General features: G+C 37.9%; 6 protein-coding genes across 7 annotated transcripts in view; 3 read left to right on the top strand and 3 right to left on the bottom strand.

Moving 5' to 3' along the window:
* Positions 1-856, bottom strand: part of LOC103963132 (protein NONRESPONDING TO OXYLIPINS 2, mitochondrial) — a 2,682-nt gene extending 1,826 nt beyond the window's left edge. The window contains exons 1-3 of one of the 2 annotated variants that reach the window (XM_009375909.3): positions 676-856; positions 456-574; positions 1-19 (exon numbers count right to left, since the gene is read on the bottom strand). The exon at positions 1-19 is cut by the window's left edge and continues 26 nt beyond it. In XM_009375909.3, the coding sequence (XP_009374184.1) occupies positions 1-19; positions 456-574; positions 676-827 (290 nt within the window). In that variant the 5' untranslated portion in view covers positions 828-856. The remainder of the gene's footprint in view (positions 20-455; positions 575-675) is intronic. The other variant, XM_009375910.3, reaches the window with a different exon arrangement.
* Positions 857-1,082: 226 nt separating this feature from the next.
* Positions 1,083-4,720, top strand: LOC103963133 (NADH dehydrogenase [ubiquinone] iron-sulfur protein 8, mitochondrial). The gene is made up of 8 exons (XM_009375911.3): positions 1,083-1,251; positions 2,739-2,817; positions 2,927-2,980; positions 3,092-3,183; positions 3,270-3,383; positions 3,976-4,043; positions 4,128-4,239; positions 4,353-4,720. Exons 1-8 carry the CDS (start codon positions 1,198-1,200, stop codon positions 4,446-4,448), a joined length of 669 nt encoding a protein of 222 aa, XP_009374186.2. The 5' UTR covers positions 1,083-1,197; the 3' UTR covers positions 4,449-4,720.
* Positions 4,721-33,874: 29,154 nt separating this feature from the next.
* Positions 33,875-41,636, top strand: LOC103963135 (phenylalanine--tRNA ligase alpha subunit, cytoplasmic). The gene is made up of 18 exons (XM_009375913.3): positions 33,875-34,114; positions 34,416-34,538; positions 34,681-34,773; positions 35,851-35,907; positions 36,367-36,422; positions 36,567-36,659; positions 37,958-38,048; positions 38,569-38,606; positions 38,720-38,758; positions 39,333-39,409; positions 39,492-39,576; positions 39,654-39,750; positions 40,367-40,463; positions 40,672-40,743; positions 40,865-40,931; positions 41,018-41,143; positions 41,270-41,324; positions 41,411-41,636. Exons 1-18 carry the CDS (start codon positions 33,968-33,970, stop codon positions 41,459-41,461), a joined length of 1,464 nt encoding a protein of 487 aa, XP_009374188.2. The 5' UTR covers positions 33,875-33,967; the 3' UTR covers positions 41,462-41,636.
* Positions 41,637-48,696: 7,060 nt separating this feature from the next.
* LOC103963146 (50S ribosomal protein L27-like) lies at positions 48,697-49,463 on the top strand. The gene is made up of 2 exons (XM_048581125.1): positions 48,697-48,933; positions 49,039-49,463. Exons 1-2 carry the CDS (start codon positions 48,817-48,819, stop codon positions 49,264-49,266), a joined length of 345 nt encoding a protein of 114 aa, XP_048437082.1. The 5' UTR covers positions 48,697-48,816; the 3' UTR covers positions 49,267-49,463.
* Positions 49,464-52,309: 2,846 nt separating this feature from the next.
* On the bottom strand, positions 52,310-53,478 carry LOC103963147. The gene is made up of 3 exons (XM_048581155.1): positions 53,392-53,478; positions 53,232-53,285; positions 52,310-52,648 (listed from the first exon to the last, which is right to left on the bottom strand). The coding sequence occupies exons 1-3, from the start codon at positions 53,476-53,478 to the stop codon at positions 52,310-52,312; spliced, it is 480 nt and encodes a 159-aa protein (XP_048437112.1).
* Positions 53,479-60,189: 6,711 nt separating this feature from the next.
* On the bottom strand, positions 60,190-66,408 carry LOC103963136 (probable LRR receptor-like serine/threonine-protein kinase At2g16250). The gene is made up of 4 exons (XM_048581124.1): positions 63,953-66,408; positions 62,596-62,724; positions 61,646-61,668; positions 60,190-61,213 (listed from the first exon to the last, which is right to left on the bottom strand). The coding sequence occupies exons 1-4, from the start codon at positions 65,908-65,910 to the stop codon at positions 60,600-60,602; spliced, it is 2,724 nt and encodes a 907-aa protein (XP_048437081.1). The 5' UTR covers positions 65,911-66,408; the 3' UTR covers positions 60,190-60,599.
* Positions 66,409-70,948: the final 4,540 nt, after the last annotated feature.

Raw genomic sequence — 70,948 nt, 5'->3', positions numbered from 1 at the left:
CACAACGGTGATGCAAGACCTATACCACGATGTAGAAAAAATGAGTCAGAAATAGGCACCCAATGCAGAAAGAAGCGGTAATCAGTGCGCCACTAGAGAAGAAACGACTGGCTTAGGAGCTGCTTGTTAATGACCAGAATGAATTAATCACATTTATCCACTAGAAACTTCAAATTATTATCCAAATTTGACACCGATCGAGTTTTGATTCTCGAAATGAATGACAGAAAAGACGGATAATGGAGAAAAGGGACAACTTTGTTGAGATTTAGCTCTTCATTTTGTCCACTCAACCATTCAAAAAGCCAACAAATCCCAATTTATTTCACACAATAAAGAACTAGAAAACACTCCCTATACCTCGTTACCGATATAGCTATATACGTGCAACTAACAAAACAATTCAACAAGAAAAAAATTCAGTGAAAAGTAGAAAAATTGGGTAAGTGGGTTACCAAGAGAAAGGGAGCTCCAGCAGGTGGAATCGACGGCAATGTTGGATGTAAGCCGAGCAGAAGCAATGGCGCTGTGAAGCGGCATCATTGACTCCATGCATCCCAATACCGAAACGAATCTAACCACAATAACAATAACAGATATTTGTTAAAACTGGGTTTCAGAAGTCATAGTAATTGTGAAAATTGAATGTGTGGGTGGGATTTGAGAAGACTGTACCTTGTAGCGCAAGGAATTGTTCTGGTGGCGGAAGCAAACGGGGACGCCATGGCTGCGGGGTTTAAGGAGTTAAGGGAGGTTTGGGTGAGGGCTCTTGAGCGAGCTATGGACCTTGAGCCCGCCATTAGAGCTGATCTGCAGAAGGAAGCCATTTCTTGTTCGGAGGATAAGGAGTTTGAACGAATCCGCAGGTCGAGGAAGCAGAGAGAGGCAGCCGAGAGCTTCAACCCTACTCGTTTCTCAAGGCACCATTTTCTTGATTTGGGCCCTTCATCTAATTTGGGTATTTGGCCCAATGGGCCGGGTCAAGTTATTTTCTGCCCTCGCCTCATTGGACTACATTGAGTGGTCGGGTCGCAGAGCACAGTGCTCATTCCCTTGCAAAACGCACCGTTTGGTACCATAACCCGGACATCAAATTCCCATTTCCATCTGATCGGCACTGGCCTGCTCCTTCCCAACGTCCCCAAATCGAACCCCAGTCGCGTCGAAGAAGACCCATCGACTCAGCCGTCACCGGCAATGGCTGCGATCCTAGCTCGGAAATCTCTCCAGGCTCTCCGCACCAGACAGCTCGTGAGTTTATCCTCTGCCCTAACTCCCCTTTTCTTATACTCCGTTTGGTTTCCGAGAAAATTAGCCAAGAGAAATAAAAATCCAACGCTCCAATCTTGATATTCGTTTTTGGGCACATATCTAAGTTAAATTTCTCAACTATTTTACTCCTTCCAAATTTCTTGGATCAGGAGCTTTGTGCCGTTAATCGATTTGTTTGAGCAAAACTGAGCTGGTTTTGTTCTTAAAGTATATCGATTGTAAAATCTTTTTTTTATTTTTATTGTATTGATAGTTGTAAAGTTTGAACTCTAAATAGCTAAGTTTTAATACCGAATAGTTATAAAGAGGGTTGGAAGCGAATTTCGTTGAGAATTGATGTAGTTTTGGAACAATTATTGCTCTCTGAATGCTATATGTGTTGTGAGCTTTAGATTGGTGTTGTTAACCTCATTGTTTTCATATCGGAAGAGGATTTAGAGTGGTGTATTGACCTTATTTTTTCACATGGAGGTGTATAATTACGGGTAATGGAATGCATAAAAAATGGAAGAATTGAGTATGCCTTGCAATGTCATTTGCTCTGAGAATTAGGGGGATTGTGGGGCAAATGAAAGGAGATAGGGGAATTCTGGGTTATTGAGATTTAGAGTGTGTTTGCTTCTCAGAATGGGGTTTTGGGAATTTATTCCATGAGATGGGCGTCAGAAAGTATTTGGAAATGTTGATTAGGACATAGACTGAATTTTACCGTTCAGAAGCCAATACTTAAGGTAATCATTTTGATTTTTTGAATGTCAAAAGCAGAGAATGGGTTTAGAAAACCCAGCTCTTCCTTGGGTTAACAAAACTTCCATTTTATGGGTTTTGGATATCTACAAAACTTAGAATAACCTCATTCCTCAGCATCAGTTCTTCAAATCAAACCCACTGATGGTTTTTTCGGAGTTCTTTGGCATTGGAACTACACACAAATTCCTGAGCATCAGTTCTGCAAATCAATTATATTTGATTAAACAAACTAGTTATATTTCCTAGTTTTGTTTGAGTTGATGGTGGTTTTCTGTTTGCTGTGTTTTGTTGGGCAAGCTTGGTCTTCGTGACCACCCTCCTTGTTTCTCTTTTTTGTTTCTTTAACATATTCATATCCTTTTCACAAGAAAAAAGAACTTGATTTCTGCTTCTTCCAATAAATGAATTAACTATCATACTTTGTCACCATCAGTATCTTTGATGTGCCAATTGTTTAGCATACACTTCGACACAGTTTCTTATCTTAGGTTCTCTCCTTCAATTAGTTCATCTATATTCTGTTTCTCAACTTTCAAATGAAATCTATTAAGTCTAAACTAAGTTTTTTCCATTTTTCATCTATTAAATTTCATTTCAGCATAATTATTGGGAGAGCTTTATTAGAACCCTTGGGTTTATATATACCTGTATCATATTCTTTTTTAGCTATTGGATGTTACAAGATTTATCCGGTCTATTGTTTGGTTTGTGTTTAGGCTGTACCAGGGCAAGCATTGCAGGGTTCTTCCTACTATGGACTGCGATCCACTTCACAACACTTCTCCACTATAAAAGGTTCATATTCTGCGGTTCATGTGGTGTTCAATATCATGCTGTATTAGGTGATTTACCATGTTGTGATTTTATTTTTAGAATTTGTACTTATTTCTTATGCCAATTTCAGAGGATGAGGAAAGAGAGCAACTCGCAAAGGAGATCTCCAAGGATTGGAGTTCTGGTAATCTACCGTCCTCTCAAGAGAAAAATACCATTATGTTTGTTCTTAATCTGGTGTTACATTATGTTTCTGCTGTCTGAAATAATAGCCTCATTTTGCTAATTACTGCAGTTTTTGATCGAAGCATAAACACATTATTCCTCACTGAAATGGTTCGAGGTCTGATGCTTACGCTCAAGTACTTTTTTGAGAAAAAAGTTACTGTAAGTATCATTGAACACACATTGCCAAGTTTGTTTTTCATTTTTTTTTCCTGGTGAATTATGACACCTATCTTTTATTTTTGCAGATCAACTATCCTTTTGAGAAGGGCCCTTTGAGCCCTCGTTTTCGTGGTGAACATGCCCTAAGGCGATATCCTACGGGAGAAGAGCGTTGCATTGCTTGCAAGCTTTGTGAAGCTGTAAGAGTTGAAACCTTTCTTTTGGTATTCTAGATTTTCGCATATGAATTTAAGACAACTTATAAATTTAGGATTTGACAACGAAAACTCTTGCCTGCTAAAACTGTTTAGAAAATTCAAGATTTTTATTTTTTATTTTATTTTGTTTTTGTATATCTGGCATCAGTGTACATGTTTCTGTGTTGGTGTTTATTTTGTGGATATTTGTTCCATGAGCTGCTTTTGGCATTGTGCGCAATACCTAGAGCTTAGAGGCCAGACAATGCTGCCTACTGGCCACATTCGGAAAACTATATTGAGTCTGTTGCTTTCTTTGGCAGCTGTGCCTCATTTATGCCCTACTTGCTTTTCATATTAGTATATACTTTTTATGTGTGCATGTAAGATATCAAATCATTATGTTTTCATACTTGTATCTCTATACATTGTGTGCTTTCTGCACTTTCTGCTTCGGATATGATTCAATCTCATGTAGAATTTGAAGAATCATTTCACTGTGCAAATTGTTAACAGGCTACGTTCATGTCCTATGTTATAATGTTTGAGCAGCTGAATATTCATTTTAACTTACAAAGCAGTTGTTTTTTCTCAGATCTGTCCTGCACAAGCAATTACAATTGAAGCTGAGGAACGAGAAGATGGTAGCCGTAGGACAACTAGGTGAAGAATCATTCTCCTTTTTGCCCCTCCCCGCACCGTTCCTTTCCGTCTCAATCTTCTCCTCACATTTATCTAGTCTTTCAGGTACGACATTGATATGACAAAGTGCATCTACTGTGGATTCTGTCAAGAGGCATGTCCTGTTGATGCCATTGTCGAAGGGCCAAACTTCGAATTCTCAACAGAGACTCATGAGGTTAAGGAGCATCCTTTCTATTTACTCATTGCAACTAATTCTATGTTTTCATTTCTATTTTTGTCACTTTGGACAACAACTGATCCAAGCATTTCTTTCTGCCTTTGTTGCAGGAGCTTCTTTACGACAAGGAAAAGCTGCTGGAGAATGGAGACCGTTGGGAGACCGAGATTGCTGAGAACCTCAGATCCGAAAGTCTTTACCGCTGATTTTGCACCCATGGTTTCTTTCCTAGTCACCATACTCCCTTTTTCTTGACTTTTTGAGTATGGGGAAAAATAATAAGATCCGTCAATGGATCTTAAAGAGTTTGTATTGTTTGTTTCATGATAACCTAATCTTTGCCGTCGAGTCATTGTAAGTAATGATTCCAAATGCGATGTAGTTTTTTCTTTAAGATATTTAAACACATTCAGCATGCTCGAACACGAATTCTTTTGAGAGACAAAATGTTGTCCAGATCAGATAAGCATTTTCATTATGCTGCTGTCTCTCTAGCTCTTTCAAATGAATCACTAATTATCACTGTTCTAAAAAATGCCCTAGGCACTATATGCATTGGAACCGAGGTGATTTTGTGTAAAACGGCTGGAAAAATCGGGGTGGCTCTAGGTGGTGCTAGATGGTTGGGAGGTGTTTTTTTTTTATTTTTTTATTTTTGTTGTTGTGAAATTTGTTTAAAGTCTGAGTTCTAATTATACCTTGAAATTTTGTTAATTTTATATAATAGGTGTGTTGTGTATCAACTTAAATTTCGGGATGCTAAAAATAAGTATCTTACATCAATAAATTTCCTTATTTTCCTCCTATTTTCCATTTTATGTTGTTTCAAATTATGAACTTGTTGGATACTCTTTTGGCATTTTATCATTTTTTTAATTAACTTATCCATGAATTTCATACAAGTATAATTTTTTGTAATTGTCAATATGCACTTATTTACAAGATATATAAGAAATTTACCTAAAGTGCCTAGCGTTTTTTAGAATCTTGCTAATTATTTTATTAAAGAGATTGATAAATATTCGGAATTGAATTTGTTTGTGAATCGATAGCATTTAGAATCTATTGCATTCTGCGTGCCCAACAACCTAGAAGCCACAAGCCCGGATCTCAAGTGACGAGAGAAGTGGGGATTTTGAGATAACAAGCTATTCACGTGTTGTTTGGTAGTAGTAATAAAGGGCCTGTCTTTGGATACCGTCTATGAAGGGGAAAAAACATTCTCAGATGCTTATGAGGAAAAGCCTTGGTGTTGGTTGGTTTGTTTTTTAGGTTTTCTCTCTAGCTTCTTTTTATGAACTCAGAAGAAGCACAACCAGATGTGAAGGCCTCCGTAGCCACCGCTCCTTGCTTCGGTTTGGGGTCGGCGGCAGCCTGACTCCCACTTTCTTCTAGTCATCCTCCCTTTTCCCTTTTCTTTTCCACCCTCTGCATCTTTCCTCTTCCCCATCCTTCACCCATCCACCCTTTGCACTTTTCTCTCTTTTGGCCTTTGTTTTGGCTTTCCTTAAGCTTCATTCTTTGAACTTTGTCTCAATTCCCCTGAGCATGTCTCAAATCTAGACTTTCATGTCCCTTTCTTGCTTCGTTACTCCTTTCCGTTGCACGTCCTCAATCACCGGCTTGCTACTCGGTCTGTGTGCTTCTCCTCAAGTGTTAGGCGGTTGTTCAAGTGCCTTTAGCACTATTTGGTAGGATTATAGGAGTGTTCACTGCGCAGGTGGCTCACTCACCCCCAAATTTTCCGTTGATCGAGTTGTTTCGTTGGTTCATTCTTTTGGTGATGGCGGCCTTGCGATGGAGGCGCATCTGGTGGCTACTGGTTTCCATTCCAGTTTTGGTATTTTTTGTTGTTGTTCAGCTGGTCACTTTTGGGTCTTTCTATTGTATTTTCTTATTTGTTGTTGGGCTTGTATTTAGGTTATCGGCTGCCTTTTGAGTTTTTTTGTTGTTGTTCACCATAACACATATTATTGCTAGCTCATTGTGAGGCTTAGCCTACTCCTCCACCTCTCCCTCTTAGTGTAGATAATATCGTTTGTTCAAAAAAAAAATTGAATATTTTCAATTCCTGGTTCTAAAAGACGTTAGGCTCTAGTCGGGATGGAGACTGGGGCCTAGCGCTTAGGCAGACTACGCAGATTTAAGTAAATGTATTATATTTCATGTAAATAAGTGTGTGTCTATACTTAATATATATAATTTTATCATAAACTACAAAATAGAATGACATATACATTATGAAGTATTGGAACATAATGAAAACATGGGGAACAAGCATATAATGTGTGTTCATTTAAGTATTCAACAAGTCTCTTAAAATTTATTGAAAAAAATAAAATGCAAAATAAAAGTTATCTATTTTGTCTAAGTGAGTTGCAACCGAGGCTGGTTTGGGCGGGCTAGGCGGGTGCCTAGGTGGTCTAGGCGGGCGTCTTAGCAGGTTTAGGCGTGCGCCTCAATAGGTCTAGGCACCGTTTTTTAATTTTCAAACGTCTAGATATTAATCGAGGCGGTGGCTAACTGCCTAGTGCCTAAGTGGGGATCTTTAGAATAGTGGTAATACCTTTATTAGTTAAAAAAAATAATGTTATTTGTCATTCTACACACATTTTATCCTAGAAACAAAGTAACTGCTCCTACCTACCACTACAACCACAAACTCAAACACAAACCTTACACCAACACTGCTATTACCACCACCATCGTTGTCGCCATTTCCGCCGCCTCAATTGTCACCATTGGCACCACAACCACAACCAAACAACAATCTCCACCATCACCATTGCAACCACCATCGTTACTGCCACTGTTGCTATAATTGTCACCACTGCACCATAACCACAACTGTTGTTCCTACCAATATTGTTACTTTTGCACCCCAACCACCAGACCCCATTATTGCCACTACCACCATAACCCATAATTGTATCATCACCACTGTCGCCCCCACTGCCACTGTTGTAGTCAACATTGCCTCCACCTACAACTGCAACCACCAGCCTTACACAGTCACCTACATCACCACCACTAGTGTTGCCACATCCACCTCCAATGACACCACCACCACCATACTCCCACCATTGCCCTTGCCACTACCACCATGGTAGTCGCAAGTTCCCTCTTAATATGTTCATTTTTATCATTATATACAATTATTTTACCAAACATATTTACACAACTTTTCATACTCTACAACATTTTTAAAAATACAGTTTATTAACCACTTAATTGCTTTATTATATATCTGATTATTCTTAAAGCATAGTTGTTGACCCTAAAAACTACCAAGCCTACATGGCGTGTAGACCGAGTAATTAATAAGCTAACTACATCCTTTGTTGTTGTGTGCGGGACGTGCAAACTCATCGGCCGAGTTCGGCCAAGGAGTGATGCGAGAATTATACGCACACAAATTAAACCCTCTTTTTGACAATTGTAGTAAGTATGTAAGTAGGGATCGTTCAGGACCAGGGATTAGGAGGGATTGTTAATCACTTGGATTTCACTCAAAAACGTAAAAACACAATATAAAACACTATACTAGACTCAAAGAATGCAAAACTAAACTTTAAAACACCAAAACAAACCAAAAGACTCAAAACAGCACCAAAACACTCAAAACTGCCTTAAAAACACTTTCTGGGCAGTTTTGAGCACTTTGAGTACTTTGGACGAATTTGGGTAATAACTTGAATCAAAACACTTAGAAACACAAACTAAGACACTTTCTAACTATATTGGACACTAAAGTAAAGGGGGATTGAGTTTTTGACGAAATTAACTAAAATGAACAGATTGTAATTAAAAACAGATTGTAAAGATGAATGTGATGGAATTGAATGGATGAGATGGCTAGCTAAGGGGTTCAACTCCACACATGTTACACTTGCATATAAAACGATTTCTAATTGCTTTTCAATAAACCATGAATTCTCAACACCCCAAGTTAACCGTGATGCACTAATTAACCTTCAAATCTTCCTAACGTTATTGAATTGGATGATTGCATACGACAACCCAAAACATTCCCCACAAGTCCCCTACATGATTGCATAATAGAGATACAAGCAAGAATCATTACACTCTATGAAAATTATAAGTGTTGACGAGGCATTCGTTACTATGATTGCATGAAACTTATGCCAAGAATTCGTTTAACGTGATTGTTTATAAGCAACCTCCACTACTTGTGAATATAAGTTCGTAACTATTAGGTGAAACTCACTTATATTCTAGCGTCATATTCATGCATGAAAATTAAGTGTGCACTCTCAATAAACATACATAAATAAGTTATCAATCAAATAGTTGAACAAATTGAATCCACAACTTATGAAACGCAATTAGAAGTAATCAAATCAAAATGCAAGCATAAACATATATTTCGAATCCCCCCCTAGCCAAGGGGGGGTTTAGTTCCTCATACGTACAAAACAAAGAGAATTGAAATTAAACATTGTAATCGAGGAAAAGAAACACCTAAACATTCCAACAACTCAAACTTGAATTGTATGAACGTTTAGGCACTCTTCTCCTCCTCTTCGTTGTAGCACAAGGTCTAAGGATGATTTGATGGTGTGGATGTGTGTTTGAATGAATGAATTTCTGAAATGGAAGAGTGTATGAGAATGGGTATGAATCAATTGTGGCTGCAATGGATGCTTATTTATAGGTGAAAATGAGGGAATATGACAGCTAGGAACTTGGTGGAAATCTGGAATGGTGATGGGAGATGCATGTGGCTGATTTATGCATGTGATTAAAGGGTAATGACAGCTAGGTTATGATGATGAATGCATGTGCAAAGTTGGTTGAATGATTAGGGTGAATGTGCATGTGCTTTGACAGCTAGGTTGAATAAATTAAAGGGAGTGCATGTGGCATGGCTGGAATGATTGGAATGCAATCTGAAATGGGATGTGTTGGTGTGAATTTCTGGTACAAAGGGCCTCCTTTGGTCTTCAATTTCGTCCATCTACTTGGCTTCAAGTATATGCAATCCATTTAACGCCCCAAACTACTCCAAAATGCACCAAAATGCACCCTTTTGCATACTTTGCCCTTAGAACCTTTCAAATTCGTCCATCCTCATGCCTCCATGCTTGCACTATCCAATCTTGGCCCAAAAATGCTCTACAATGCTCCAAATTGCTTCTTTTTGCATACTTTGACACTAAAACCTGAAATTGCACGAAAATAACTTTAAACACTATAATTAACATAGTTTAGCTAATTAAATGCAAGAAAACAAGCTAACTAAGTCGTATAAATATGCTCCTATCAAGGAGTAAAATATGTTGATGTGGCGTTGGGTGCACTGCTGACTTCTTGATCTTGCAACTACCGTCGAGCAAGGAACACATCTCGACCTTTAGGTTATAAAGCCTGAAGATAAGGTTGCTAGTTTCTTCGAAGTTCACAAATTGCCGACGCTAGGTTCGGTCTTGGTAATTATATTCGTGAGAGTATAAGTACGCCGAACTGACACCAAATTGTACGGACATAAATACTCGAAAGGGATAAATGTCTTGATGGTAAATGAGGTTCGGCCGTCAGAGATCCAAACTCTAAAATGTACTTGTGAATATCCAATCATAAAATAAAACTCAGCTTTCAATATGCCGAGCCTAATAACCCGGTAACACCTCACTTCGCCGAGAAGGCTGATGAAATGACTTCTACCAACAAGGACTCGGAAATCCTTGTTGGCTGGGACTTGGATAAATAACCAGTCAGTCTTGAAACAGTGTTGTTTATCCAAACTGAAGGTGCTCCTTGGCCGGCTGATTCTACGGCTCCAGTGCTGTTTATCCAAACTGAAGATGTTGCTGGTTCCCTTCACAGGGCCGTCTATCCAAATTGAAGATGTGTTGGCCAAAAGAAAAGGGAAGAGGAAAAAATCTAAAGGTTGTTGAGAAGCTTTACGCAGGACAATTTGTGTTTTGATTTAAAATGGCCTTCAATATGGACTCCCTTTATTTATAGCAACGAACCCCCCTCATGACCGAACTAGAAATGTACTCGGATTAGAACTTCTCAACCTAATATGATCATGTTTCGACCAATCCTAACCCTATAGGACTTTGAACCAAGCTCCTTAACGAACCAGATTCATGCCCTACTTCTAAGCATCTTCAGGTTTAAGACTCCTTGTTGCACTAGGGTTCGACTACTTCATCCTTTTCTAAACCAATCCTCCTCGCAACAGGATTCAACCGACCTTGATTGGACAGCCTATGACAAGATTCTAGATGAATGTTACTAGGCCGAGAACAACTTTAAGTTCAGCCCAAAATATTATTTTGGGCCCAAACATTGACCCTTCGCTTCTAAGGTCTCCGACCTACAATTCATGGTTGAGCCTCGACCTTGAAAAAGTGATTCATTGCCAAAAAATAAACCCTTAGCATATTCCTTTTAGAAAAACTAGAGAACTTTGCAAGCCTCGAATACTCCAACCACCCAGACACATCTATTAAGCACAACCTCTCACCTCTGTTAGTTTTCTTGACGCGTGGCAGCTCCTTATCATGACTGTCCATCTTCAATAATGCGTACCTTTACATTCAAGACGTGCAGACACTAAATCGTTTCTTCGTCATAAACTTCACTGTTACACACAATTGTGCAACCTCAATTCGTGTGCTTTTCGGCCTCTTCACCAGAATTTCCAATATTTGTTATGATTACGAAATTCTCCGGTCGGATTTGCCCTTCATCTCTTAAACCTAAACCATTGATCTTCTCCCCCAATTGCTTATAAATACGCTGCCCAGTTTCATTTGAACTTTCACACTTTTAACTTTCATCAATTCTTACCATTTTGCTCTCAACCCAGAAAAAGAACCTAAACTTTGAAACCTAGAAAAAAAATAAAAATAAAAAATAAAAAACCTTTAAACCTTCATCAATGGCCTCCAATACTTTCATTACCAAGCTCACCAAGGAATGCAACAAATGCCAAGACTTCATCGATTGAAATGCTATCAAAACCCTCTGATTTGAAGGTGACTTTAGTGCCATTCACCAGATTATGGGACCACTCTTTAAGGACAACGTCTCATAAATCATCACCGAGATGCTGAAAACCCACTGCCTAAAACCCTTATTCTAAGGGTATGATTGGTCGAAGTGGGAATCGACCAAACCTCAAGGAGCCTGGCCCTTGACCCTCGTGACCTGGGCTGCTTGGGTTGCTCGAATGGAGCCGCACTTTGGTGATGAGTGGAAAACTCTCGGTATCTTTGACGCTATCAAACTCTCGACATTTGAAATCAACATGGACCGAGAGCTCTTAATAGCCGCCTTAAGCTTGTGGTGTTCGGCCACCAACACTATGGTACTTCCTCTCGGCCTCATTGGTTCAACCATGCTGGACATCACAGCCATACTCGGCACTTCTCATTTCGGTCTCCTAATTGATACCAATCTTTCTAGGTATCAGTTCGATCTGGATCTGAAAGCAGTCTTCGACGATTGTGCCGTCGAGGTTTTAACAAAGAAGGATCAAAAGCCGTCAAAAGAAGATATGGACAAACTGCACAAAAATTTCTTCAACTACAGCACCTTAATCAACCATTTTGCTGGTTCTGAGAAAGAAGATCTCAAAAAATAAGAGCACGAGGCATTCTTGTTTTACTGGTACAATAAGTTCATCTTTTGTACTAGGTTAAACAAATGCTTGGCCAAAAATATTCCAGTAGCCGAAGCTTTGGCCAGTGATCATGTTCTGGCCCTTAGCCCGGCTATCCTCGCTAACCTTAATTGGTGCTTGGCCGAAGCCTCTGTTGGGAAGATCAATCTACACCAAAACGGCCCACTCTGGGTCTTTCAACTTTGGTTGCAGGTCTACTTTTCCACGCTGAGGCCAGAAATCCCAAGCTTCAACCCTTCTGAAGCGATGGGTCTTCAACTGGCTTCGCGCCCTATTCCTACTTACTCGGCCGAATGCATCTTCAAGTATTTCTTTGACCTTGAAGATCTATTAGACGATGAATTTCTGATCTGCCGCCGCCAGAAATATCCATCTTCCATCAAACTCCCCACATCGGTATGGGAGGTATACGCACACAATTTAAACCCTCTTTTTGTCAATTGTAGTGAAGAATGTAAGTAGGGATCGTTCTTAACCGGGGATTAGGAGGGATTGCAAAATCACTTGGAAACTGACTCAAAAACGTAAAATAAAGTTTGAAACACTAAACTAGACTCAAAGAATGCAAAACTAAACAATAAAAACACTCAAACAAATCAAAAGACTCAAAACAGCCCCAAAACACTCAAAACTGCCTTAAAATCACTTTCTGGGCAGTTTTGAGCACTTTGGTAACTTTGGACGAAATTGGGTAATAGAATGAATCAAAATGCTTAAAAACACAAACTAAGATACTTTCTAACTAAATTGGACACTAAAGTAAAGGGGGATTGAATTTTTGACGAAAATAAATTAAATGCACAGATTGCAATTTAAAGGCAGATTTGTTGTTGTAACTTAAAAGCATAAGGAAATGAAGTAAACACAAATAAACGAATCAACAACTAATAAAATGAGATAGTATCAATGGAGATGAAGCTAGGGATTCGATTTCACCATTGCTAAACCAAGTCCATGTTTGTTAAGTCAAAACGTATTCAACTCTCCAATCTGCAACTAGGGTTCGTTTTACTTATTTACGATCATCCATTTGATGTGTGGTTGTGATCAAGTACTCCTAATATGCAACCTAGTTGTGATGTTCAACTTAGATTAGCAAGTAAGAATCCATTAAGAACAAGAAAACTTCAAAGAATCAAAGAAATCACATGGCAGGATGTATGCATAGCAGTTTCTTCATTCATTCACATGTCTACCAAGATTAAGCATGATGTGTACTATAACCTTGATCAAATAATTCATAAGCAGCCCTAATGGTGATCAAACATTAAGATTAACAAACAAATTAAACTATAAAATCAGTGAATGAAACAAGAACACAGATTGGTGAATCAAATACTTTAACTTAATAACATGGAATAGTTTTGCAAGGCTACATCGAATCCACCCCTAGCCAAAGGGGGATTTAGTTCTTTATAACATTGAAATCAAAGAAACACCTAAACATTCCAACAACTCAAATGTGAATTGTATGAACGTTTAAGCACTCTTTTCTTCCATTCCTCAAACATACAAAACAAAGAGAATTGAATTTAAACATTGAAATCAAAGAAACACCTAAACATTCCAACAACTCAAAATTGAATTGTATGAACGTTTAGGCCCTCTTCTCTTCCTCTTCGTTGTAGCACAAGGTCTAAGGACATGTTTTGATGGTGTGAATGGTTTGGGGAGTGGTGGAGGAATGGAAGAATGGTGTTTGGATTGTAAGGGAGAGCACGGCAAGGGTGGTTTGATGTCTACATTCTGAAATGGAAGAAGTTGTGACTGAAATGTGTATGAAATGAGAGTCAATCAGAATGAATGCAATGGATGCTTATTTATAGGTAAAATGGGGGGGACATGACAGCTAGGAGGAGGAATATATGCATGTGCAAAGCTAGAAATGCAAGCAGAAAATGGAAGGGAATGCATGTGCACGGCAATGATGGTGTTTTCCTATGGTGAATCTGAAATGGGAGAGCATGTGGATTAAAAGGGGTAATGATGATGAATGCATGTGAATTATTTATGAAGGGAATGCATGTGCTTTGACAGAAATGAATGATTATGGGTGCATGTGCAATGTTTTAAAGGATGCATGTGGGTTGGAAATGATGAAAGAAATGCATGTGAGTGACAACTAGATATGTTGATGATGAAATGGATGGTTCTTTGCATGGCTTTTGAAGTGATTGTGGGCTTTGGAATTGGAAGGAAATGCATGGCCTTGGGGTTGGTTTAAGAGAGAATGGGCTAGGCCCTTTGTTTTATGTCCAACATGAATACAAGGCCTTCAAATTCGTCCAACACTTTGGCTCCAATCATATGCTATCCATTCCAAGCCCAATTTTGCTCCAAAATGCATCTTTTTGCTTCCTTAGCCATATGAACCTAAAAACACACGAAAATGGCTTAAACTACTAAAACAACTATGAATTAACAACATAGATGCACGAAAACAAGCTAAGTAAGTCGCCTAAATATGCTCCTATCAAACTCCCCCACACTTATCTTTTGCTAGTCCTCGAGCAAAACAGAATAAAAACAAATAAACAAAACGACACTAAACACGTAAAACACAACCTACACCTTCCAACAATCGTTTCAGGGATTTCCAATGCACATGACAAGTTAAAAAATCATTATTCCCACAGAATTTAGCCATCTTTACCCTTAAGTACATTCTTAATCATAGTCACCACATACTAGTTCGCAATTAAGCATTTAAAACCATGTTTTGAATGTAGTAACATGCCTTAGAGAATTTGCTCAATTCCTTTCAAGATATGCACTCAATTTTCACTCAGATTTTCTAACTACACACCCTAATCTAGTCATATGTGAGAAGATTGATGTAAACATGAAAACGAATACTCACATATATGTATCACAAAGAACGCAATTTTTGGAGTTAATAAGCATGTTTAGATATGATCTCATGAATGGAATGCTACTACTTAGACGCGAGAACCAGTGACACCATATGCTCATACCAAGTTCAAACTCCACAAATTGAAACACATAACACTCAAGATTGAAGTCACGGGTTGTAATGGGGCTTGGGGCGTGTGGATAACAACGAAGGGATATGGAAAACAAAGGTTCTTAAAGAAATAGTGAGCAAGGCAATTGAATCCACTTAGAATTCACTTTTGAATGAAAACTCAACTTTGGAACGAAAAGGGAGACAATTTAGGGCCAGAATTGGTGTTTTGAGCCCTTTCTTCAATCACTCATTCTTTTTTTTTTCTTTTTTTTCAAGCTCTTTTTTTCTTTCTTTCTTTCTTTTCTTTTGAAACTCAAAACATACTTAAGAACAAGCATTCCTTCCCCCACACTCATTTTCTTGCATATTGTAACTCAAAAGGAATTCATTTAAGTTATGCTCACTATCTTTTAAGAACAAGGGTGTGGATTGTCCTAAACTAGGCTAGGTGAGGATAATGTGGGTTGACAAAGAATAAAGGCTAAACAAAGCTCAACGGGGGTAAAACTTACAACATATACGAAATATGGGAAGTGAGGTTATTTGGCTATGGTGGCAATTACACAACTTCATCTTGAATATGTTATGTAAATCAATAACATGCTTTGAATGAAATGGGCATGAGTTCTAGCATTTGGAACTATATGATGAAACGCCTTCTAAGTAGTAACCAAGCAAAGAATAATGAGATCATGCAACGACTTTAGAAAACAAGAAATCACAGATTATACTCTCCAAAGAACGTTATAGGCTCAAGTCTCTCAGGGTTGTAGCGTTTGTTTGAGTTCCTTCCTTCAAGCATGTTACATAACTAATTTTTTCTTTTATGATTGCATGTGAAGTCATACATTATAACCATAACCAAGCATATACCAAGAGTAAATCAAACTTTTCTCCATGTTTATAACTCTTTTTAACAGTCATGCAATTAGAAACCAAATCCTTATCATTGTGTTGGAAGGTGACCTACGACACAAAAACGACTCAAAACACTCTTTTTAGGCTTTTCAAAACATGTTTTTCAAATTTTTATGTGATTTTCGAATTTTTAAGTCAAAACACACTAAACACACTTAAAAAACAGCAAGAAACAACATTTGAAGTTATGGTGGATAAAACCCTACGAATTTGCATCAAAACACTTTAGTAACTCCCCCACACTTAAATCAAACATTGTCCTCAATGTTAAAAAAACCACACTAAACACAAACAAACATATAAACAGCAATTAAACATACTAAACATGGCAGAATGTATCTAACAAAGAGAAGAGTTTAGAGATGCAAATCTGGTTATGGAGTGTTCGTTCCATCTTCTCCTTGGTGATTGCAGTGAGGCTTGGATCTTTGTGATTCCACAGGCTTACTCTTGAACTGCGCTGCTCCCATCGTTGATTTTCCTTTGTGCTACTCTTGAACTGGGCAACAGGCTTCCTTTGGTCTCCCCCGAAGGTCTGAGCTTCCTCCTCTTATCTGTTTCTTTGTTCAATCTCTCCAATTCGTATTGAAGAGGGTTAGAGGATAGCTCAGCAAAGCTAGGTAAGCAACCAGGGAATAGAGTCCAGATAGACTCCAAGTGCCGGCTGATTGCTTCTTTCACTTTGCCATGCAAGTAATATTAAGGACAAAGGAAAAGACAGGGAAAGAGCATGATATGAGATACCTTTGCTTTCGCCCTTGATGATATGAGATACCTTTGCTTTCGAAGAGGCAGCGAATGAATCCACATGTATTTGTTGTGCTGTTTCCTCCTGGGTCATCTGTACTCCAGGCATCTGGTATCATCTTTGGGGAAGAAGAAAGAATTGAGTATTTCGAAGGGCTTTGCTGGGAGTGCGCCCTCAGAGGTGAGGAAGAGTTGGGCATTTTCTTCAGGTTTGCCTTGCCATAAAAGATGAAGGTCGACATATATAGGGATTTCCCAATAGCAAGTGGTGGTATTGTTCTTTTACCCTTGTCGACAACCGTTTTGATCCCGCAAATCCGGCTTTTTGAAATAGTGACGCCCCTTCGATTTCTGAACGACGCCTCTTCGATTTCTGAGCAGGCGCCCCTTCGATTTCTGAGCGACGCCCCTTTGCTTTCTAAGCGACACGTAGTAGTGCGGATGCGGCTCTTTTGACAAAGCTGCATGCGTTTTCTGAAAAGTAGAGAAAGCGTCGCCGAACTTTGCGCTTGTCGGCTAAAGACGTGTAGGTGCGATGATGGCCTCCACGTGTTGAACGCGTTTTCTGAAAAGCCGAGGGAGCGTCGCCTTGGCTTTTTATAGAGCTATCGATCATCGCCAACATACATACTCTGAAGAATTCCCATTTGTGAAAATCGTCTCCGGCCCTTTAAAATTTAACTCCATCCACCCCTTCTCTTTGAACACTTTTGAAAAATGGCAAACCCATCGAACCTTAGCTTAGAATTGAGTCTCAGCAGTGACACGGGCGCGCCGCGTCAAGGTAACGTATGGCGCCCTTCTTTTTTCTCTTCTAACGGTCCTCTTACAGGTGAAGACTCCGTGATGCAGGACGCCACAACAGCTACAATAGTAGCTAGGAACCTCCTCACTCCAAAAGATAGTAGGCTGCTGTCAGGACGGTCCGATGAGTTGGCCGTTCAAGAGTCCCTCGCTCTTAGTGTTCAGTGTGCGAGCTCGGTGTCCAACATGGGCCAACGCCTGCTTGCTCGGTCCCGCCAAGTGGAATCATTGATGGCGGAGGTGGAGAACCTTAAACAGGAGATTAAACAGCTTAAGTACGAGAATAGAAGTTTGCATGTGCTTGCAAATAACTATTCGTCGGGCATGAAGAGGAAGCTTGATGAGCTGCAAGAATCTCAAGGTCGCGTTCAAAGTGACCGTCAAAGGCTTGCGTCTTTCTTCCAGAGGCACCTTTTTCCTGGGTCATCTAGCGTTCCACCCAGTATTGAGGCCTGGAATGCTCTAGCTCCGATGCCTCCTGCTCCGATGCCTTCCGCTCCGATGCCTTCCGCTCCGATGCCTCCCGCTTCTATGCCTCCTGCTTCTATAGTTTTACCTCGTGGTGGGTCTTCACGCAAACAAAAACACCCGTTGTGAAGGCTCCATCTTTCTCCATGTTTAGTATCTTTTTTTTTTTTTTTTTTTTTTTATGAACATGCTTTGTTTTATTCAGTGCATTGGGTTGCCTCCCAAGTAGCGCTTTCTTTTACGTCTTGCAGCCGGACGAAGAACCCAATCACTCCAGGATATGTTCACGAATCGGATGAGAACTCCGAGTCATGAACTAGTACCTAAAACAAGAAACAAAACAAGATTTAGAATCTGGAATAAAAACAAACGAAAGTAAAACAATCCAAGGGATTGGCAAAGTTGCTAATCCCCGGCAACGGCGCCAAAATTTGATGCGAAAATTATACGCACACAATTTAAACCCTCTTTTTGTCAATTGTAGTGAAGAATGTAAGTAGGGATCGTTCTTAACCGGGGATTAGGAGGGATTGCAAAATCACTTGGAAACTGACTCAAAAACGTAAAATAAAGTTTGAAACACTAAACTAGACTCAAAGAATGCAAAACTAAACAATAAAAACACTCAAACAAATCAAAAGACTCAAAACAGCCCCAAAACACTCAAAACTGCCTTAAAATCACTTTCTGGGCAGTTTTGAGCACTTTGGTAACTTTGGACGAAATTGGGTAATAGAATGAATCAAAATGCTTAAAAACACAAACTAAGATACTTTCTAACTAAATTGGACACTAAAGTAAAGGGGGATTGAATTTTTGACGAAAATAAATTAAATGCACAGATTGCAATTTAAAGGCAGATTTGTTGTTGTAACTTAAAAGCATAAGGAAATGAAGTAAACACAAATAAACGAATCAACAACTAATAAAATGAGATAGTATCAATGGAGATGAAGCTAGGGATTCGATTTCACCATTGCTAAACCAAGTCCATGTTTGTTAAGTCAAAACGTATTCAACTCTCCAATCTGCAACTAGGGTTCGTTTTACTTATTTACGATCATCCATTTGATGTGTGGTTGTGATCAAGTACTCCTAATATGCAACCTAGTTGTGATGTTCAACTTAGATTAGCAAGTAAGAATCCATTAAGAACAAGAAAACTTCAAAGAATCAAAGAAATCACCTGGCAGGATGTATGCATAGCAGTTTCTTCATTCATTCACATGTCTACCAAGATTAAGCATGATGTGTACTATAACCTTGATCAAATAATTCATAAGCAGCCCTAATGGTGATCAAACATTAAGATTAACAAACAAATTAAACTATAAAATCAGTGAATGAAACAAGAACACAGATTGGTGAATCAAATACTTTAACTTAATAACATGGAATAGTTTTGCAAGGCTACATCGAATCCACCCCTAGCCAAAGGGGGATTTAGTTCTTTATAACATTGAAATCAAAGAAACACCTAAACATTCCAACAACTCAAATGTGAATTGTATGAACGTTTAAGCACTCTTTTCTTCCATTCCTCAAACATACAAAACAAAGAGAATTGAATTTAAACATTGAAATCAAAGAAACACCTAAACATTCCAACAACTCAAAATTGAATTGTATGAACGTTTAGGCCCTCTTCTCTTCCTCTTCGTTGTAGCACAAGGTCTAAGGACATGTTTTGATGGTGTGAATGGTTTGGGGAGTGGTGGAGGAATGGAAGAATGGTGTTTGGATTGTAAGGGAGAGCACGGCAAGGGTGGTTTGATGTCTACATTCTGAAATGGAAGAAGTTGTGACTGAAATGTGTATGAAATGAGAGTCAATCAGAATGAATGCAATGGATGCTTATTTATAGGTAAAATGGGGGGGACATGACAGCTAGGAGGAGGAATATATGCATGTGCAAAGCTAGAAATGCAAGCAGAAAATGGAAGGGAATGCATGTGCACGGCAATGATGGTGTTTTCCTATGGTGAATCTGAAATGGGAGAGCATGTGGATTAAAAGGGGTAATGATGATGAATGCATGTGAATTATTTATGAAGGGAATGCATGTGCTTTGACAGAAATGAATGATTATGGGTGCATGTGCAATGTTTTAAAGGATGCATGTGGGTTGGAAATGATGAAAGAAATGCATGTGAGTGACAACTAGATATGTTGATGATGAAATGGATGGTTCTTTGCATGGCTTTTGAAGTGATTGTGGGCTTTGGAATTGGAAGGAAATGCATGGCCTTGGGGTTGGTTTAAGAGAGAATGGGCTAGGCCCTTTGTTTTATGTCCAACATGAATACAAGGCCTTCAAATTCGTCCAACACTTTGGCTCCAATCATATGCTATCCATTCCAAGCCCAATTTTGCTCCAAAATGCATCTTTTTGCTTCCTTAGCCATATGAACCTAAAAACACACGAAAATGGCTTAAACTACTAAAACAACTATGAATTAACAACATAGATGCACGAAAACAAGCTAAGTAAGTCGCCTAAATATGCTCCTATCAGGAGGAAACAAAGGAAGCAGTCTTGGGGGTCGTTTACGCTAGCTCGCGACCTTCCCTTTGGTTACGATGCTCGACGAGCCAGCTGGGAAGTCTATAATCCTAACTTTGTGGCTCATCCATTAGGATTCCTTCAGGGCTATCTTGTGCCACTTTTCACCTCTTACTTACCCTTAAGTCGATATCGCCTCTTTGGCTCATTCGAGAAGGAATACAAGGAAGCTAAGCTGGAATTCCAAGAGAGATGTACTAAATTCCGCCTTTAGCCAAACACTCCAGATACCTATTGTACCAGCACATTCACTGATTGGTGGGATGCTTACATCAAGGATTTCTTTAGTGCTTCGGCCGAGGAAACTTCGAAGAAGCTTTATGGCGACCAACCAAAGAAGACTCTTGCTCAAAAATCCAAAGAAATGACTCAAGGTATACATCTTTTATTTTTCTATTCGTCTATTCAAACTTCATTTTAACTCCAAAGAAGGCTTAGCTTTTCCACGTGGTCGTGCAATAAAACGAGCCGATATGGTTGTGATGGTTGCAGCAAAAAAGAAACTTGCTCCTCTTCCAAAGAATGCTGCAACTGTCGTAGCTCCCTTAGCTGGAAAGACAACCACTCCAACTCTAGTAGTGGCCATTGTTGCTCCGATCACACCAAACAAGCGACTTCGCTGGGAGACCGAGACAACTAGTAACAATACCTAGCCCCAAATATGTATCAAGAAAAAGGCAAAGAATAGAGAGTGGTAGATTCAGTTATTTCAAGTTAGACCATAAGAGTGACCAATCCTAGTATCTCTTTCCCTTCTCCTATTATTTAGGTCTTAACAACGGTACCGTAAGACCCTTCGACCCCAACCATGGGCCAGGCGATCGTGGTTCGACCCACCACGCAAGCAGCTGTTGAAGTTAAACCGGTCGTTGCCCCAGTGGTCGAGGAATATGCAACTCTAAAGCCGGTCATTGCCTATGTTGATGTTGGCCCAGCAACCGCTACTCTGGAGAAGGTGGCAAGCACGGTCGAAAGAAACCTTTCCCCTAATCTAAAGAAAAATCTAGTGATCGTCCTAGAGAAGAGGTATAACAATTTCCTTTAATAATGTTCTCTTTTCATGTTGACTGGATCTCCCGACTAACGAATAATTCTCTTTTATGATCAGGAGAACGATGGTGAAGTACCCTCACTGGTGAGGTGCCCTCGACGAGTTGAACCATCTACTACAAGTCCATTGCCTCTGGACAAAGGCAAATGTGTCGCATCCCTCTGGGTGATCTCCAACCGGTAGTCGAGGCAGCTGGCCAAGTCGACCTCTAAGCGACTGAAGTAGGTCCAGGATATGAAGTGACACCTTTTGTTGAACCAGAAGTAATGGCAAAAATGCCAGTTCATCCCTAGGACCAGAACCTTGACATCCCTCCTCAGGAGGTCACTTCGACCTTCGTACGACTCATCATCATTTTCTTTTATTAATTTCTTGCCTCAGAACTTTAACCAAGAAAAACATTAAATGCCAGGTGCCTAATCGCTCATTTTATAGAAAATTCTATGCACCGAAAGACGTTATTTATATTTCCTGGCCACCCTAGTGGCCATCAAATGTAGATAACCTTTATCGGCCATATGAATTGAAAAGCTTCCTTAAGCATTGGGCTCAACCATTAAGCGCTCTGTGTTCGACCAACGAACTAGCAAACATGGCTGAAGTCTCTTCTCGACAGGTCTAACATAACTTCTTTCTCTGCCATCAGTTTGAATTCTTTTTTCTCTAACAAATATTTTTTTGCAACCTTCATGGGAAGTCGAGCTTGATGCTTTTCTCTCCAATGCTAGTGGGGACGGCTGGGCCTTCTACAATCTAGTCTATCACCCTCGCCAAGCTGTAGGAACTTCTATCTTTATCGGCCTCACAAATCCTCTAACACAAAGGTCTTGACTCTATGAGAGAGTGGTTGAACAACCTTTAGTCGATGGCCTGCTAAGCAACAAGAGTGTTGTTCATCTATCAACTGTCTTAAAAAAAACTCGACAATATTTCACTGTTTTCGAGAAGGCTATTCGGACAAAGGACGACCTTAAGGCTGCAATGGTCATTCACGAAGCTATCCAACTAGAGCTCGAGGCAATAATGGCAAAGAAGAAGAGACTGGTCGACCTTAACCGTCAAATCAGCCGAACTTCATAGTCAGAGGTTGGCCGTTGCTTGTGAGCTTAAAAATGATTTTCAGTTGAAAAAACCTCGACTGGCAGAGTATGCCGCTGGCGCGAAATGGATACAGTAACTAAAGGCTGACAAAAGAACATGACATGCCGAGGTCACGATGGGCGAAGTGAAGTGGCTAGAACTGAAAGCAGGTCTTGAAGCTTTTCTTCTTTCGACTCCTTAGGATTTTTGTGTGCTGGCTTGTAGGCTGATTGATTTCTTTTTGTAATTTTGTTTATACACCTTTTGAAAATTAATGAAATCAATCCTTTATTCTTGCATATCCTAAGTGACCGGATAATATTTCTTTAAGAATTTCCCATTGATCAGGTAATTTATGAATTAAACTAGTTCAATCGTTGAAGTGGTATGCCTCCATATCGAGAACTTTGTGGACGATGAATGGGCCTTCCAATTCGACGGCTATTTCCCAAATCTGGGATCCTTAATCCTATTGGTAACACGGTTTGCCACACTAACTCACTTCACCGAACGTCTTTTGCCTAACTTGTTGATTATAAGCTTGTTCGACAATCTTTTTCTGCGCCACTAGTAAGTTACAGGCATCGAGTTGAGCTTCCTCCAAATCCTCCAACTCTTGCCACATGGCCTAACTATACTTGGCACTTGAACAAACTGCTTTGTTCAATAACTTGTAACGAGTTTATGCTTAGCTCAACTAGTAGCATTGCGTTGTGTCCATAAATTAACGCATATGGGGTCATCCCTGTTGCTAATCAAAGTGAAGTTCGATATGCCCATAATGCCTCGTTTAACTTCAAATGCCACATGCTAGGCTTTTCTTTTATCATTTTCTCAAGGATATCGATTAGAACTTTATTACTTGCTTTATCTTGTTCGTTTGCCTGTGGGTAATATGGCGTGGACTGGTTGAACCAAATTTTCAAACTTGCTGTGTATTCTTTAAACCTGTCGGCTGTAAAAATCACGCCGTTGTCCGTTACAATTTTTTCTAGTACTTCGAATCTCGTCACGGTGTTTTCTTCTACAAAATTACAAACCTTTTTAGATGTTAACTCGATATATGATTTTGCTTTAACCTCTTGGTGAAGTAGTCGGTCGTTACAAGTATCCATGCATGCTTTGCCGATCTGGAAGACGGTGTAATCTTGTCGATTACATCCATGGCCCATCATCTAAATGGCTATGGCTTTGTAACCGAGTGAAGTAATTCAGCCGGGACCTTCTGTATGGGCCCATGGATTTGACATTGTACACAACCTTGCGCGTATTTAATGTAATCTTTTAACATACTCGACCAAAAATAACTGTGTCGGTAGAGTAACCAACGTGTTTTGCATCCGGATTGATAAGCCCCGCATATTCTTTCGTGTAACTCTGTAATAGCTTGGGCGACCTCTTTTGGGCTAAGGCACAACAACAATAAACCCTCTTCACCTTTCTGATATAGTTCATTCTAATACATGATGTAAGTTTGTGGCATGTACCCTTGTCATGCTGTTAGTGTTTGCCATTGAGATTATCAAGATATTGCATAGTTAATCTTTTCGAGTCGTCTAGTATGTCTTGACTGTGTAGATATCTATAAGATCTTCTCGTGCCAACAGCGAAGGTAAAGACATAACTTGTGTAGGGATTACATGATCGTGTTAGAGAACTTGTTGATGAACCAAGGCCGGGTATAAACGTCGCACCACTAGTATAACCCGGCCTAGTTCGCCCCTCAAGAGTTGTGCTTCAGAGGTTATTTGAGCAAACTCGTCTACATCAGTAATTTGAACTCGTGAGATGTGCTTGAACGTAATGCTTACAAATTATTTGGCTAAATAGCTGCCAACCATATGATAGGGCTTCAAAGTATAACTTATTTAATGAAAAGTCTCATTGAGTTGGTTAATCACAAGTTGAATCGCCTAGGACAAGTATGCGAGCTGCCTTCAAGTCGTGAAGGACATTAAAGCCGATGATGAGGGCTTCATATTCGGCCTAATTGTTTGTACAGTCAAAATCCATCTTGAGAGAAAAATACCATCGGTAGTGATTAGGGGACTGGATGACGATTCCAACGCTGGCCAAGGTCAAGGTGCTAGAGCCATCAAAATACATCGTCCAATAATTATCACGTGTTTCCACCATGCCAATTTTGATGTCGTTGGCCCAAAAACCGTATGAAGAAGGATGTTGAGCTAAGAAATTGGCTAGCGACTGTCATTTGACAGCTTTTTGGGGCACATAATGCAAACTAAATTCGGATAACGCCATTATCCATTTCCCAATTCGACCTTTTACTATTAACCGAGTGAGCATATAGCAAATAACATCTATGTCTGGGCGATGACCTGAGTAACAGAATGAAGTATGTAATGCTTAAGTTTAGACACAATAAGGACAAAGCCAAACAAAGTTTCTCAATGACTGAGTAATATATCTTAGTTGAGTTAAGATTTTGGCTAAGATAAAAATGGCATGCTTCCGCCCAGTGTCGTTATCTTGCACAAAAAGACAACTAATGGATTTCTCAACAGCCGAGATATACAACTTAAGAGGTTTACTCGCGCCCAGGTGGCACGAGGATAAGTGGGGTGGTAAGGGAGATATTGATTTGTGTGAAAGCATCCTGCTGTTCTTCGCGCTATTTGAATTTGTCAGAATCCTTAAGTTGCAAGAGCATGGAAAATGCCTTTATCTTCCCTGTCGAGTTAGAAATGAAACAGCAGAGGAAATCATTTTGCCGAGTTAGGATTGTAATTGCTTATTGGTTGTTGAGGGTAGAGCATCAATGATCACTCGAGCTTTAGTCTCATCTACCTCGATGCCACGATGATGTACAAGGAAACCCAAGAACTTGCTTGCCGATACACCAAAGGTGCATTTGGCATGATTCATTTTAAGATTATATTGACGCATACGAAGGAAAGTTTGCCAAATATCATCTAAATGTGTTCGACGGTGCTTCGATTTGATCACAACATCATCGATATATACCTAAATGACTATGCCAATCAGGTCATGAAAAATGGTATTCATAGTGTGTTGATATGTGACATCGGCGTTCTTAAATCTAAAAGGCATGACAACCTATTCGTAGGTCCCAAGTGCCCCGAGGTAACGAAAAACTATTTTGTGGACATCAGCCTTAGCAATGAAAATCTGGTTGTAATCAGCATGGCCGTCCATAAAAGATAACATCTTGTGGTTTGCTGCAATGTCAATTAAAAAGTTTGAAATTGGCATCGTATATTTATCTTTATGGGTTGCCAAGTTCAAATTACGAAAATCAATGCAAATACGTAGAGTACCACTTTTCGTTAAAACTAGGACAATATTCGTAAACCATTTGACGTATTGAGCTGTCCGAATAAAACTTGCTTTTAAAGGTCGAACGAGTTCATTTTTTATGCTGAGCTTTGGTCGAGAATTGTCGGGGGAGGGGTGTTGGCGGAAAGGTTTACAACCAACCTTGATGCGTAATTCGTGTTCAACGAGTGTTAGATTCAGGCTAAGCATCTCATGGTAACTCCAGGTGAAACAATCTTTAAATTCTTCGAGCAGTTTACAAAGCTCGACTTTCATAGGTTGGGGCAACAAAGAACTAATAAATAAAGGTCATCGGTCGTTCCAACATTTATTTCGTTTAACAGATCTTTGACTTGAGGTCAACTGTCTTCGAGTTCAGCTAGGGCAACTTGGACTTTATCAAGTGATAGGACTGGACCGTTGTCTCCTTCGGTGAAGAACTCTACTAAGTTCAATGCTAGAATTCAGTTGCTTGGAAATAGTATACCAATGGGCCAGCAGGCGTTCCATGATAGATGAAACCGCAGCCCGACGTTTATCCTTTTTGGTATTAGGCATCAAGATCGTCAATTAAGTTAACCAACCCAAGTCTCATCGAATCCTGCTGAACAGTCTCAGTGCCAACCTCGATGGCTTTCTGAACTGAGATCTGAGTCGGCCATCCTTCTTCATTGAAACCTTGCAGGGTTATGTAGCCGACATGATCATAGTAATAGCGAGCTTAAAGATGAACTACAACTGATTTGCCGTCCTAGAAGATAAGGACTTGATATAATGACGAAGGATATAGCCAGTTTGGTGGATCGAGTCACGACCAAACAATGCATTATACTCGGTCTTTGAGTCGACTATAACAAATGCGGCCATGTGATTTTGACCTGCTATACTCACCTCTAAAGAAAGCACCTCTTTAGTATGAGATTTGTCACCGACAAAGCTACTCATGGTCACCCTTGATGGAATAAGTTCGTCTTTGGAGTGATGTAATGCTTTCATGATAGAAACGAGCATGATGTTGATCGTTGCTCCGCAGTAGACAAAACTTTTGGAAATTGGGTATCCTTTAATATGTTTCGTGACATACAACGGCTTCAAGTGATGAAAATTAATGGACGAAGAATGGGGAAATAGTTCGATGAAAGCTGCTTTAAGTTTATCATCTTTGCTTATTTGCTCAGTTTCTTCGGTGACCACGAAATCAACCTTTGTGGCCTTCTCGACAATCACGTCACCATTCATGAAATTTGGTTGGGATATGGTCGGCCAGAATTCTACTGGTAAGACATGAACCATGCTGATTTCTATGTTGTCGAGGACTGAAGGGCCAATTAGGTCATGATTTTCATCCTCTAGATTTTTTGGGTGAAATATCTTGCTCATGGGCATTATTCGCTTGGCTATCTTCGACTGCAGCGAAAACACGTTCATGCGACACGTTCATCGAAGCTGTTTCATCTTGAATTTCAGCCACTGGCTTTTTCGACGTTGAGACTTGATCTTGCATTTGTAAAGCCTTGCGAGTCTGCTCTTGATATGCGATACGAGCATCTCTTGTGTCCAGGTAAACATCTAATCGTGCCACGCGTTTTTCTTCATTAACTATAAGGTCGAAGAGGGAAATGGCTGAGAAAACTTCAAAATGGTGCCACAGATATTGGAGGTCCTCAAAAGAGAAAGGAAGATCGGCAATATTAATATCAATATATGGTTCTACCTCAAAGTTAAGAACTTGGGCCTTATGTATATGTTGGAACCTAGTCTTCATTCATAGATCCCTCTTAGCATGCTTTTGGTAGGCTGTACAAGTCATTAGCCAAATGCTTCTTGTGAAACTTCCGCATGTATTCCAAAGCCTCACAAAAAAATGGCAGGTGGTGATTCTGTCTAACTTTAATTGATGGCTCTTGTGGGGGTAATGGAGGAGGTTTGCTTTCGGCTTTCTTCTGGAAGTGTGCAAAGCGAGCTTTTATCTCCCTAGGCCGAAGAAGGAGTTTGATTCACTTCTCGAATTCTTCAATTGTGGTTTCAAAATCGCGATCGATTACCTTCTTTCCTTGAAGTAGCTCGGCCATGATTGCTGGAGGTTGTCGGTCATCTTCGTTACCCACTGTTTTTTTCAGCTGCCATTTAGTAGCTGGGGTAGCTTGGGCTGCTTGTCGGCCAGCCATACAGTCTATTCTCTGGCGGCGTCATTTTTGCGATTTAGATAGCACAGTGTATGCACTGGTAGGGGAGTTGTACCTATACCAACGTTAGTCGTGTGACTCAGGTGGCTTGAAGGTTCACTTGTTCGCAAGTGAACTTGAGCCGCCAGAGTTGCGTGCATAATAATCTTCATTGTAAAATGGTGCGTCGAAATCAAGTCGTCGTCTGGCTAAAAACGGCTTATTATTCTGTGTTTGAGGGCCGAGCATATCGAAAACTTTTGACGTTGGCTTGTACCGAGCACTTTTTGAGATGTTGTAGCAACTGTGGGCACCAGTTGTGATGCTTCAGCTTAAAGTGGCTGTTCCTTCAGCTCAGTTATAATGACGTTTGATTTGCACCGACTACATAAAACCATCGGTCCGTCAATTTCCTCTGTGCTGGAGTCCAATATTGACTCAGCATAAGCTGGGTTTGAAAAGTATTTGGCTGGCTCGTCTGAAGATAGATCAACTTTCAATCACGTGCAAGAATTCTGTTTAGGGACATACTACGTCGGGATGAATTCAACTTTCCTTTTTTCTTGTCCTTGGGTAGATGAACATCTACCATACTTATCGTCGTCGAAGGGAAATGATTGGCGTCAACAACCATTGAAGTTTTTTTGAGAAACTTGAGTTTGCAATTGTCGATCCAGCTTTGGATGACGTCGCAAAATACAACACAATAATTTGTCGTATGCTTATTTGAGTTGTGGTATTTGCAATACGTCTTTCGTTTCAAATGAATCCTTGGGAATATTATGCCGTGGCTGAAGCTTGACGATTTTTGCAAGTAACAACTGGTTAAATATGGCTTTAACCTTAGTGATGTCGAAAGTGTAGACCTTTGACGTTTTTACGACGACTTCCACAGAGGCCGAGCGGGTTTTGACATCTTTGGAATTAGATTGAGCCAACGCTTTGCATATGTACGGTTTGTCAATTAGTATCTCGACTGCATCTAGGTTAGCATATTAAGATTCTTTGCTTTTGGCTGATGCATAACTTACTGTTGGGTTTTTGTAGATCGTCATTTGGGTTGGGGATTTTGAGATTTTCTCTTCTCGAAGCAAATAATCATATTGCTCGACATGTTGATCCTAGTTCATACATATCTCAGAAGTTTGCCCCTAAGAATTTCTTTTTGTACTCCACATGCAGGCCATTTAGGGCAAGCCTAACAAACTCGACTTCAGGGAGGGATACTCGACACTAGTTTCTTGCCGACTTAAACCTCATAAGATATTCCATTGGTGACTTGTCGGATGATTGAGCCATCCTGGCCAAAGAAGATACTGACATTTCATTCCTTGGCCGATAGAATTGCTCATGAAATTTCTCGATTAGTTCCTCCCAACTTTGGATGAAGTTGGGTAGGAGGTTGATGTACCATGCGAACGCTGAGTTGGTAAATGAGAAATTGAATAGTCGTAGTTTATGAAAATCACTGTTAACATCTCCACATTGAGCAGTGAATCGAGCCACGTGTTCTAATGAGGACAAAGATGATTCTCCAGTGAAAAGGCTAAAGTCTGGAATCTTGAATCCCTTAGGATACTCGAACACCTCTAAAAAGCTGGATATGGGTGAATGAATTTTGGAAACTTCGACCCTTTTTTAAGGCCAAATCAATCATTCTTTAGACTTCGACCATGTTAACAGGCGCTGCTTTTACTCCATGGTTAGTTCTGATCGATCTGCTGCTTGATTCACCATTTTTTCTCTAAGTCAATCATTTTGAGCTGAGCAGATATTTTCTCGGCCTGTATCACTGGTAGAGGATTATTCTTTAGAATAGGAGGCTGCCTGGGTCGATCGGCAGGTCCAATGTTGAGGACTTTATTAACTAGAACTTCGAGCAATCTGTTGTGCACATCGCTATTATCACGCATCTCTTCAAGTATGCTTTTTACCTCTCGGCTGAACATTTGCTTAAATTGTCGGGATTGTTCTTAAAATCATCACCGGAGAAAAGATCTAGATGGTGGATCGGAGGCCTCATCATCATAATCCTCCACTAATCCTTCAATAAAAATGCCTTTTGTCATTTTGGTGGGGATTTCTGCATCACGAGTCTGACCCCCGACATTAATTTCCTTTTCTCGGCGTGTTGTACTTGTGGCTTCAGATGTCACGACAATAAAAGGATTTTGTGCCTGTGACAAGCCATCGTGTCCTAGGCTTTGGACTGTAGGTGGAAGATTAGTTGTTGACTTACCCATGATTGTTTTCTTTTTTATTGACCGTGTTTCAATGGTCATGAACTTTGTAGTTTTAGCACTGGGTCCCACTGAGCGTGCCAAAATGTTAACCCTAAAAACTACCAAGCCTAAGTGGCGTTTATGTCGAGTAATTAATAAGCTAACTACATTCTTCAATTGTGTGCGGGGCGTGCCAACTCGTTGGTCGAGCTCGGTCGGGGAGTAAAATATGTTGATGTGGCGTTAGGTGCGCTGCTGACTTCTTGATCTTGCAACTGTGGCTGAGGAAGGAACACGTCTCGGCCTTTAGGTTTTAGAGCCTGAAGACAAGGCTACTAGTTTCTTCGAAGTTCACAAATCGTTGGCGTCGAGTTCAGTCCCGGTAATTATATTCGTGAGAGTATAAGTACTCTTAACTGGCACCAAACTGTACGAACACAAATACTTGAAAAAGATAAATATCTTGATGGTAAATGTGGTTCGGCCGTTGGAGTGCCGAACTCTATAATGTACTTGTGAATATCCAATCATAAAATAAAACTTGGCTTTCAATGTGCCGAGCTTAGTAACCTGGTAACACCTCACTTCGCCGAGAAGGCAGATAAGATGACCTCTACCAACAAATATTCGGAAATCCTTGTTGACCAAGACCTGGTTAAATAATCAGTCGGTCTCAAAGTAGTCCTGTTTATCCAAACTGAAGGTGCTCATCGGCAGACTGATTTTGTGGTTCTAGTGTTGTTTATCCAAACTGAAGATGTTACCGATTGCCTTCATAGTGTTGTTTATCCAAACTGAAAATGTATTGGCGGGAAGTAAAGGGAAAAGGAAAAAAATCTCAAGGTTGTTAAGAAGCTTTGCGCATGGCAATTTGTGTGTTGAATGATGCACTCCCTTCTCTATTTATAGCAGTGAACCCCTCTCATGGCAAACTAGAGATGTACTCGGATTAGAACTTCTCAACCCAATTTGATTAGGTTTTGGCCAATCCTAACCCTATAGGACTTTAAACCAAGCTTCTTAACGAACCAAATTCATCCCCTAATTGTAAGCATCTTCAGCTTTAAGACTCCTTGTTGCACTAGGGTTCGACTACCTCATTCTTATCTAAACCAATCCTCCTCGCAACAAGATTCAGCTGACCTTGACTGGACATCCCATGACAAGATTCTAGATGAATGTTACTGGGGCGAGAACAACTCTAAGTTCGCCCTGAAATATTATTTTGGGCCCAAACAACAGTAGAAGTATTTTTTTTTTAAATGCACAATAATCTCAAACTGGTCCTTAGAGCAATCTGGTGGGTATACTTTTGAAGTATAATTGAAAATGAGTATTTTGATGATGCAAGAAAGAGAAATGATAAGCACACGCCACCCTTGACATTTGTTTTCATTTGATTTATTTAATTTGATGGTTAGAAATAACAAAGAGTATGCAATAAGCTACAAAAGTGTGAAAACCTCCCTTCAAGAAAAAAAAATGTGAGGTTATTTTGGCTATGAAATTTTCCATTTCCATTCCTCCTCGCCCAATCCAATTTTCTCCCTTCGGAATTCGATTCCTTGAATATCAAGAATCACATTCTTGATTTCAAGTGGAACCCGCTTCACTTTTCATTCTCCTTAGATAAGGTTCATCTAGAATGTGAATGACTGATTCTCCACAATCCCATTCACCACATTCCGTATTTAATTGAATTTATTATATAACCTATAAATGAGTGTCGACTTATATTTTAAAAAATGCATAATTGCAATGGGAAACATAAATTGTAAAATAAAATAGGGTAAATCTCAGTTTACTACTCTCAACTTTTGTGGTTTTCAACATTTGGTACATGAAGTTTTTTTCGTCCCAGAGTCATACCTAAAGTGTTAATTTTGGATAGTCTCATACATCGGTTAGTCTGACTGTTAATTCTTCCGTTAACTGATAATGTGGCGTCTATGTGGACAATGATTGGGCACCACGTGTCATTAAGGGTCCATGTGAAGATTAAAAAAAACTAAAAAAATTAAAAAACTTAAAAAAATTAATAAATTAAAAAACACATTAAAAATAAGAAAAAAAATAGAAAAAGGTGGGGATAATTGTTTCTTCTTCCTCGTCCCTTCTCTTCTGCAATTAGTTTTTCTGCGGATTTGGTTGGGATATAGGGCTGGTGAGTTTGGCGTCCCTTTTTTCTCTCCGCTGCCATCTTTCTTTCTCTTCTTTCCCTTAAATCTCAGATCCCCAACAACCCTTGCCCTTGTGACCTCCTAACCCTTAGCAGAGGTTTCCGGACCTCATAATCGTTGCCCTTCGTCTCACTGCCACTATCAATGGGTGGGTAGAGATCGATTCGGCCATCATGACCTCGTAACCCTCACCAGGACCCGCACCTGTGGCTTTAATGATGGCTTATTTGGTGTGTTCGAGCAGCCAACGGACAGTTTGTCTGTCGGACTTGTGGCCGAGTTCCTGCATCAGCTGGAAGATCCTGGCAGCGCAGGTAGTGGGTATTCAGATCTGTAGGTTGCGGCCCTCAACTTTCGTATGACTGTCCTTGGTAGAGGATCGTCGGGTTGGGCCAAAGACGAATACTTGTACAGACATGGGCATTTGCATCGTGAACGGGAGCATTTCGATGGGGTGAGCCTGCGGCTGTTGTTGTGGGTCAGAGTCATAGGCTTCTCCTTCAGTGAATGGAACTCCATCGTTTCCTCGAAGTTGGGTTGCATCGAAAAGACACCGTCTCCGTTGGTATGATCATTGTCTCCTGGGTCTTCGGTGCTAGTGTTGAGATCAAATGCACCTTCGTCGTTGTCTTGATCCTACTAATACGACGTCATTCTTGCAAACTAAAACAAAAGAAACGGAAAATATTTGTATCAAAGGAAACTTTGAGAGAGAATTGGAATGTTTGGTTGCCGAGAAACTGCGGGAAAATGATAAAGGGTTTTGATCAGTTTCTTTTTTTAAGTTTTTTAATTTTTTACACGTGGATCCCTAATGATATGTGGTGTCCAGTCATTGTCCACATGGATGCTGCGTCATCAGTTAATGGAAGACTTAACAGTTAGATTAACGGATGTATGAGACTGTCCCAAAATTAACACTTTAGGTATGACTTTGGGACGAAAAAAACTTTATGTACCACATGTTGAAAATCACAAAACTTGAGGGTAGTAAACTGATATTTACCCAATAAAATAATATATAAGTTATAAGGTACTAAAGCATATTGAAAACATGTAGAGCAAAAATATACTTAGTGTTCATCCAAGTATCTTATAAGTTTCTTACAATTTATTGAAACATAAAATGCTAAGTTATCTATTTTCTATCTAAGTAAGAGTTGTGATCATATTCTTAAATAAATAGAAACTAAGAAAAAAAAAATATCACAAAATCATCCAGCCCGCCTAGACTTACCTACACCCATCTAGCCCGCTTATGTCTACTTAAACAGGCTAATGGAGGCTTAAGCAAATCTAAATGGTATTTATTTTGAATAAACGATATTATTTACCGTAAGGAGTGAAAAGTAGGCTACTTTTTGCAAATTTTTATTTTTCATATTTTTTATTATTTAATTTTAGATTAAACTAACATGTTAAAATTGAAGTTTAAGTTGAAGGAGACATGCCAAAAAATTAGAAAAAAGACATAAAAGAGACATAGAGTCGGGACATCAAGCCCACGGCCCACTCACTTTCTTGCCTTCAGTCCTCTCCACCTACCCCTGGACTGCGCAGCCAGGTAACCTAGCCATCATCGTCTTCTTTGAGAGAGAGAGCGCGATGGCGGAGGAGGCAATTCTAGGATACCTGGAGTCAAAGGATGAAATATCAGATTCCGGTCAGTTTGCAACTGAACGTGGACTCGATCACAACGAGGTTGTCAACGTTATCAAGAGCCTCCATGGTTTCAGATACGTTGTTGCAGAGGTTCTCTCAATTTTGCCCCTTTTTTTCATTCTTTATCATTATCTGCCATTCAGTAGACGTTACCAGTTACTTCTACCTTGAATATGTTTTGCCCAAAACTGTAAAGTAAATAGTTGCTTCAGTGCACATAATTATATCTAAAAATTACCAAATCTCATTAGGGGTAGTTCATTCGCCTGCGAAAGGAATTTCCTTTTTGGTTGTTTGTTCTGAATTTTGGGTTAAATTCCTGCATTTTTACTCGAAATATAGCCACGAATTCCTGCTGTTTTACTGTTGAATACTTTTCGTTAATCTGCAGGACATCAAAAGAGAGATGTGGATACTTACTGACGAAGGAAATGCATACACTGTTACCGGGTCACCAGAAGTGCAGCTGTTCCTGGCCATACCACCTGAGGGTATCCCCAAAGAAGAGTTGCAGGTGATTCTTATTGATCTCGCCTTTATTTGGAAATTCTGATGTGATGTATTATCCATTAGTTTTATTCAATTGTTTGTTTGTGATAGATACTTGTTGTATGATTTCCCGTCGCGTTGATAGTTGAAACTGATGTTTTATTCAGAAAAAGCTGGACCCATCAGTTTTCAAAATAGGTAGCGCTCAGGCTGCAAAGAGAAAATGGGTGGAGATGGGCAAGCAACTAGTAACCCGAAAGGTAACACCTTGTTAATGAGATCACTATGCATAATAATGTCTGTTTGAAATATTATATTTTACGTAGAGGCTATGAGCTTCCTGGAATTGAATCTAATTCAGTTCATCCAGTACAATGTTCTATTCGAAATAAGTAGGCTCTTCTGTTGATTTACTTTGGCGTCACAGTTGATGAAGCCAAGGATACTGTAATTGTGTTACAATTTTCTCTCTTGTACATTTCTTGTTTGCAGTTGTGCATACATTTTAAATTCCTCCTGGTTTGTGAGCCTGAAACTTGTGGTTATTTGATTTTAAGTTTGATGCGGGGCAGGGTTTTTAAGTGATGTTATATGAAAAAATTCACATTGGCCACATAATTATCTTGTAAAACTTGTTACAAATCCTGGTCTATCGTTTATTTAAGCAAGGATCAGAAGTCTCTTGAATCAGAAGTCCTTCATGTTGGCCCATGGGATCCAGATGGGGATGGTCAATGGGTGCTCCATATATCACCTTCACAAGCACAAACATCACCACTCACCACCACAGTTAACACATATCTACACTTACATGGACCTCCATTTAACCAAATGGGTATCCACTGACCACCATAGATCCAGACAAATAACTTGTTATTATGAAAAGAAAAAATAAAAAAAATCTCAGATACACCAAAATCTTTTTATTTTTATTTTATTTTTTGTAGAGTTTATGACTTTTTTTAATGTGTTTTAGTTCTTCCCTTCATTACTCATTACTTATCGCATCTGAATGTTTGAATCTTTTCAAGATTTTTTTTTTTGTCAGATGGACTCTGATTTTATTGTCTGTTTAATTATACAGTTCATTGGTGTTTTAAACATTCATTTTGCACCTTTTATCTTTGTGTATGCATTGTTTATAGATTTTCATAAGCTTCATCCTATTGTGTGTGTCTTTATCCCTTTCTTTTTAATGATTCTGGCTGTATTGGGATGTGCAAATGGCGTCCAAATGTCTGATGCTACTGTAGCCATGTTTTGCCTCAGTTATGTGTGCATGATGCCTGTTTCTTAAATACATACTCATCATAATTATCTTCTTGTACGTCCTGCAGATCCAACATGTGGAGGACGAAGTTAAAAATTTGCTTCTACAGATACAAGATGGGCAGGTGGATATTTTTTTTCAGCACCAATAATCTGACATTGCATGCTAACTAGATACATTACACACATGCACATAGTAGAATGTTTGGGGTTATACGTTCAGCTTCAGGCTTTAGTGATGTGTACATAGGTTTGGGTGTCTGTATTCACCTTTTATGTTGGGCTGGGGCCTGACCAAAACATGAGGAGGTGGGGGTAACAGGTTTAGCATACTAGAAAACCGCTGTCTTGTGAAATATTCAAGTGGCTGTGGGACCTGTTCAGTACTTTAAATGAGCTGGGGGTACTGTGTATATACATTATCATGCATGAAATAAAATGAGATGGATTGTATTTTTATTTTTCAACACTGTATTCCCTCATATCTGATGCACACTTCCTATCCTTAGGTACATCGTATCCTTTCTTCTTTAATGTTCACTGGCAACTCATTTGGACTTTCTTTTCGTTATATGTGATTACAGGCCATCAACCAAGATGAAATTAAAGCTCTCAAAGCAAGAAAACTTATTGTTCCACAGTAAGCATCATATATTTTTTCTACCCTTTACTTTTATAGTTCCCTTGTTCTCTTTTGAGGCCGAGGGGGTATCAATAACAGTTCTTTGACTGCAGAAGATAAGTTTTTTCATTGTTTTCATTTTTATGTTCTCTTGCGCTATAGAACGTGGAAGGGCTACTTGGTTAAAAAGGGCCCCAATTATGCTCCAAAGAGAAAGAAAGTAGCTACAGATTTGACTCGAGAGAATCTTCAAAGGTACATATGTGCTTGCAAATAGCTATGAATATAGAGATCTTGATCAGCAGAATTTCTGGCAACAATAGTGCTAAAGTTCTGTGAAGCATAGTTAACTTGGAATCACCAAATTAGAAACATATCTCAGAAGCATCCTTGTCAAATAAAGGGGCATGTCCTCTTGTATCCCAGGCATATTCAAACTAGAATTTTGTTTTTTCAATGGTATCTGAAATGCATCTACATGTTATGTTTTGGTATGTGGGGCTTTGGAGTATTTGAGGTTAATAGTTTAAAAACTAGTGCTATGCTCTATCTTTCCCTCTGAGACATAATGGCATGCCCTTCTATAGGCTATCATGTGAAAAAAAAAAAATAAAAATAAAAAACTGATGTGTTAGCCGATGGAATTTAGATCATGTTCATATATCAATAGTATTACTTGCAAAGGAGCATTATGTGTAACTAGTTTTACAAGTTACATGCGCTTGGTAGAATGTCCCACATAATATCCCTTTTCTTAATCACAAGTTTGATTTGTCAGTTCATAACTAACAAACTTATGAGAACTGTTTCTAACGACTGTTTTTTCTCTGGTCAGATTAAATTTCTGGCTTTTATTGTTAATTATATTATGATTGTGGGCCTTTGGTTGCTCAGCATTTCAGTTATATTGCTTTAGCTGAATGAGCAATCTTTTGTATTTGCTATATAGTGCATTTTATTTATTTTTATTTATTTTAGTTTACTTTATTTTGAGGAGGAGACAATTATGTTCAAAACTAAGACAAGATGCAAGAAGACCAACCTGAGCAAACAAAACACAACAGCTCAGAAAAAAAACAAGAGTCAGCTCCATAGAGCTGATTAAGAAACAAGGCAAACTACAAAATAGCTGTTTTCCAATCTAGCGAAAATAAGGAGAGCGAAATTTCTCTAAACTCTGAGGAAACAGATACCCACAGCAGACAAAACTGAATTCTTTCCTGAAGATTTTCAATTCCAGTGCCTTCTTCTAAGATCCTTCTCTCTCTCTCTCTCTCTCTCTCTCTCTCTCTTCTCTCTCTCAATTCAGAGCCTTCAAATCCAGTACATGTTTTAATTAATAATTTAATACCATTGCTATTTCAATTAGCATTTGTTAACTGTTGTACACTCCCCTTTTTATATGGCCCTGGATATTATACTGACTATACATGAATAACCTTTCTTTTATGTTTTTTTCTTTTCTTTTTGGATTATGTGATGCACTCATCAATGAATGCTGTTATATGCAGTTTATTTTGCTGATAGATTTAAATAATTATTTCTGTAATTAGGGGTGATTGGAAGGAACTAGAGTTCAAAGAGTATAACTTCAGCGCTAAAGGTCTGCCTATTGAAAGTGGTCATCTTCATCCACTGCTCAAGGCAAGGACATATTTCTACTGTATCTTTTTAATAGAAGTGGCTCTTTTGAGTAATATAAAACTGGTATAATGTGTAATTCTCAGAAGCGAATTTCTTGGGTTACGAGGTTCTAAAAAAATGTGAAAACAGAAATTTTGAGATAAAAACACATCCTTTGACTTGGTAGTTTAGAGCAGATAACATTAGCAACCATTTTTCTAGATTTGTATCCTCTAAAGAGAAACACTAGTCAAGACAATAACATCTTACAGTAGTTTACTGCAAGCTGGGTATATTAGTAGTGTCAGTGATGCAAGTGGATATGCTATTTTTTTTGTTTTAGCAGACCTTCAAATGATACCGCCAAAGTCTGCAGGTGCTCAATTTGAGCTGGTGCCATACACCATAGAAATATCTTTCTAAGAGGAGGATTAGGTTACAAAATGTCATTATGTGCTACGGTATAAGTAAAACTTTTAGTTTGAAGCAGTTTTGTATAAAATAGCTGTTAGCATTGCTAACTGAATTTCGCAACTTTCAGGTACGACATCAGTTGAAGGGTATTTTCAGGCAAATGGGGTAAGACCTGTTTCTTGTCTAATATTTGCTGATAATCTGTTCTCTCACATATACATGTACACGTCTCTATGTACAAGACTATCTTTATGTATGGGGTTTCGTACTTACTGCAGGTTTGAGGAGATGCCTACAAACAATTATGTTGAGAGCAGGTAGCCTCTCTTCTTACTTTTACCAACTTGTCTTACTTTTAATAGTTCCAATGTCAATTGTAGGTTATGATAGGGCTACTACTTCTAGCCCATTCTAGTCGATCACAAGTAACCATATTGCTAAAGGGTAATGCTAGGGAGACCAAATTTCTAAACCAAAATTTGTAAACCAAATGAAGTGGATGTTAATAATTGGATTATTACTTAAGTGTTAATTAACGTGCTTATCATCATTTGGTTTGCAAATTATTTGGTTCCTCACTGGTATTTCTGTTATCTAGCTGGAGTGACAATGAATTTTAGTGATATTTCCAGGTTATCTTGAACTATTGGTTTCAAAAACCTCCTATAAAGTAGATATTTGAGTGAATGTTTTTTACTATATGGAAAGCACTTTGAGTGATAACTTTAACGTGAAAACTCTTTCTCTCTCTCTCTCTTTTTATCGGAAGAGTTTCTTTTTGAAATTCTTCCATTTGTACTCTTTCTGTGGGATTTTAGTGTTTTACAGCTCATTATTTATGATGACTAATGGTAAAATACTGAAAAACGTTTGTTTCTGCATTACTTGCAGCTTCTGGAACTTTGATGCGCTTTTCCAGCCACAGCAACACCCTGCCCGTGATTCGCATGATACATTTTTCCTACAAGGTCTCTTTGACGTTTTTGCATTATCCTGAATGCTTGTGTATCTTTCTTCCAACTGATAATTTGCTGGCTTTTTCGCTTTTAGTTCCTTCAACCACCAAGCAACTGCCTGAAGATTACGTTGAGCGGGTGAAGCAGATTCATGAGTCTGGTGGTTATCAATCCCGAGGGTATGACATTTTAACTTCCTTAATGTTCCTACAATATTTCGATATAACTACATGTTTCTGTTCTCTCTTTTTGGCAGATATGGATATGATTGGAAAAGAGAGGAAGCAGACAAAAATCTTTTGCGAACTCACACAACCGCTGTTTCCTCCAGGATGCTGTACGCACTAGCCCAGGTGTGTTTGTTTTTTTAATTAACTGTCTACATGCTCTTCGTGTCTTTCAATCGATAACTCATTATTTCTGTTTTATGTTAGCTTCAAATTCTAATCTTTGAAACTTCTTCTTTACTTTATTTCCCCCTTCTTCCGCCTTTCCTTTTTAATGGCACAACCTGTAACCTTTGCATTCAATTTATGCTGAGTTGGCGTGAAGTTTAATCTGCTTACAATGCCTTTTTGGTCTTGGTATTTTTCTTGCACCATGATTCTTTTAATGTAAACCAAAATTTTTCAGCTTCAATTAATATCACATTTTGCTTGCTAACTAGTAAGTACTCATATTAATACACATTTAAAAATTGAAATTTTGTCATAGTCAAGGTATAATATTACCATACATACAGCTCTGAAAGGTTTTCGAAGAATTTTCTTCAGTTTTTCCCAAAAGGTGTTTCTAACTATTTGTTAAGTAATTGTTTGGCATATGTTCTGTCTACCTATGGAGTTGTAGGTCTTTAATGTAGGCTTCACCTTTAGTTTTTTGGTTTTGCATGTGCCTGCATAAGCTGACACAATCACACACAAGCAGCCTGGAGTTGTAATTGTTTTTCTTCTTTTGCATTGCTCACAGAAACCATTTGTGCCCAAAAAGTACTACTCTATAGATCGTGTGTTCAGAAATGAAGCAGTAGATCGAACACATCTTGCAGAGTTCCACCAGATAGAAGGTAGCATTCAGTTTATTTATTATATCAAGGCTAGCGGATGTTCTTTAACACCCTACCTATGAGAGTGAAAGGAGTAACATTCAGTATAACTTGGAGTTTTGTAAATCCATCGTGCACTGGTGGTGTTGGGCTATCAATGTAATTGAAACTAGGTGAAGTTGGTATGTGTTAATCAATCGCCTCTCTGAATTTCTACTTCTGGTTTTAGGTTTGGTATGTGATCGAGGCCTTGCTCTTGGTGACTTGTTAGGAGTACTCAAAGAATTCTTCTCACGTCTGGGTAAGATATTGGCTGGCAGTTTGCTGCTGTCTTGGTTTTTGTGATTGCGATTTTGGAGATTGGGTATTACTATTACTATTACTATAATGGAACTTGTTTCTTTCTATTCTTATACTCTTAGGCATGTCGAAACTGCGTTTCAAGCCGGCTTATAACCCATATACTGAGCCAAGCATGGAGATTTTCAGGTGCGAGTTTATTCTCGTTAAGGTGAAAATGCTGTTTCATGTTTGTAGTTGAAAGCTGATAAACAATTTCCTTTTTGCTCAAATAGTTACCATGAAGGCTTGGGGAAATGGGTAGAGATTGGAAATTCGGGCATGTTTAGACCTGAAATGCTGCTTCCTATGGGACTCCCAGAAGATGTTCGTGTTATTGCATGGGGCCTCTCCCTTGAAAGGTAAGAACAAATTCTTTATCGATACTGTTTTCATCTCTATCTTTTTTAGTGAAGGTTTGCTGAAGAGCACTATTAACTCTACACTGAATTGATTTTTTTCCTTTTGTGGATTTTAATTTGTGCCAGACCGACCATGATTCTCTATGGGATTGATAACATCAGGGATCTTTTCGGACACAAGGTAACACCTTACGTCTTGCTCTTCAATTTGTTCCGTAGTTTTTCGTTCATCTGAATTGGGTTTCACCCGATTCTATTATTTTGTAGGTCGATCTTGGTCTCATCAAGAAGAACTCGATCTGTCGCCTTGGATTATAAGCATTTTCTGTAGCTGTTGCAAGAATTTTGTTGTACTGCAGTTTGCTCATTCAAAATACAAAGATACTGAGAATTTATTGGTTTGCCCCTACTTCTTTTGTGTGAAAGCTTGAAAGGACTTGGCTTGAAAACATTTGCATTCGACCAAAAAGAAAAATGCTAGCTGTTGTGAGGATGCCTAGTTGTCATTTTAGTGGTAAAATCAGAGAACGATATTAGAAAACCGTTATCTATGGATTTTATGGAATCAAATGACGGTGGAAGAGATTTCAAGTTCGAATTCCTAAATAATGAAATGGTAAGAATAATACGACATAGTCCTGAATGGACAAAATGGACTATCCTCGTTCCTCAACTCAAACAACAAAGCACATTCCTACTATTAAAAGTATCAAACACAAAGGAAACAAATCCAAATCACATTATAATCATAGAAAATAAGTCATGAAGTAACGAGGCAAAGTCTATATGCTAATCTAAATCTAAACTATGGATAAGCAGATTGACTTGAGACAAAATGAACTTCCAAAGTACTTATAAGTGGCTTTTGTAGTTTAGTTGGTTAAAAGCATTCACCCATGCACCAGAGGTCAAGTGTGCGAACTCTATTTTCATAATTTAGATGAATTTAATGTAAATTATTCTATCGTTTGTTAAAAGAACTTCCAGCGTACTTGAAAGGAAGGAATAACTTCCAACAATATTATCTACATTAAGGGGATGAGGGAAAGGGCTAAGCCTCACAAATGTGTTAGCAATAATGTGGTTTAAATTTGTCTTTGGCGAGAATCAAACCTAAGACCTCTCACTTATAAGTAAAGAGGAATCGATGACGCTGATAAAGAGATGTTTTTAGATGATTGTAAAGAAACATTTCTGATTATTCTTATTGTACGGTGGGATCGATGGTGCCACGTTAGTGGGAATGATGACTTTCCTCCTTTTCGAGAATGAGGCAAGTATTGTCAATTTTTATTAAGCCCAAAAGTTAAAGTGGTGATTCATATTGGTCGTTGAATTCTTGCCCTTGAAATCTCTTGGTGGCGGTTCTGTTTATGCTACAGAGAGACTCCTGGAAACATCATAGTTCGGCTGAGGGGCACCAAGTTCCACCCCATCTATGCCAATCTTGCTTCACCTTCACCCCATATCACAGTAGTCTAAATGGATTTTGGGATGACTATTGCTATAAGTTTAAACCTATCATGAGTGGATGGAGCATATAGATATGTTTTGAATGTTTTAATCTCAACTTGTGATATTAAATTTCAGAGTGAGTAATATACCATGCACTTTTTACTATCTGATGACCAAAAGAACAAAACTCGAAAAAACCTGAAATGTTTTGCAACACCACTGTCTTTCCCTTTGGGAGAAAAAAAAAGGCTATGTCATAATGTTGACAAATAATTTGAATGTTTTCTTATCTATTGACAAACAATCCTTCAAACTCGATATCTCCTCTTCACAAACATTCTTGTGAGTTGTGTGGGATGTAATTGTTAATAAAATGCAATATCTTTTTCTTGCCCAGTAAAAAGTTTTTTTCATTTCAATTTGCTGAGGAAATTTTAGCTAACGTAGGCATCGATAGATGAAATGTTAGTGAATTCATTTCATTATGAGATCGTTTTAGCACCTATTTATGTTGAACAAATCAATGATTTACATAATAAGTAATATTTACAAGATTAATCGTCAACTTGTTTGATTCATATAAATGACTAAATAGTCTCCAAATTATATAATTTTTTGTAAAGACAAATTTTTAAATAGTAATAAAGAAAATAAAATGTTCAAATTATAAAGTTTGTCCGTGAAATGATGCCATGTCTATTTTTTAATACATCATATTTTTACACTAAGAGGAGGGGGAGTTCGGCTAAGCCACACAATGAGCAATCTAATTTGGTATTGAATTCGTCATCCATGAGGTTCGAACCTAAGACCTCTCACTTCCAAGTAAAAGGAATACCACCAGACCGTAATACTAAGTGGCAAATGATGCCATGTCTTCGAACAAAAAGCCAAATATTATTAAAAAAAAAAAAAGAAGAAAAAAGTGTGTTTAATTAAATGGATTGACCTAGGGGTGGAAAAAAATACCGAAAATTCCAAACCGAACCGAAAAAATCCCAAATCAAAAATCCCGAAAATTTCAGTATCCAATACCGAACCAATCCCGAAATTTCAGTACAGGAATCGGTCTCACACTTTAATTTGTTCAGTAATCCCTAACCAAATCGAAAAAAAATATATATATATATATATATTCTTTAATTTTAAATATATATTTAGAATTGTAACAGCCATCCAATTTAGTTGAGATTTAATCTCAACCGTTGAATACAAATCAAAGTTCAAACCCTCAGAGAACTCAACTCAGTCACACTCTCTCTCTCTGTCTCTTCTCGACCCGACAACCTCACCTCAACCTCACCTAGGCCTAGCAAACGGGTCGTGTCTATCATGTTTGTGTCGTTTTCGTGTAACACCTGTTATCTTAACGGGTCGTATCGTGTTACACCTGTTATCTTAACGGATTCTTAACAGGTCGGGTCACTTTACCTAACGACCCATTATGACCCGTTAAGAAACATATATATTTTTTCTTAAATTTACACATACCACGCATTGCCACATAAAAATTACTTCAAAACATTAAAACACATTTGTCGTTTAAGTACTACATCTACACTTGAAAATAAGAGCCTAATAAACAAACATCCATACACTACTAGTTTATTACAAAATATTAAATGTGCAAGGATATGCAAAATGAAACAGTTTTTGCTTTCAAGGTTGTGAAGCCTTTCTCAAAAGTTTAAACCTTGCCAATGGAACTCAAAGCTTGCATGTTACTCCTTTTACAAAATCCTCAATTTTCATCGATCATTATGACATAAGATTTTGTGGTATCCACTAGTGTAAATATTTTAAATTGAAGATCGAATTCATTCATTGTATTCATATAGGGTCAAGGAGTGTAGCTGTAAAAAAATCATCAAAATCAGAGTTAAAATAACCGTTAAATCATGATTTTTCGTTGATAACCATTGAAAAGTTTTGTCCCGTTACTTGATCTCTGAATATTTGTTTTTTGCGATTTTAGCGTATGTGATCTCGAAGCATATACAAACAAGTTTGACGTTTGGATCGTTGAAATTAGTTTCATAGAATGCGTATCCCATCAAAACGATAGATTCACTAATACTTAGAGTTTATTTATACTTTCATTAAGTATAACATAAAATTTTGTGGTATCCACTAGTGTAAATATTTTAAATTGAAGATCGAGTTCATTCATTGTATTCCTATAGGATCAAATAGTGTAGCTATAAAAAATCATCAAAATCGGAGTTAAAATAACCGTTAATTCGTGATTTTTTGTTGATAACCGTCGAAAAGTTTTGTCCCGTTATTTGATCTCTGAATGTTTGTTTGTTGTGATTTTTGGCGTATGCTATTTGGAAACATATACAAACAAGTTTGACGGTTGGATTGTTGAAATTAGTTTCGTAGAATGCGTATCTCATCAAAACAATAGATTCACTAACACTTAGAATTTATTTATACTTTCATTAAATATAACATAAGATTTTATGGTATCCACTAGTGTAAATATTTTAAATTGAAGACTGAATTCATTCATTGTATTCATATAGGGTCAAGGAGTGTAGCTGTAAAAAATCATCAAAATCGGAGTTAAAATAACCGTTAAATCATGAATTTTTGTTGATAACCGTCGAAAAGTTTTATCTCGTTATTTGATCTCTAAATGTTTATTTTTTTCAATTTTTGGCGTATGCAATCTCGAAATATATACAAACATGTTTGACAGTTAGATTGTTGAAACTAGTTTCGTAGAATGCGTATCCCATCAAAACAATAGATTCGCTAACACTTAAGAGTTTATTCACATTTTCATTAAGTATAACATAAGATTTTGTGGTATCCACTAGTGTAAATATTTTAAATTGAAGATCAAGTTCATTCATTGTATTCATATAGGGTCAAAGAGTGTAGCTGTAAAAAATCATCAAAATCGCAGTTAAAATAACCGTTAATTCGTGATTTTTTGTTGATAACAGTCAAAAAGTTTTGTCCCGTTACTTGATCTCTGAATATTTTTTTTTTGCGAGTTTTTGCTGATACGATCTCGAAGTATATACAAACAAGTTTGACGGTTGGATCGTTGAAATTAGTTTCGTATAATTCGTATCCCATCAAGTTCAATGGTGTGTGTGTATATATATATTTATTAAGTAAATTTAAATTTATTTATCTTGTATGTATAACACTTAAGAAATTGAATGGTATGTATATTTAAGCCGATCCAATGGTCACCAATTTTTAATACTTAATTAAATATATGTATATATATATATATAATTATTATAGTTTTTAGGGGTATAAAATTGTTAAATTAATATATATAATTATTATAGTATTTTTTTAGGGTTATAAAATTATAAAATTAATATTTTTCTTATCGTGTATCGTGTTACCAACGTGTATACCCGAACCAACCCGTTATCTTAACAGATGCTTATCGAGTTACCCGATGACGATTCGATTCGTTATCGTGTCGACCCAAACATCTGTTAATTTCTTGTCGTGTCGTGTCAGGTTATCGAATCGTGTCAGGAATTGTCAGGCCTAACCTCACCACCCTCCTTGACCTCACCTCAGAATCCGGCCACACCTACATTACACATGTGACTCACCTCTCTGATCTCTCTCTCAACTTCTCATCCCTCAGACCCTCACCGGAGGAGCCTTCCTTCACGGCACAGAGGTAGAGCCACGACCGTCGGCGCCGCTCACCTCTCTGATCTCTCTCTCTCTCTTGACTTCTTCATCTAGATTCCAGTGCATTGTGCATCGATTCTTCCCCAAATCAGGTAAATTTTGGAATTAATTTAGGGTTTGAAATATAGGTTTGTGAAATCTAGATTAGGGTTTGTGAAATTTAGCACTTGGAATTGATATGGAGGTAGAAGATATGTAATGGCTGAATGATAGTATTAGAAATTTTAGTGTTTCTACCCTCTGAGCATGTTCTTCTCACCAACGTTTTTATTGCTGGTTTCGTTAATTGATTTATTTAGTTTTTTTTTTTTCTCATTTTTGAAAGAAATGAAATTGAAAATGGTTATTTGTGTTTTGGGGTTGACATTGGCCATGAAAATTGGAATTTAGCTCAGAAATGTGGTTTTATTTTTGGGAAATTGAGTGCTTGTTTGTGATTTCGACATTTTTGCTTAGTTTGGTTGATGAGAAATCAAAAAGTAATCGAATTGGAATTAGAAATTTTGGTGATTAATCTGGCCTGTGTAGTTTTGTTTTGTGATGGTAACTTAATAAGTTGTTCATTTGTAGTACTGGAAATTAGGGGAAAAGTGAGTGAGGTTCATAAATTCTTTAGCAGTCATGTTTTTTGTTTACTGCGTCATGAAACGAAAGATGGGTACTTTATTTTATCAGTTCCAAAGAAACTATGATTGCCCAAGAATGCTGGTTGTTAATGCATATCATATGAGGTGGTTAAAGAAGAAAAAAGAGGGTGGCAGGGGCCGGCTGGAGGTTGCGGTTAATGGACACAATTGAATCCAAGTTCAAGTGGAACATATAATAAGAAAATCTGTTTTCTTCACTTCGAAGCATTTCAAACTCTCGTTCAATGGCCAAAGTTGGAATCTTTGTTTGTGTTAACTGTGAACCATGGTTTTTACTAGCCATTGTGTACTTGCATGCTTCAGTTAATGCTGATTTTTTAGTTCTTCCATCTCAGAGTTTTATCATTCTGATGTTCAAATTGACATCTTTCTGTTGCCTTTATATGAAGTTCTTGTTTGAGCGACATTTTGAGATTAGGCCTAATGGGAAACCTTCTGACATGTACTCTCATTTTGAGATTAGCCCAAAAGCCCAAAACTATTTCGAATTCCCAATTTGTCTTGAAATCCTGAAACTATTTCGAGATTTTCGAAAATTTGGATTGAAATCGGTCTTGAAATTGGAATTCCCAAAAACTTCGGTTTGAGAATCGGGATATGGTTTTCGGTTCGGTATCCCATACCGAACAAGCCCTAGATTGACCAGACACAGACCCGCCTGTTAGCCCATTACCCAACTAACCCAACCCTAAACCCTAAACCATTTCTTCTTCCGTCTCCCCTCGTGCATCGTTCGTGGCATCCCAAGCCCACCCAGAGGTAGCTTTAGCTCCACAGTCCAGAAAATTCAGGTTTGGCTTCTCACTCAATAATATTAATAAATAATAAAGCCTTAACCTTCTTCTGATATTTTTCAATTTTGATATGTTTTGGTTTCTGGGTATTGCCCTCTTATTTATTTAACTATTTCTTGTTTAGAATTCATGATCGCTGACTGGTGTTTATGTGGTAATTAGATTATCTGAATCTCCATTTCTTGACTGTTTGTAACTGGGTTTCTGTTGTGGAAGTTTCAATTTCACTCTTGAAATAATTCCCCAATTTTTGTTGGAATTTAAGGCGATTTGAAGCCTTTTCGTAGAAGAAATGGCACAAAACCGAAGCGCAATGATGTTCTAAGATTCATATAGCTGACCCCACTCAGTGGGATAAGGCTTTGTTATTATTGTTGTGTTATTTTTTAAGCGTATGCAAACCCAAATTTGGAAAAATTACACTTCAATATGCAACTTATGTATAAATAGATAATAAGGTGAGGGTTCTCATTGATGTCGGTGAACTGAAATGATTTGGTTTCAAAGCCCAAGTATTCTGTGGTGATTTTCTTTCAGGGTTTTACCCATCTTTCCGGAAAAGAAGACAATGAATTTAGCAACATCGATATGCAGTAGGTTGTGTCTGAAGAACATTGTTACGAATTCTCCCGTATACAGCAGTGCTTCTGTATGAGTTCAATATCACAGGTCTGATTTGGTACTGAGGTGATTTTGAAAAAAACTGGTATAAAAAAAGCTGGGAGCTGTTTTTATGTTTGGTAAACATTCAGCTTCAGTTTTTTTTCACAGTTTTGGATGAAAAAAAGCCAAAAATAAGAAGCTGCAAAACCCAGCTTTGAAAAACTGGCTTTTTTTCACATCTGTTTTACATAAAAGTTTACCAAACATTATAATACTGTTTTTTTTTTTTTTCAAAAGTACTTTTACAAAAAAGTTTACCAAACACTCTGCTGCTTTATTTCACAGCTGCTAATTCTCACAGCATAGCAGAAACAACTTTTTTTCAAAGTACAGCAATACCAAACCAGCCCTGAGTTGTGCTAGAATGTAGCATAATTATGTTGTGTTTCTGCTTCGAAGTTCTGATGTTTTGCTTGACGAGCTAATTTTAGATGTCACGATGGAAGGATTGAGTTTGACCTTTAGGCGCTGGGCTACTAAAAAATCTGCTGGATCCACCAAAAATGGTCGAGATTCAAATCCCAAATTTCTTGGAGTGAAGAAATTTGGCGGAGAGGTGAGAGGCTGTTGTGTACAAAAAAACATAATGGACGGTTTGTTATTGCTTGTCTAATTCTTCCGTTGGAATCACTGTAACGTTGTTATTCTGTTTATGTTGCAGAGAGTGATACCTGGAAACATCATTGTTCGACAAAGAGGCACCCGTTTTCATCCTGGAAATTATGTTGGTTTAGGGAAGGATCACACTCTTTTTGCTCTGAAAGAAGGCTCTGTTAAGTTTGAACACCACAAGCTCAGCGGACGCAAGTGGGTGCATATCGTGCCCAAGGAAGGTCACGTCCTTCACCCCGTCGATGCAAATGGTGCGACTGCGCCATCGACAGCGTAGTTGAAGACGGTTTCATATCCTTATAAGCTTGTTTTTTGATCATTTTAGGTTCAAACCTTTCCCCAGGTTGGTTAGAATAAGAAAAGCGATGTTATGCCAAAACCCGATAGGTTTCTGTTATTTAGAAGCTCGTGATCTTAGATGAAGGAATGCACATCTCAGTTTTACATTAATTTGAACTCTCTTGTTTCAGCTTACCTTCTCCTTCATTTCTTCCTTCCTCCACCCTTTATCCACCCCCCCTGGTTCCTCTTTCCTCCATATACATTCCCTGTGTCTTTGAAGAAAAATGAGAAGCAAAACTAAAATGAAATACTTATAAAATATCACACTTGAATATATATTTGTTGCATAGCATTCTAGTGATTCAGGGATCAAGATGATGAATGTAGATGGTTCATCAACCCCAGCAGCTAAAGGAACCAACCAAACAAGTGCCGTGCCCGCCAGCTCCCAAAAAATCCCAACCTCGTAAAAATGGAGTTGGGTCTAGGAATGTCCCAAAGTGTGATTTGACTTAAGATCTCAATGAGGGAGCAAAGTGAATTAACAAGTAACATAAAGCTACCAAGTAAATGATGTACTCGAATTCAGATTACATAAAGTTTACAAGTTTAATCAATTTGTCATGTTTACTTTTATGATCGAACTTTTATTTTAATATGGATCGTTATAAAAAAGAGTTTATTATTGTGACTAGTATATGCCCACACACAAAGTGTGAAATTTTTTACTTTTGTTTTTAAAACTGAAGGAGAGAGGAATAGAGAGAGAATGCAAGGGTGAGGAGAAGGGGAGGCAGATTTGTTTTTCATTTTTAATTTTTCAAATTAGAAATGATAAAATCATTTGTAAGTCATGCTTAAACAAAAAACAGAAAAATTTTGTTTTGTGAAATTACGTTATTGTCCTTAACATTTTTGTTGTGATAGAAGACAAAAATATCTTTCTATTCTCTTTTGGTTGACAAAGGGTTTCATTTATATGTAGTTTAGATTAATAAAGATTTTTGTAGTTTTGTGTGAAATATAATAATGGGTGGTTCTCTCGTGAATCGCCTTCAGCAAGGTATGACATTCAGGGTTTGAACTCGGGAAAAAATCTTTCTTCATAGACTCAAGACATTCATTGCTGATCTAGAAAAGATCTTATCATTGAGTTTCATATATTTGAAAACGAACTAGGGTTGTGGTCAGTGGCGGAGCCTCTTTTGTTTTAACATATAAAAATCATACCCTCTTTTTTGGCCCGTCGATATAAATCAAAGGCCTATACAGCCTAGAGCAAGATCTAATTTTAAGTCACGATCTTAAATTTTTGTTGGAATAATCAAATCTAATGTGTTAATTTTTTTTTTTTGGGTGAATTACATTTTATCCTCTCAAGTTTTGGTGTAATTACAACCTCATACAATATCTTGAAAACATTTCAATTTCATACATTTAGTATTATTTTTTTTTTCAATTTCATACAACCGTTAAAAAAATCTATTAAGTTAACTGTTAAGGAATGGCGTTACAAATATGAGGTCCCCATTTGTGTTGATATGGCTGCCACATTTGTGTCACGTGGCTAAATACTTAATAAAAATTTTAAAAAAAATTAATTAAAGAAACGTTAAAAAAAAAAAAAAAAAAAAAAACCATAAATCCCCTTCGTCTTCACCACCCGAGCCCACCCCCTTCTTCCATGCCCCATCACCCACCCCTTCTCCCATTAATTCTACACCTCCATCTAACCCAAAATTTCAAAAAACAAGGATCTTATTACCTAGTTTCATATATTTGAATACGAAGTAGAGTTGTGGTCAATGACAAAGCCACATAGAGGTTAAAGGTGGCCCAGGCCTAGCCTGAAATTTCAGCCACTTATACGTGCTGTTTGCGAGCTTCTAGAAAACTGATCGTGTGGCTCATTGACTAGTGGGGTTTTCGCAACTCCAACTGGTTAACGGCCATGGTTCGAAACTTGCAAGTGTTTCAGCATTAGAAGATTTTCGTTAAACTGAAAGAAACAAAACCCTCATAATTTGCCCTTATTTTTTTTAACCTATTAAAACTAAGCCCTCCTCCTTTTATTATAATTAGCCTTATGTTTTAACATATAAAAACCACTCTCTTTTTTGGCCCGTCGATATAAATCAAAGGCCTATACAGCCTAGAGTAAAATCTAATGTGTTAATTTTATTTTATTTTTTTATTTTTTATCAAAACTGGTAACAAATTTTGTTCTTATGAGATAATCAATTTAATACTAAGATTTTCATACAAAATTTAAAGCTCCACCATTCTTGTTTGATTAAAACTTTTCATGCAAATACAAAAAAACAAAATCCTTAATTTTTTTTTTCCTCAATTATATTTTAAAGACTAATTTCTTTCTATGGCTTAAAGGCCCCCCTAATCTAGTTTTCTGGCTCCGCCACTGGTTGTGGTTAGTTTTGCATGAATGGAATACGACAATCACCATTCCTCAGTAGCAGTAATAATTGTTGATCACTCTACTTTCGATCCCAAATTATTCATGCTCAACTAGCTAGATATTCATAATTCATTTATCCAGAGATGTTTGTACGAGTATTTTTCCACATTTCCTAGTTCATTCGTATGCTAAAAAGTTGCAGATTGCGCACGTAGATAACAGTACTGCCAGACTAGAGAGTTGTTTGATTCTTCACCTTTAACGGGAAATTTGGAAAAATAACCAAAATTTGGACTCCATAACCACCATTTTAAATTTATAATAATTATAACAAAAAGTTGACGGAAAAGGTTGTGGATATATAAAGAAAAATGGCAGAAGCCTGTCAGACAACTGTGTGACCACCCTAGCCATGGGGAAAAATGAGAAGATTGCTACTATCCTCTATTGAACTTTTAACGGGATAACGTAAGGGAATTTTATTTGATATTATTTATTTCAAAATCCTGTTAATTTGTAAACTCCAACAAACTAATCAAGTTTGTAATTATTTCCTCAACCACAGCCACCAGGTCCTCCAAAACCAAATCTATAGCTCCAAAAGTTGTCCCTAGTATCTTTATCATTTTGCAAGCCATAACAGCTTATACTCCCACACAGGATCGTCATCTCTTGGTGCTCTTGGTTCCATCCAACCCTTCATGAAATGCAGGTTTCGGAAGTACCCAACATGTGCGTACGTGCCATCTGGGTATTGGCCACTCCCCATCGGGGGCCCATCTTCGTTCTCTGGAGCCATGGCATTTCCTCCCCACCCCACATCTCCAGCCCCATTTTCCAAACTAGGAACTAGTTCCCTTGGCCAATACCCTACGCTAATGTTTTTGTCTGTCATCACAAGCCACCAATTTTTTGTTATGTAATCCCGCAAGTTGACACAAGAACAAGCATTAACATAACTCTATACATATTTGAATGACTTCACGGTGATCGCGATGAGATATTCGAACTTGAAACTTCTGATAATATTGAGAAAAGAACTATCACTGCATCAGTCATTAGTCGGTAATTATTTCAAAGCTAGGAGAAACAATTTAACGCATAAAATTCTTTGGGATTGTTGGTTTACCTGGTAAATATCGAATTTGGCATCATATGTTGCTCCACCAAAAGATGACACTGGCTCAAAACGAGTTTTAGGACCTACGTTTCGGTCGATTTGTACGAATCTATCCCTGGCAGAGCGAATCAAAGCATCCCGTCTTATCCGCATCCAACTATACATTATTCATATGCACAAGTTTGAGTTAGTACTACAATTATGAGAGAATGTTCTATTTCTAGACAAGAGAGTGATATGCTATATATGTTTACCACGTTATCAATTCATCTGAACCACATATACATAGAGTGGATTGGTATAATTTGATTGTAATCAGATTAACGTTGTCATAAAACATCTAAATTCTAACATATAATGACACGGCTAAACACGGCACCAAACATAAAAAATAATAATACAAGTTTAAAAGCTCACAACTTACAGTCCAGTATATAAACACTCGAGGGCTGTCATCACCATTGATTGATGTTGAAACCTGTGAAAATATGATGTTAATATGAGCTCGTTGTGATTAGCGAGCTCTGGGAAAGAAAATAGTTGGAAATTAAGAGATTGAGGATGGGTGTAGGTTGAAGCATTACCAAGGAACCAGCAATAAGTCTGGTAACGTAGTCAGGCGGGCCACTATCGACCCAAACATTGACAGAACTAGATTGGTCTTGTGCCATGTTCGGTTTGAATATCGCCCCACTCCCGAAAACTCCAATTTATCTAATTACTAGCCGACTTCCGTTCATTCTAATGAATACTTGCTGCATCTCACAAGCATTAATGGATTAAAGGTTAGAGAAAAAATAGACATGATCAATAGTTCAAATTTACAGTCCGACAACACAAAACGTCACTACAAGAAAATTGAGCATTAGCCACTAGGTTGGATAGCCGTATCAGTAACTAAAACCCCCATATTATAGCCATTCATATGCCTTTTACCTACCCAGTTGTAGAGCCGTTGGTAAGCGTTTTACCTAATCTAGTGCAACAAATGTCATTAGCTTTTGTCTTCTGTTTTTGAGTCCATTGTCAGTGACTATAGCCCGTCTTTCTAGTAGCGTGTAAGATCAACGTACTTACATGAACATTTGGGGCAATAGGATTAATTTTGCTGATATTGGCAAACATTTGATGCGAAAGAGTTTTTGCCCTTGTTAACTCTTCCTTTGTGGTTCGGTGAATCGGAACTGTTCCCTCAGGGCAGTCGGCCTCCTTAAACCCCGCTTGTAAATATGGTTCATTCACAGCAGCAGATTTTTTCGCCTAAATTGCTGGAATTGAAGTTGGTCTTAGCTGCACAAATGTATCAAATATTAAGTTTTTACAGAAACAACGGTATTGTACTTAAACCGAAATATGTCTTATAAACTCATTTTCGTTCTTAAAGTTAATTAGTTTTCAACCAGGTTGAAATATGAAAATAATTAGAGGGTACTAATTAAATACTAATTATTTAATTAATTAGCGTACGTACCTGGATTTTGTGATTCTTCGGTAAAGGGTTATCGAGAGTAGGCTGGCGATTGATGTCTATGCAATCGATGATATCACCATCAACCTTAATTTGACACAACAAGAGAAAAATAAAAGAAATAAAAAAAAAATCACTATTTTTGACAAAAAAGAGGAGAAAATAAAATCGATCAAAAAACATGAAAATAAAGAAGCCTTAACAAAATCAAACTAGCAAGCTAGAGAACTGTAGATATAAAACTTTTTTCCTACACACCGTAAGTTGAAAATTGCTTTGAAAAGTGTTTGTTTAGATTAATTATACAAATCAAATACATGATTTAAGTCTGTCATACAACAAATGACATACATACCTGAATGGTTTTGACAGGAGGTTTGTTAAGACTCTGAAGTTGTCCTTCTAAGTCCAAGTCTTTTTCATCACCTGGATTATTAGGCATCGCCATGACTTTACCACAACCGTAAATTCTTAGACAAAAACATAGCAAGAACAAGAGCGTTATCCTTCTTTAAGTCATCATGTTAATCCAGCAGTACTCTCACAACAGATAACTGTACAGTCTATATACACAAGTGAAGCTTGCCTGACAGTGACGGTTACAAGAGACTAGCTAGTGTAACTTCATGCTCTACATTCATCCTCATCAGAAAGGTCAAGCTGGCTTTTATTACATTATGCCAAAGGTAATGAATGCGGATAAGGAAAGGAACAACCTTATTAATTTTTCTTCCTAGTTTTCAACTGGCAATTCCTTTGTTACCAATATTTTTCTTTCTGGGATTATGAACTAGCTAGGTTATATTACAGCTTTTAGTTTAAATACGAAGGGCTAGTTTGAGATTGCTATTAAAATAAAAGTTGTTCAACATTGGATGAACAATGTTGGGAGGATGAAAAGCAGTGTAAAAGCATAAATTTTAGTGTGCAAGTGTTAAGGTTGTGTATAATGATAAAAATAAACATAGTATTGGGAGTGTTTGGCACAATTGCATGAATTCATTTTGGCAGGATCTGAGTTAATGATATTGGTTTTTGGGGTGAACGCACTGAACATGGTTCGTGATGTAAAGACCATACAGAAGCTAATACTGAAGATGTGTATGGTACACCGCTTGACAAATTGGCTGGTCTCTTTCCCAGACCGCTGCATGCTTCTTTCTCGGTTTGAGAGGCTTGAGGACAAACCTCATGTTAAGGGGTAGGATTGATGCAACTCTAGGCTATTGGGCTTCTGTTAGATCAATTGGACTAACTATTGATGTTGTTATCTATTAGGTCCATCATATAATATCATTAGGTCCATTTAAATCTCAAACCCTAGCTATCGTTGAGTGTATTTCAACCTTTTTTATGATGTAAAGAGACTATGAATGATATGATATGAATTTACTATAATTTCTTTTGCATTTTTCCTTTCCCGTTCCGTTACATCGGTGTCTTATTCTATCAGGAGGATTACAGTCTTCTAGTAATCAATGGCGAGCCCTAGGCCATTGTTCTCTAGATGAACTTGAACATCGTTCTTCCAAGAAAGATATTTCTTTCCAAGATATCAAGGGCAACAAACTCAAACTTTGCTAGATTGGACATTTTCTACAAAGAAAGCACGCTTTGATCACATGACCAAGATAATTTTTGGGCATTTTCTAGGAAGACAACTCACACCGAAAGAACAAATCGAACATAAGTCACGCACCGGATTAGACATATGCCCTTTTGAAAATAACTACTTCATGCCCGCATGCAATTAACAATGTTGCGACAAGCATAAGAAATTGATGCAGGAGCTGCGTGGTGGGAAATAAAAAGGATAGAATAGATATAAACTAAAACAAATAGATAAGATAGATAAGTGAGGTTCACTATTTCCAAGTGTTAGGAGAGACCTGCAAACTCTAAACGTTGCTTCTAGTACTAGTCTACGCCATAAACAACTAGGAAAAAAGAGAGCAACAAACTTTAGTTAAACAAGAGAAGATCACTTAGAAAATGAGTTTACAACTTAAATTTCAATACTATAATTCAAGCACTCCCACTAGTACAAAAACACTTTGGGTCATTCGTTGTGCAAAGTCAAAAAACGTCACGCAAAAATTTACATGACGAACCTTCGTCGCGCGACAAGCGTCGCGCCAAGCCTGTGAAAGCAGGGTTTGCGCAACGAAGAAGTTCCATGCGTCACGCAAAGTGGGTTTGCGTGACGTAGGTGTGCGTCACGCAAAGTGTCTTTGCGTGACGTAGTGATGTGCGTCACGCAAAGTGTCTTTGCATGACGTAGTTATGCGTCACACAAAGACACGCAAAGTTTTTATTTTTTTATTTTTTTGTTTTTTTTTTAATTTTTTTGACAAAAATATTTTTGATTTAATTTTTAATAAATATTGTAATTCAATTCTAAACAATAAATAATAAACCAAGAAAAAAATTAATTATAAACCATATGAAAATGTACATACAAGATGTCCGAACAAAACTCTACCATTACCAAAAAAGGGCATAGCAAGTAAGCAAAGGTACATATACAAAAATCCCATATGCAATATGAAGAAAATACCTTCAAATTCATTCTTCAATGATAATTGTATACAAAAATCCTGTACAAAACAAATTTAGTAGTTTTAGTTTGAATTCTCAATTCAAAGTTACTTATACAAAATCAAATCGCTTATCGGATACAAATAGATTAAGGAACGGAGAGAATTGGAGAACGTTTTGAAGAGAGATAGGGGAGGGAGGTAGCAGCTGCAACTAGTTTGCAGTTTCTACCACCTAAACTGATTAAGTGAAGTAAAAAAAAGTCGTTGACTTTGCGTGACGCATGTGGCGTCGCGCAAAACATCTTTGCACGACTCATGTAGCCCTGCATTGCGCAAAGTCAACAAAAAAAGTGGTAAAACATTCTTGGTTTAGCATCAAAATCTTGTGGGACGCACAAAACGTCACACAAACGGCCTTTGCGTGACTGCACTTTGCGCGACGAAGACTGGCGTCGTGCAAAGGTTGTTTGCGCGACGTTTTGTGTTTAGTGTCGCGCAAACATACTTTGCGCGATGAATTTAGCTGCGTCGCGCAAACATGTTTTTGTACTAGTGTCCTCTCATTTTCTACCATACAAATACATGCATTTATACATGATCTAACCCCTCCTCATTTAAGACTAATAAATGTAACAGATTAGGGAATTGTTATTAGCACTCCACAAATCTCATTCTACACTCCTCACAAAGTGTATTTTTCTTTCTAATTATAGAAAGTTTGGAGTGCCAAATGAGTTTTTGGAGTGCTAATAACAATTCCCACAGATTAATATGAGATAATATAAATTACCAAGATAATTCCTTATTTTATCCAGCCCTCGTACTCCTCAAGAAAATTGATCTTATTTGGCATTTGTATAATACAAGCATAGCAGAAGATCTTATTTTCTTCCATAAAATGAAGTTTGTACATTCTAATTCCCACAAAGAGGAATCTATAACGCCAACCCTCGAGCCATGCATGTATCTTTATCATTTTGTAAGGCATAACAACCAGTTCCATCTACATTTTCAGTAACAGCATCAGAAGCTGAGGGAACTATTTGTTTAAGACTCTTCAGCATGTAGCAAACTTCTCTGAAATAGGCAGCATGATCACAGAGCTCAAACCACCTTACCCTTACCATAGAAATAGTGATACAACGAGCAAGATGAATGGGGATGATTCGACAACCCCACCGACTAAATTAACCGAAGAAGTGTCGTGCCTGCTGGCTACGAAGAAATACCAACCTCGTAAAAGTGGAGCTGGTTCTGAGGATGTGCCAAAGCATGATTTGCATATCTTTCATTTCCTCAATTTGTATTATGACATATAAAGTATCGCTTAAATAACGGACACTTAAAAAATCTCTCGTAAGTGAGAAGGTTACTAGCATTTCTTGTTACCTTAATAATGCAACTTTTTTTATTATAAGTTTGCTAGGAGTTTATTATAAAGACTGTACTTGTTTTAGGTGATATATATGTAATGATTTTTATAATCTAGATATGTGTGTGTGTGTATAAAGTAGAGTCGAAATTAGTTTTGCATGAATGGTTTATGTTAAGAGGGTTATTATAATCACCTCTTACAACTCACAACCACATTATTGAATTGATGGCAATTTGGCAAAGCTATCTTTCATTGATGCTTACAGGGTTTATTAGTTCTTTTAATTCTTTTTATTGCTGTGACTAGGAGGAATAATGAAATTTTGTGGATAGAATAACATTATTATGCTTTCCAGTTCAATGTCTAGAGGCAAGATTTGAATGAGTAGCCTCTTACAAATTATATTTATACACACACACATATAGATAGATATAGTTATATACCAAATTCAAACAATGAAGTAAACACAAGGCTGAAAGATTAACTCAAGCTTGTTCTTTTTTTTATTTTTTTTATTTTTTTTGTAACTTACTACAAAGTAAAATTATAAACTCAAACTGGTTCAGAGACTTTGCGGTGTTCCTTGGAGACTTAGACCCATCATTGAGGACATCTGATCACTAGCTTTTCTTTCACGGTTCATATTTTTAGGAAAATAAATTTTGTAGCAGATGCCATTGCGAATGCGAGTCTTTCTCGTCAAAATATGCATATTTAAGATAGATGTATTCTTGATGTGGCATATAATGCATTTCTTTTTTATTGTATTGATAGTCAGAGGTTTTTCTCTTTGAATGAAGTTTATCTGATGTCAAGAAAAATAAAAAATAAAATAAAATAAAAAAACTGCTTTAATCTATGAGGGACGGATCCAAACTGGAGTAGCAATGCACACATGGCCCTAGTAGCCCCACATCTGCCCAAAAACAAACTTGTTCCACTGCTATTATCAATTGGAAGCAGTTGCTATTCTACTGGTTAAAAGTAAGGAGTTTTAACGAAATACTTTCGGTACTATTTATTTTTAACGAGAAACTACAGTTTTACGTTTCTTTGATACTATTCACTACACCTTTATTTGTTATTTTTCATTAAAACTAAATTTTTTTAGATTTTTCATTAATTTTCCTTTAAAAGTATGGTTGGGTGTTCGAATTCTCCTTTTCGTTTCGCTTGAGTCCAGAGGTGAGCAATCATATACCGAAAATCCGACAAAATTGATTGAACCAGACCGGGCGGTCTGTGCAGTATTTCTTTTTATTTTCTGTTTTCCAGCGCTATACGCCAAAAGCCCAAGCTTCTCTTTTGACATCTTTTAAAAGAGTATATTAGTATTATGACATATACTCCCATTCTCTTCGTCGATAGGGCGCAAGAATGCATGAGAACGAGACCATTATAACACATGCTAGGGCCATCTCTAATTGAGAGGGCTGAAAGTTCTATAGTCAAAAAATTGTTTAATTTGTCTTAAAATTCATCTCCAATGAACGGCAGAGCTATAATTCTATAGAGTCCATCAGATAATTATTTGGCCAAAAGTGCATTAGACTGGTCAAATGTAGCCCTCTTCTTAGCCTATTTATTGGGGCCAAGCTCTTTATATGCAATAATTAACTCAAATTCAACTATTAAACTTGAAAATATTCAACGATATTTTATTAAATTAACCAATAAATTTAAAGTATAAACTTAAAACTAATAATTTTTTGAGGAAGCTATGTTTATCTTCTTTAGTTAGAGGTGATACATTAGCATGACCTAACGCTGTGCATTTAATAATAATTTTTTGCAGGTCCATAGTTTTGAACGAGACAATGTTTATCCCTTTTAGTTAGAGATGACCTAACAAAAGAGAAACTTGAACTTTGGCTTTGGTAGGTGACCTCACCTACCTGCCTCAGTTGAAAATGTGAAAATTTGGACGGGGCAATGTTTATATAAAGCTCGCTTTCTGTTCCAATTCCATTTTTGGTGGTGTTTTCCTACTAAACCAAAATGTGAAAATTTGATTTGAATGAACAAATCTTTAACAATTACAATTTACACTGACCAGAAACTGAACAGGAACAGAACAAATCAATTACAAATAAATTGTAGCCCCCCAACAAATATGAACCCTATCCGCCAACGGCACCCCTGGATCCTTCTCTGTACCAAATTTTCTCATTGCCAATTCATCCTCAAACTGAATTCACAATCCCAAAGATCGAAATTTGATGCAACTTCAGAATCAGTGTTCCTTGAGGGGATCTGTGGACCATGGAACCACCCCATTTACAAAAATTGGCTTGAAACACCACCCAACTCCGAAACCAAGAAGCGCTTTGCTGGGGTACCAACAGACAGGCACTCAAATAAGCCTGCTGCGTTATTAACAAAGAATCAAGAACAATCAACATGAATCGGCTAGTCCTGGTCAGGTTTTTCTACATCATGTACACCAGATGGTTCCGGAAATATATCCCTAGAATGCCGTCTGCGTGAGGATGAATGTTCCCCACCACCATTCGGACCACTTCCCTGTGAACCGCTGGTTCCTGAATGTTTTAAGCCACTCGCTCCTTCCCCTTTCGTAGTTGAGGCTCCTGGGATAGTCACTACCTCAGATGAGCTGCGCCAGCTACCAAACACAGCAGCATTCCAAGACCCTCTGGAAGAGGCTGTTCTGAGCCTTGCAGAGCCGGAGCTATCTTCCCTCACCACCTTCAAAGGGTTTTCCAAAGCCTTGAGAATATATCTCATTAGGGGACGCCTTGAGGGCTTCGGATTTAGGCAGGACCTGGCCACGACAGCCATGGCCCAGACTTCCTCTAATAGGTCCTCATCCACAATCAGAGATGGATCCACAATTTTTGTCACAAGTTCTTTATCATATATACTGATGTCTGGTAGTATCCGATCTAACAATTCCTTCACCTCCGTATCACTGGAAGCACTTATGCCCAACTTACCTGTTACAAGTTCAAGCAACACCTTCCCAAAACAGTAAACATCATAGGCACACAAAGCTGCCGGTGAACCTGTAAATTTCAGATGAACATAAAATTCAGTACTAATTAACAGATTTGGAAGTACAGCTACAGGCTATGACTGTGGTGTGCGTAAACATGCAGAAAAGCTGGAGTTAAAACATATGAGACTTTCAAACGAGTCATTCTTTATTTTTGGACCCTCTCAATTCAATTTAAGCATACATTAGAAAATTTATCTGACCCAATCTTTCTGTGCAACTACTTTCCATAAATGCAAATGAAGCCTTAGAGAATTATTAGCCCAGTGATGGTCACTCCTTTTATGCCTCAAAGATCCAAAAGTCAATTAAGCTTTAAAAAATCGAAAAGAAAATCAACATGTAGGCCCAAAGAGCTGCAAGTCTGTTCAGTGCTAGGCGAGCGGTAAAAGTAAAAAAGAGCCAAAATGATTTGGAGTTCTATAACCAGATATGTACGTACCAGAAGCACCTTGTTCAGATGACCTGCATTGGAAAAAGAAAAGTAATAAGAATTTTGTACGCACAAATACATCAAATCCTTACAATGATGATTAAACCGAACAAAACATGACCTAATACAAGGTTACACGAAATTCAGCAAATATCAGTAAGAATGTAAACAGATACAATTTGATAGGATCAGTATTATTAGTAACCTATCCCCAGGTGCTAGTTTTGTTTAAGGGGTTAAGATATTAATACAAAATGTCTAATATTTTTTCATTGAGTGAAACGAGAAACAGGTATACAATGCACCTAAGCTTAATCAAATCTGCAGACAAAAGAACATCTGTGTCATGCTAACTTTAAAAACTGTACATGTTTTACTTTGGGCACTGCTGCACGGATTTTTTTCTTGGTTTTTTTTTTTTTTTTTTTTGAAAGAGGAGAGGGGGGGGGGGGGGTGGGGTGGTGGAGAGAGAGGAGAGATGTAGGGCAGCTAAGATGAGAATAGACGAGAATCTCAACTCTGAAGTGGTGGGGGGTGGGTGGGGGAAGATAGAACTGATCATATGGCTGTGCCTAGGGTTTTCCATTGGAATTGCAAATATCATGAGAACTAAAATTGAAAAGAAACTCATTTAATATAGATGATATATTGCAAGGAATTAATAAGGTAGCCACAGATTAAGATGACAAAGAAGAGAAAGAAAGATATGCAAATATGCGGAGCATGTTAACTAGGACAGCAGCAAGAAATGGATATAAAAGTAAAATTACAAGCTGCATTTTACAGAAAAGACTAAAGCATGTCAGGTATTACCATAGTAACTAAATAACAGACTGAATATCAAAATAAATATTTATGAAATAATAAAATCTATAATTCATAGACAATGGACATCCAGGAATAGTCACAGCTCAGAAAGAGACAAGTGATTAGATACAAATTATTCACAGGACACTTACTGTGGCAAGCGTAGCAACCTAGTAATCCTGCTTTGATGGGTGTCCCCTTCTTGAGGACAGACATCACTCAGGCTCCCTAGCCGCACTTCAAATTTATCATCAAGAAGTATACTGCTTGCTTGAACATCCCTACAAAAAGAAAGCTAAATCACTACTTGCACCAACAAGAATGCAGAACCAATAAAGATGCTCTCCGTCACCTGCATAAGTTAATCGTTGATGGAAATGCAAAGATGCAGCACATAAAAAACATTCACTCTTCAAACAATTGACGTACATCTACATATGAAAACAATAAATAGTCCAAAATTTTGCTCTATTTTTGCATCTACCTAGAGGATTGGTTAAAATTCTAATTTACTTTTTTTATTCTATTAACAATCTTAATCAAACCTAAATGTCACAATCATCATTCACTAGCTGTCTAACCAATCATGTTTTGCAAGTTGGTCAAGTCGAATATCAAGCTAGTACCACGTCCATGCCTCCGATAAAATCATTACCAGGAAGCTTATTGATCAAATCTGCGGCTTCCACACTTTGTTTAAAACACTATTCTTAATGTTCTTCCCATCACTTCTGTACTCAATACTCCACTAACTAATTCAGTGCAACTGCCATCTGATACTTCATTATACTAAAGATTTAGTCCAAAGTCAAATTTCCATTTGACACATTCAAGCATCTGACTTTATACCTCAGGGATATTATAATCGGCACTTACAAGTCACAACCATATTACTGATGCCCAGCTATTTTTATAATTGAAATAAAACAAGACAAAAATATTATCCTCCCCTTAAATATGTCAAACACATTACTAATTCTTATCCGCTGATGTTCACAGGAGTATCTTGGTCAATATACTTGGCCATCTCTGTGTTTCTTTTTAATTCCTCTCACTCGGAATGATAAAATTTTGGGGATAGAGTAACACTCGGATCATCTTCTAGAAAGCCATAGTCAATCTATTATACTGGTAGCTTCAATTTCGTGGAGACTTTGAGAGGAACAGGTACTTACGAAAAATCATACTTTGTGAATTCCCAAATTGCTTTAACTTTTAATGTTGCACGGAAGCCCTTAAAAATCATGACCACAACATTCTAATGTTGAAGAAACATTGCACTACACAAATTCCATCTGAAAATCAACTTTATGTGTGTGTGTGTGTGTGTCTATATACATTCAACATTATATGTATATATAAGTATGTATCCATCTCAAACAATGAACTAAACAGATGCTATAGATGACAAATAAAGCATAGGAAATAACAAGAACCTGACTGCTGGAGAATAAAATAAATGTATGAGAAGGGAATAATTTAAACATAAAAGTTTAACTTTCAAGTTACCTGTGCACGTGGGGGGGATTGCATTCATGATGCAGATAGGAGAGACCCTCTGCTGCACCTAACGCAATCTTTAATCTCGTTATCCAATCCAACGACTGTAAACTATCATCCTCTGTGCTGGTTTTCTTAAACAATGAATTTGATAAGTCCCCATTTGGCATATATTTGTAGACCAGGAACTTCTCATTCTCATTCTCTAAACAGTGTCCCAAAAGGGGAACAAATCTTGTATGTGACACCTTACTAAAGAAATCCAATTCCTGCAGGTATGCTTCCTTTTTAGTTGAGCTTAAATCAATCCGTTTGATGACCACAGGGATCCCATTTTCCAGGACCCCCCTGAAGAGATCCCCTGAGTGGCCATTTTTTATCAAGTTTGCATTGTTGAATTCACCAGCAGCTTGAAGCAGCTGCTGATATGTGAAAGCATCTCCTACACTAGAAAAGTTAATCGATACTCCTGGAGGTGGTGGACCGCTGCCTGCAGTAACTGGCCCCACGCCAACTCCGCTTTGAGGTGTAGTTCCCCTCTTGCGTAAACATAGGAATAGCACCACGCAAAACAACACTAAAAGCACAATCAAACCAACTCCCCCTAAAACTGCTGCCAAGATGATCACCTTTTTATTGCTGTTCCCAGGAGGTTCTGCTGGAGGTGGTTGTGTAGAATTTGGCTGTCCAAAATTATCAAAAGCCAAACCCCTGTCAGAATAGAACGAAGAGCATTCCGTCAATGTCCTCTGATTCTTCACATTTTGGAGGCAATTGCTGCCAAGAGATGCATTTGTGCCCACATACCCTGGTACACCACCTTCAAAATAGTTTCCCGAAATATCAATGACGCTGAACCTTCCAAGTAAAGGCGTCAGACCTCCATAGAACAGATTCCGAGAAATATTGAATACTGCAGCAGTGGCATTAGCATTTGAGCTAGAATTGGGCAGCATACCAGTGAAATTATTGCCAGAAACATCAAGAAGGCTCAGTTTGGGAATTGACCACAGCATGTTAGGAAGACCACCCGAGAAACCATTGTTTCTCAGAACTATGGCCCGCAACTGCGTCGGTGTTGGAAACAGATTATCCGGCAAAGTCCCACTAAGCAAATTGTCTGCAACTATCATTCTCTGCAAGTTCCTTAACCCCCTCAAATCTGCAGGCACTGACCTGGCCAACAGATTGGCACTTAGATCAAGGTCAACCAAGCTACCAAGGTTCCCAAGTTGAGGAGGTATTGAAGCAGACAACATGTTGCTCGAAAGATTCAAATACTGAAGCTTCAACAGGGTCCCAATGCCCGGAGGAATCGACCCGGATAAGTAATTCCCAGAAATGTCAATCACAGACAGATTCCCAAGGTTGCCAAAGGATGTAGGAATGGATCCAGTAAGGCGATTTCGCGAAAGATCAAGTACCGAAAGGCCTAGCAACTGGCTCAAAGTAGCAGGAATTGTCCCGGTAATGTTGTTATGTGACAAATACAGAGCAGTCAGATTGGTTGAATTTCCCAGACTCAATGGAATAGAACCAATCACAGAACAATCAGTGAGATCAAGCACTTGTAGGGATACGAGTTGTTGTCCAAACCAGTCAGGAATTGAACCTGGAAGCAGGAAATTGGAAGCATTGAAAGAGTGTAAAAGGGTTAAATTGGCTAAAGCATTGACAGAAAATTGTGGGTTTCGACTGCCAAGTCGAGTCCTTCTAAACCCCGAAATGTTAATCCCAACAACTCTACCATTCCGACATTCCACACCTCTCCAAATGAAACAAGGGTCGGCCTTTCTCGGCCAGTCCCTGCCCCTCAAGCCTAACGACGACCTGAGGTCCAGCAGCGCTGCCTTCTCAGCCGGTAAACCCAGTGGCGGCTGGCTGGGCTGCTCAAATGTGGGCTCGAACAGCAACCCCACCACCACCAACACCAACGCACACGATAATACGCTTCGCTGATACATCATGGCTCACAAAGATCCAACCATGTCTATCTCTCACCTCCCTCTTCTCTCTGAGGCAATATATCAAACACTTACATTACATGTATTTGGCTACCATGAAGCTCCCCAGAACTACACCTGCCCATTACACAGTAACATTGCATCTCTCTCTCTAAAATCCCCAACTCTCTCTCTAAAAAACAAGAAAAAGGGAAATGTAAGACTCTTACCTCAAATTTCACACGCCTTGAATTCTCCCACTACAAACTATTGAGGGATGGGAGGAGAGAGAAAGAGAGATGCAGACAAATCTCTCTCTCCACTTTCTTTGCTTTCCTTTTCTTTCTCTCTCTAAAATCCTCCAAGTTTTCCAGTTGACAAATCAGAGAGATCAAAAGTAAGAAAGACACAAAATTTAGAAAAAGCAAACGGTAATAGAAAACCCCATTTAATCAATTATTCTAATTTTGTAGAGAGAGGGACAGAAAGTGGCTGGTCAAAGCTCCAGAGAGCAACTGTGGACTTTCAAATTGCTGCTCTGGTAAAGACTATTTCAAATTTTCACTTAATACTAGAAACGAGTAGTAGATTTTATATTCGATTCTCGTTAAAATTAAATTTGAATTACATTATTATTATTTGATTATGAGGCTAAACGTACTCTTATTTTTAATATAAATAATATCGTTTGTTGAAAAAAAAAATTAAAAAACAAAGAGAGAAATTTAAGGCAGGGTTTTTTCTCTTACTTTTTCCTTTAAATTTAATTGGTTTCTTTTGTGATTAAAAGGGCTGAGACTGGAAAGTGATGGAAAAGCTGAAGTCTTTAGAATGTGCATGTGGTGGTGGCCGAGTCAGTTGAGTCATTGACTCGGGGTTTGGACGGTGTGACTCGTGGTGGATCTGAACCCTGGTCCGGCGCCGGCTCAGTGGGTTGGCGTTACGTTTGACCTCCGTTATTCCCGCCCATTCCAGCTCAGACCCATCCACTGTTCCCTTTTTTGGCTTTCCTAATTTGCTCTGCTTCTATGGAAAATGTTTATCCAACAGGATCCTCACTAGATCATTTTGGTGAGGATCCTGAAGATATGTAAATTATATTTGTTTATCTTACATCGTGAGATCAGTTTTTGTCCAGTATTATTTATGTTTATTTTTGAATAAAAATATTTAAAATGATTTCTGACCGCACAATGTACGATAAACAAACATGATTCATGAATTTCCGAACTCAATGTTTATATTATTATACTTTTTATTTGCAAGATTCATTTGTTAATTAAAAAAAATGGAAAGACTATTTAATCATTATTTATAATTTAATAAAAAAATAATTAAAAAATGATGGTCTATAAAAATAATTTTGCACAAAAATATTTCTTTTTCTTCTCTCACGTGTCATTAAAGTATTTTATCTTTAACTCTCCTCTCTCTTCATCTCCCTTTAAAACAAATTTAAACAAAAATAATTTTTTTTTAACAAACGATAATATTTATGCTAAGAGAGTGATGAAGTAGGTTAAAACAGACAATAAGCTAGTCATAATAATAGTTCAAATTCATCTTTAGTAAGGATCGAATTTAAGATCTCTCACATACAACCGTAGTATTAAGTGGCTACAATTTAACCCACGTTGTCTCTTTTAAAATTTTTTATTTAAATAAAAAATAAAAACCAAGTTAACCTACAATTATCTCCTCATTTGCTCCCATAATTTTTTTTTAAAAAAATAAAAATAAAAATTTCACACAGACATTGTGTGTGGGCTTTTCTAGTATACAATTATTGCAGAGACCCCTAATTGTCTAAGAGAATTTACAGATGAGACCCTTTTGTATGTGATTTTTCTGATTTCTAGGCTGTCAAACATTGGGAATGAATATGTGTCCATGAACAAAACTGGATTCTCCTTCTCTCTATATATATGGGAGGAAGGAGGGAAAGTATGGAATGAAATTTTGGGTAAAATGGTAGGTTGATCATTTTTGCTCACCAACATATACTATAATGTATGTTCATCATAATTTATGATTCTGAGCACAAATGTTTTTGTAAAAAATGCTCCCGTAATTTATGGTTGTGAGCATACACTTAAAATTATTGTTGTGAGCAAAAAATGCTTTCGTAAAAAAGGCGTGTACTTTCTTCAATAAGCCTATGAGAATTAAAGTTTGTCTTTCTAATTCAAATAGTAATTTGCACCTAAATAGAAACAAAAGGTTGGATTCTCACTCTCTAAAACACAACCAACCCACCCAATTTTTAAATTAGGAAATATAATTTAAAGGAAAATACTAGAAAGCAGTGAGTGATATGAAAGAAATCTAGTGAATTGAACAATTATGGAGCCCTTGACAAGACAATGAATTTTGCTTGGTTTGATAGATATCATCATGTACGTGATGATTAGGGTAAAGCATATAACTTTTTCATCATATCTAGGATTCTTTGAATTACATAAAAAGCATAAGGACAAATCAATATACCACATAATGAAGTGGCAATTCCAATTATTTATAGTCGGCTAATTGAGGTGGATTAGGTATGAATTATTGTTTTGAACTTTTTGAGTGTGATTCTAGCCGCAGATGAAGAAGATAGATTTTAATTGGAAATATATTACTTCAGAAACAATACTATATGATGACATTCTTTCGATTTGTTCCCTCAAATTTCAATTTGGTTATGATCCTAGTTAATTCAACTTTCTAACTGTCAAATTTTCTACATTTTATGTTACTTTTTTTCCGTCTGAATTGCAAAAGTAACTCTTAAGGTCACGATTAATCACTAGGCAACCGTCTAGGTAAGTAGGTGACTTTTTTATTCTTTTTTTTTTTTTTTTAAATGACTAAGGATCACAACTCACTCTGGAACAAAATATGAAAACCCAAACTTTCTCCCTACGAGATATCCATGTTTTAAATAGATTATGGTATTTTATAATATTTATATTGTTATAGTCCTATTAGATTATGAATGCGATCATGTAAATGCTATTATATTTTGTGATATCCTTGTAAGATTCTACCGTATCTCTTAGATTATATATTATCCTATTAGAGTTGTAATCCTATTGGAGGTATTGAATTTACATTTCCTACTACTATAAATAAAGACACAATGGGGTGAGATAACACACACCTCACAATCACACATCTCTCTTCTATCTTGTTGTGTCGCACCCCTTCTCTGTCCTTTATATTGTTCAGTTAAATTGGCCTACAACACGTTTTTAGCACACTCTTGCTTGAAAGCTAAGGAAATTGACGCTAATGAACTGAAGGTTCGTGGAGGAGGTTCTTCTACAAGTTCAAAGGCTCAAATCTTTTATGCCAATCAGGTTCTACTAAAATCTAGTTAGACATTTTCAACGATCATGAAGCATGAAAACATTTTTCATAATGCATGAACCACGTCTATTTATATTTACCTTACTCTCTCTCTCTCTTTCTGACACACCCCGACCGAGATCAGGGCGTGCTGGCCATCACGCGGAGGTGACGTAACCATGTGCACAGTGCGGAAGCTAACAAAATAATAGAGAAAGAAGTACGAATAAATAAAAACTAGCATACATAAGGTAATAGAAATAAGTGCAAGCGTAAGTGAGACACAAGTTCAGAGCATAACGCCTAAGCAGTCCAAACGAAAATGACGCAACAACAATACACCCGAAGGTGGCCCTACACTGATGATCGTCTGTCAGAAATGCCAGGAAAGCCCTCTGGGAAACCACCGGACCTGCTAGACCGCTAGAACCTGGAGGGGTGCAAAACAAAAGCGTGAGTGGGTAAAAACAAAGCTTTTCGAAAACCGTTTAACAAAATAAGTTCTAACCCCTCGCCGTAAAACCTGTATACTTCCCAGAAGATAAAAATATGTACACATAAATATATATACCAATCATGCTCAAGAATATGCCATGTCAGAACCTCAGAATGAAATGCAAGTGCTCAGGTAATAATCACATCAATAACATATAGTCTGGCAGCCGGAGTCACCTAACGTGACCTGTATGGCTGTATCTAGAGCTCAAATCTCAATCTCAATAACTAAACCTGCCCACGAGTCGGAACCACCTAAAGTGATCTGTACGACAGGCCTGGGTGTAATACATATAAACGCTCTAGTGCTACGATCACGTGAAGGCTGTGCGAATATTCGCGGGTCACCTACGAGTCGGAACCACCTAAATTGGTCTGTACGACAGGACTGTGCACCTAACTTGGATCCAAGCTGAGCGTGTGGTGCGGGAAGTGAACATCACGTGAAGGACTGTGCCCTACTCTGGGCGGGAGCACTAACACCGGGGGTGCAGGTTATGAGCTCTCTAAGCATCTCGAATTGCTACTGAATGTAAACATGAATAACACTTACATGGCACTTACCTGTGCGTCCGCAGCACCCAATATGCATATGTATATATATACAACTAATAATGCAACTAACGATACATAAATAACGATAATCTAATACATGGCATATGGCAAAGAACAATTCAAATTCATTCCTGGGAAAATATAAGTATATAGGTATTTACGGAAAACCAAAAGCCCACTCACTGGTAAGTGGAAGGGTCGTAACCCCCCTGCCTCGAGTGACCACGCTCGTCCTCGGGATACGTCTCACCTATATGCAAAATAACTATAAAAACGTTAATTTTAAAGCACATAACCAAACTTTAGAAATAACTTCTCATACAATGCTCAAATGGGGTGTATGAATACACCAACGTAATCTACTCAACCTCAGGAACATCCCCATATTTTTAAAATAATTTTTCACCGTCGCACACGCCTCAACGCGTCGGCCACACGCAGGCACGTGCCTGGCACGCTGACGGCGTCAACTGACGCCGTAGGGAATATTTCGTCAGATTTAATAGATTCTGTCAACGGCGTCAGGAATATTCCATCAGACTTGACAGAATATTCCATCGTCTTCTCCGGCGCAGGAAAATCGGGAAAAATTCAAACTTCAATATCTTCTTCGTTTTTCATCCAAATTTCACAAAATTGGTACCAAAATGAAGCTTAGAACTAGAGGAACACAATCATA

Source organism: the organism of the source record quoted next, unplaced genomic scaffold (assembly GCF_019419815.1).
Source record: "Pyrus x bretschneideri cultivar Hongxiangsu unplaced genomic scaffold, Pyrus_bretschneideri_v1 Contig16, whole genome shotgun sequence".
Classification (NCBI taxonomy): Eukaryota; Viridiplantae; Streptophyta; class Magnoliopsida; order Rosales; family Rosaceae; genus Pyrus; species Pyrus x bretschneideri.
Note: the sequence above shows the minus strand (reverse complement) of the source record. Positions and strands in the feature narration are given on the sequence as shown.

Excerpts from the sequence above, each read along its gene's own strand:
- LOC103963146 (XM_048581125.1), top strand. The coding sequence starts at position 48,817 with ATGGAAGGATTGAGTTTGACCTTTAGGCGCTGGGCTACTAAAAAATCT. Across the intron at positions 48,934-49,038 it reads TGAAGAAATTTGGCGGAGAG|AGAGTGATACCTGGAAACAT; the intron begins GTGAGAGGCTGT and ends TTTATGTTGCAG.
- LOC103963136 (XM_048581124.1), bottom strand. The coding sequence starts at position 65,910 with ATGATGTATCAGCGAAGCGTATTATCGTGTGCGTTGGTGTTGGTGGTG. Across the intron at positions 62,725-63,952 it reads AATCCCCCCCACGTGCACAG|GGATGTTCAAGCAAGCAGTA; the intron begins GTAACTTGAAAG and ends TTCTTTTTGTAG. Across the intron at positions 61,669-62,595 it reads AGGTTGCTACGCTTGCCACA|GTCATCTGAACAAGGTGCTT; the intron begins GTAAGTGTCCTG and ends TTTCCAATGCAG.
- LOC103963133 (XM_009375911.3), top strand. The coding sequence starts at position 1,198 with ATGGCTGCGATCCTAGCTCGGAAATCTCTCCAGGCTCTCCGCACCAGA. Across the intron at positions 2,981-3,091 it reads CTCCAAGGATTGGAGTTCTG|TTTTTGATCGAAGCATAAAC; the intron begins GTAATCTACCGT and ends TAATTACTGCAG. Across the intron at positions 3,184-3,269 it reads TTTTTGAGAAAAAAGTTACT|ATCAACTATCCTTTTGAGAA; the intron begins GTAAGTATCATT and ends TTATTTTTGCAG.
- LOC103963147 (XM_048581155.1), bottom strand. The coding sequence starts at position 53,478 with ATGGCACAAGACCAATCTAGTTCTGTCAATGTTTGGGTCGATAGTGGC. Across the intron at positions 53,286-53,391 it reads GACTTATTGCTGGTTCCTTG|GTTTCAACATCAATCAATGG; the intron begins GTAATGCTTCAA and ends ATATTTTCACAG. Across the intron at positions 52,649-53,231 it reads GAGTGTTTATATACTGGACT|AGTTATGTTAATGCTTGTTC; the intron begins GTAAGTTGTGAG and ends AAATATGTATAG.
- LOC103963135 (XM_009375913.3), top strand. The coding sequence starts at position 33,968 with ATGGCGGAGGAGGCAATTCTAGGATACCTGGAGTCAAAGGATGAAATA. Across the intron at positions 36,660-37,957 it reads ACTCGAGAGAATCTTCAAAG|GGGTGATTGGAAGGAACTAG; the intron begins GTACATATGTGC and ends TTCTGTAATTAG. Across the intron at positions 39,577-39,653 it reads GGTGGTTATCAATCCCGAGG|ATATGGATATGATTGGAAAA; the intron begins GTATGACATTTT and ends TCTTTTTGGCAG.